Below are 72,089 nucleotides of genomic sequence, written 5' to 3'. Positions count from 1 at the left end.
ATTACAGACATCAGATCCTTTACATTAAAGGTTCAAATCTGGTTAAAGGGAAATCCGAGATGTAGTCATTGGATTGATGATGATTTTAATTTTATTTTAATTTATTGTCTATTAATTGTAATTGTATTTATGATGTAATTTGGTTTTATGAAAATGTATGTTTTATTGTAAAATGTATCGATTTTGATTGTAAGCCCAACAAGGGACAATTGTTGAAAATTAGCAATAGCTATAAACTTATGTGCATTACATCAGTTTCGTATTTTTGTACTTGGACTATGTTAAACTGCACTGTCCCTTTTAAATAAATAAATTCAAATTCAAAAACACCATAAGGCTCCAGTAACACAGGCTTAGAGACTTGGACAAATGTCTATTCCTAAACTGGTTAGTAAGTGATTGCTGGCAGTTGCTGGCAGCCGCAAGGTAAAATGGTTTCAGAGGTACGAGGTGCTGCAATGAATGGTAAATGGACTGATTCTTCTACAGCGCTTTTCTACTCTCCCAGACTTCTCAAAGTGCTCTACACAACATGCCACATTCACCCAATCACACCCATTCTTACAAGCACTTTATCTATACTCAGTGCTATCTAAGTACATTCACACTCCGATGGATGCATCGGAGAGCAACTTGGGGTTAGCTCCTCCTGAGCTACAGCCACCCCCAATGAAAACATCCATGCCATTGATTTGATTGCTAGTAGATTGCCTGGAAGATGCCGGCTTGTCTGAAAGCCTCAGCGCTGTGCACTTTTACTCTGAATACAAACATTCTCTATTTCTGGGTTCATCACACTCACTACTAGTTTGTGAGTGTTTGCAGATATGTAACTTCCAGCATGGGGGACAATATGCACACAGCGTCAGATGTAAGACGTGAACACAAGCAGAAAAGCACTGAATCACAGCTGACCTTGTTCACATACAGCTATAAATGATTTTGTTTTGTTTCATTCGTGTTCATGAGTGGACAGATTCCAGCTGAACAGCTAAAACCCTAAAAGGTCATAACATTTTCCTGGTTCTTTACTCCCTTTTTTAACTTTCCTTTAGTTTTTGTGAGACTCTTCCGTATGAGTAAAGCCAGTTAATGGAAACAGTAGGATGGTATCATTAATTATACTAATGGTTGTAGCTCGTGTCTAAAATGATTTTTTTAAGGTCAACAAATAAATATGAAGAGAAAGCTGCTGGTATTACTAGCAGGGGGCTCAGTTTGGGCTTTTACACACTAGCAGAAACCCTTTGTTACATCCAAATAGCAATGAGCCTGACCCAATTAAACATGTTAACATGTGATTTCTTGAAATTGGTCCTGTAACCGTTTCCAGTAAGGATCAAAACTGTGAAAATATTTCTGGTGGAGAACGCATTAAAGAGTTGAGCACTCTGTGGGTATTAGTCGAAGCAATTAACCTTTCCAGAAAGAAGCTGTTCACTATCACCGCAAAACAGAGCGAAAAAGGGACACCGTGAAACAAGGACAGAAGGAACGAAAAAAGAATCCATGGAATGAGAGAGCACAAACCGGAGAAACAGTAGGGTTAATTTAATAACAACAAGCAAGCAAGTGACATAACAGCAAACAAGAAAACAGTGAAAACAAAGGAGCAGAGAAGGAAACCAAGATGGAGAAAGATAAAGAATCTCAGGAGGCTCACAGGAAAAATGAAATCTGCGGACGGCCATCCTGCTCTAATCAATGATCATTCCACATTAATAAAATTGAGTTTAGAGTTGCATTATGCTGCGCTACAAAGAGTATTTTTTGAGTGGTTGTCAGTTTCCGTCTTTAAAATGAGATGTACTGAACGTGGAACTGTAACCAAAACCTTCATGTTTTCGTCCCTTTTTGCATATTTAAGAGATCTTTTTTCTTCAGGGTGCAGTTATATGCTCCTCACTGGATCACGACTTCAGCATGTACTTTGCAAAGCTCAGCCAAGTCCTAGTGCTAAGGTTGACTCTGCCAAGAAACCTAAAATACTCATGAGTGGTATCGTACCGTTGCGTTGCCCTCCAGCAGTTCATGAGCAGTGATGGGCTTGTCCAGGCTCGGCTTGCCCACGTAGATGTCACCTTCCTGGGGGAAGGCTGACAGCAGCGAGAGGAGAGCTTCTGGGTTGACGTAGTTATCATCGTCCACATGACAAAACCACCTGAGGAGCGATCGGTGAAAGAAAAGGAAAAATATTCAGTTAAAATGTAACCGTGGTGCTGGGTTTATAATAATAGTTTTCTCAGCTTTGCTCCATTTCTCCTGTTGACATTTGCAATCAGGCGGAAAAAAAATCTGAAGACTAATTTTCTTCTTTGTTGCTTCCACTCTTGCAACAGAGAAATGAAAAAAGTCTTACCTAAGTAATGCATCATGCATCTGAACACTGACTGGAAGAGGAGAAACGGAAGCGGGATGAAATTCCTCAAACCAAGTGTGATCAATGCTGTAACCCCAAGTCATCTAGTTACCCATATGCATATATTTACTTGTGGTTGGATGCCACAGCAAAAATATGAGATTTTCTTTTAAGTTTGATATTGACGTATATTTTAGGACTCCATGTGAAAAATAGTTGACCTTTGGTCATCCTGAAGCCCTTGCAAGGCTATCTTCATTACAGACATTGAAAAGAAAAAGGTTATGTTGGCACATAGTGCCAGATACTTCATCTAAATAGAGAACTGACAGCCACTTAACCACAAGATTTACAACAGAGACAGAAAAGCATTTGTATGTGCTCGTATCCTGCTGTTTGTGTTTATAGACATCACTGATAGGCTTTACCTCGAGTAACCAACAAACACAGACCCAGAGCTTGACTCAGCGTGTAGTCTTTTAACAGTCTCACCAACTTGTAAATGTGACTGTTAAATTCATGAGATCAGGTGAGAGAACAGAGAGAAAAGACACCTGGAGTCACAGCAGTCTGTAAACTACTCATATCACAGTTTACAAGGTACAGCATGTGAAGAGTTTTTATGGGACTCTGTGCTGTGCAATGAGAAACTAAGTAGTAAGTACTTAGGAATTAAAGCAGTAAGCAGCAGTCAGGTGCTGCTGATCAAGTGCACTTGATTAATTGATCCTCAGCGAGTACGAGCACCTCTATAGAAGCAGAAGGTTTGGCAGTTTGCTGGTGTGGAGCAGACAATACAAACAATTTGAAGTCCATCATTTGTGCAGTGAGAAAAATAATTCACAAACAGAAAACATGCTGCACAGCTGCCAGTCTTCCCTGGAGTCAATGTTTCAGTAAATTTATCCCAAGGTCAAAAGTGCAATTCTCAGAAATATAGCAAAAAAAAACAAGCACTACAGCTCAGATGCCACAGGCCTCAGGTACCACGTTCAATGTTAAACATCACGACAGCACAAACAACCGATGGCTTGTTTGGAAGGGTTGCAAGGGGTTGCCAAGCACGATGGTGGAGGGGTGATGATTTAGGCTTGTTTTGCAGCCACATTACCTAGGACCTTGGAGTCGACCATGAATTCCTCTCTACACCAATGTATTCTAGACCCATATGTGTTCTTATATCCAACAGACACACAAAATTGGTTCATAGAACAGGACAATGATCTCTAGCACACTAGCAAATACACAGCAGAGTGGCTGAAAATGTCAAGGTCCAGACCTCAACCTGACTGAAATGCTGTACATAAACAGAGACATTATATGAGACAGACATGGAAAAACAGAAATTGACCCCAGAGAGCAAATCAGCATCCAATCTTTCAGAGCCAATCACGTTGCTTTGCTGATGCCTGCATGTCGTTGACATTCACGGCTATGCACTCGCAGGCACATTCTTAATGAAGCAAAGATGTAGGTAGGGGTACTTATCACATTTCTTGGCTTATTATATCCATAACATGGCTTAGCATGGAGTTTGTTCAGGGCTCTGGTAGAAAACCAGAGACACTGATTGTGTCTGCAGTCTTAACTGGGGCATTAATAAAGTAGGACTTATAGGGGGGGAAAGCCTTTTGAATCCCTACTTTTAGGCAGAGTCACAAACTTATTTAAGGAATGTTTTTCATCAGATTTACTTGAAATATTTTTGTGTCCCAATTAGTATTAGAATTAAAGTTATGGCTCTATCCCCACTCATTCAGACAGTGTTCTTCATGAGAAGGATGTCATTGTGGCTCAAGAACGCCTGTGAAGCAAGATATCATGTTCCTTTCAGAGGGAACTTAATCTTTTTGTGGAAGAAGAACATGATGAGGTACATCTGTAATAACTTACTTCAACTTCTAGTTAACTTCTTCAGTTAATGGTAGTTGTTAAGGTCACATGATAAGAGATAAGGTTGTATGTGTAATGATAACTCTTGGTTATCTTGGCAGATCATTCCATGTGATACTGTCACAAGAGCTCTGGAAAAGCTAGCAAAGAAATGTTGAATTTGGGCATTTTGAAGCTTTTTTCATCTACATTTGTTTTTGTCCTCACAGCTTGAATTGCTCTGTGAGTAATCGAGCTGTTTGATTTTTTCTCTGCCATCTTAATGACTGGACATGATGTCAGAGCCTCATTCCAAACCAAACAGGCTTGCACTGCAACATCAGAGTCCAAATTACAAAGCTGCTGGTACCAAACTGAAGTGCTGCCTTGTTTCCTCTGCCATCCTTATTGCTGCCCAACAACAGAAAAGGCTTACTTCCAAACCAAACATCCTCACTTCCCTCTTGAGTGGGACTTGAGTGAAACTGGGGAGGTTTGTAAGTGTGCCTTGGAACCAATTTGAAAACATTTTCACTGCCATTCTAATAATGAACGCCCCCCATTCACTCCCACCCCAAACACAAGCTGTTAAGTTTCATTCATTTTTCTATAGATCAGTATCAAAGGATTGTCAATACTTTATATTGTACAGCAGCATCAAGTAGCGTTGTCTCGTGCATATTCAAGTCCCTAATAAACAAACTTTTCAGTTTCTTGGAAATATTTTAATCCTGTTTTTTTCCTGCTTCTTCTTCTGTGATTACATAATGCACAAAGAGCTAATAAATACAATAGTGACACAAGGGGAGCCTGCACTGTGTGCTAATGCAGTGTTCGAGACAAGGCATGAAATTGGAAAAGATGCAGACAAGAGTGTAGGGGATCATACATCATCTTCATTCTGGGCCCAGTAAGAGCAGATTGCATTATTTTAGTTTTGCCCCAGTTGAAAGGTGTTATGGATAGCTGACGGTGACTGAAAGGTGTGGTTCAAATAAGCTCAGTGAACACAGAGGAGGCCCAACACTGTCAGACTCAAGCCTCAAACTGAAGCAACCAGGGCACGGTTAATTTATCTGAGAAGTGATAGTGGGTGAATAATTAGTTTGGCAGCTATTGACTGCACATCCATCTAATGATGTTAGCTATTACAGAATGCATTCATACATTTATCTAACTAATTAAGCAATTTCTGTATATCTGTTTGCCGGTTTTCCATCGATCTCAACATCCCCTTCAAACTTGTGCCATGTGTACTGCTAAGGACACGAGTCAGAGAAACGTAGAATCTGACTGATACAAGCTGAAAATTGCAGCAATACCTGGACAGCTGTTCAAACACCTTAAGTTTTTGCATTGTTTCTCCCTCTTTTAATGTTCTTGTACTTACTTTATTTTTATATTACCTTATTTAGATTAAAGATTAGATAGATTAGATAAAACTTTAATCCCTCGGGTGGGTTCCTCCGGGAAATTCTGTTTCCAGTAGCACAGCGCCGACAGAAGTTGCAAAAGTATGTAAGCAGAAATAGAAATTTACCATATATACTCATATACACATATATAAATACAGAGTATATAATAGCGATAAATAGGAATAGGAATACCAGGGAATTGCACATTTCAACTGTTGTGAGTCTATTGCACCGTTGAATATAGAAAAATATTGCACAGTGAAAAGGGCACTACAGCTTAGTTGTTCCCCCCTCCTTTGTCCCCCGGTTTCCCCTCCCTCTCCCCTTCAGCAAGGAGTTAAACAGTCTGATGGCGTGTGGGACAAAGGAGTTTTTAAGTCTGTTGGTCCTTGACTTTGGGAGAAGCAACCTGTCACTGAAAAGACTCCTCTGGTTGTTTATGGCCGTGTGCAGAGGATGCCCAGCATTGTTCATAATGTCCAACAGTTTCTTTAATGTCCTCTTCTCTGCAACTGTCACCAGATTATTTGCATTTTTCTGTGTAATTTTGAGTATGTCTTACATTAAGACACGATGGGAATGGGTGCTCTGAACGGATAATTGGAGGTGAGCTTCCCTCCCTCCAAGACATCTACAGGAAGCGCTGCCTGAGGAAAGCGGGGAGGATCATCAAGGACTCCAGTCACCCCAGCCATAAACTGTTCAGACTACTTCCATCAGAAGGAGGTTCTGCAGCATCCGGTCCCGTACCAGCAGACTGAGAGACAGCTTTTTCCATCAGGCCATCAGACTGCTGAACACGTCATAGACACCTCAGCTTCACTACTGGAACTTTAACATTATGCACTCCACACTGTACAGTAATGCCACTGTTTTGCACATGTCTCAACTTTGTATATTTTTATATATTTTATTTATTGTTTACTCTATTTAATTTGTAAAATATGTGTACACACACACACACACACACACACGTAGAAAAATATTTAGTATACACATCCAGAAATGCATATACTATTATATACTATTATATATTGTACATATATTTATTAGTTTCAGATGTAGCCATTCTTGTATTTTGCTTGTTTACATTATTGTATTTTGCACACCTCTGTTGCTTGTGAAGCTTGCACACAAGAATTTCACTCACATGTGCTGTACCAATGTACCTGCACATGTGATGTGACAATAAAAGTGATTTGATTTGATTTGATTTGATTTGAATGTTTTCATTTATTTATTTATTTTCTCCCCGTTTTAATCTGTAGTGGTTCAGCCCAGAACCTATTTGGGCTGCGGCTTAACCAATTAACAAATCAGCCAATACCACCTTGTTAAATGTTAACTGGTCAGCTTGTATATTTCCTGAAGGTGTGATTGGTCCACTTGGATTTTTTTCTGTTTCCTGTTTTTTATTTAAACGCAAACTGTTTGACATTTTGCAATGACCCTGATGAAGGCTGAAACGCATTGGTCACTTAATAAAGCTGTTTCCTAATACTTTAAGTGTCGCTGGAGTCTTCATGTCATCAAGCATCAGCATGCTGTTTGGGCTTCCCGCCTACTGCAGTTGCTAGAATACTGCCAAACAACTGTGCGTAAATTGACTGTTACAGTACCCAAGCCAGAGCCTCCAATTATCAAACCACAATTAAATTGCTGTATGTCAGGATATGTCAAGACCTACTTAGTCCCAATTACCTAGATGCCATTTGGGCAAACAGGGTGCTAGTTAAAAGTAACTACTTCAAAACTGTGAGAAAATCAATGTGAAATAACACACTACAAGAGTGCACCGGCTGTCCTTTCTCACCAATACGGTGAAGAAGAAAAAAAGTTATTATTTTTGTCTAATCTATGTCACCTGATGTCTTGGTAGAGTATTTAACAGAGGAGATGAAACAACTCCAGGCCTCGAATGCAGGTGTTCTTCAGGTTTTAGATGTGTCCTTGATCCAACACAGCTGATTTATGTGGTTAAATTACCTCCCCAACATGCCTTGAAGTTCTCCAGAGGCCTGGTAACAAACTAATCATTTGATTCAGGTGTGTTGACCCAGGGTGATATCTAAAACCTGCAGGACACTGGCACTCGAGGCCTGGAGTTGCCTACCCCTGGATTAGAGAATCTGGCTTGATACCTTCTGTGAGGCAGAAACCCTCTGTGCTCTTTTTTTCTTCCCACTGTCACCAAGTTCTAGCTCCATATGGGATTGTCTGAATGTTGGGGCTGTATTATTGTAGGGTCTTTAGTTTACAATATAAAGCACCTGGGGTGATTGTTGTGACTTGACACTATGTAAACAAAAATTAACTGAATTGAACTGAATCAGTGACTTATGAAGAATGTGGAACAGGAGCATATAATAATATCACGGACATAAGAGTATCTGCATAGGGAATGAAATGTCTGCCTTATTTAAGGAGACAGAACTGTTTAAAGAGCTTCTTGCAACACAAAATGATGAGGCAGAACAGGAGACTACTATTGTTTGCACAGAACTCCCACAGATGCAGATTTGTCCCAAATAAATTAAACAACTCAAAGACAATCTTAGTGTTAAAAACACTAAGAGGAGGAAGGCTCAGACAGACTTATCACAGCAGGTGTAAGGCTGTACTGGCCCACATTCACAGAATGCTACAGGACCAAAGATGATATTTGAGAGGAGGACCAGTGCCGTCTCCTGGCTGAGCACAGAGAGACCACATCAGTACTTCAGACACAAAAGGACATGGAAAATGAAAGTAGCCAGGAGCGCAGGAGAACCTTCCAGGCTCCTACAATCAATTAGAACCCTGAAGGAGAATTTTGGTGCAGAGGAAAAAGCCACAGATGAATGGATGGACAGACTCATTCATTTAAAACAGCAGATGGAAGAGGAAATGAAGGAACCAGAAAAAGGCAAAGAAATTCCTCCTCTTTCAAAGAATTCCTAGAATTTCTAAACACGTCTGCCCTCCGAACCTAATAATAATAATATTTTTAATTATATTCATTTTATTACAAATGCATAAAAAATAAAAACATAAAAGGCTGTTCTTCATACCTTTACAAGTTGGACAGCACCACACAGAAAAGGTAGTTAAGATGATCGATTAATGCACAGGTTATGCTTAAATAAATTCCTTTAAAAAAACTCCTCAAAGATTACTGTTGTAATAAGTGTGACTGTAATAATCCTCACCTCTGTTTATGCCTCTGTAACCCTGGAACATAATTTACTTCTTTGATTTCTTGCCGTACTAAGTGCTGCTGTAACGGTCTGATTTCCCCACAGTGATCATTAAAGTTTGCAATCTTAATCTGATCTTTAAAGCCGGTGCAGAGAGGGTGTTAGACAGACCGTAATCGGGCTCACCTCTTGTTTGAGGCCATGAAACCGTCGTACTCTGCAGACATCTTGCAGGACAGAGCCTGCTGACTGTGATCAGACTGGCAGTCTGTTACCACCATGTTATAACCTGGTGACAGAGACAGACAGAGAGAGATGAGAAAGAGATACTACTGGATGCCATCTGTTTCAAAGCAGTTGCACATGGTTGGGTGTATTGATGATTATACCATTCTGCATGGTACATTATTTTACCATAAGCCATGATCAACCCTGTTTGTGATTGACAAGTGATATTAGAAATGGAGAGAAAATATAAAGATAGAGATGTGTGTGATAGAGAGTGAGGAAACAATATAACAGGGGTGAACAGAAGAAGGAAAAAACTAACAAGCTAACAGCATGAGTAGACAGCTAGGACAGCCTCCACTTAACTTATCTATTTAAGACACTCCACGATATTTAGGACCCAGATTGAAAGGATTCCCTTCAATTTACCCACAGGAGCATTTGTAAAAAACAGTCACTGATGTAGGGTGATGAGGTCTGGCTTGCAGTCTGCCCAGTTGTCATTTTTACTCGGCAAAACAGACTAGAAATGAGAGGCCAGCTGGAAATCGAAGCACTGTTGCAGTCACAACAAGCATTTACAGAGTTGGTTAAGCCAGGGCTGTGGCTATGGTTTGGGGGTTTTAGTGTTTGTGACTAAATAATTGATGAAGTTACTGCTGTCGTGCCACATGAGTAAATGCATGCGCCTCTCTCTGTATGGGCATGCTCATATTCATCCTTCCTAATACTCTTAGGGGAAAAAAAGACTTCCAAAAACACAACTTCAGCTCCTGTGAGGTTATGTTGCATTCATTTTTGGTGACTCTCACAACATCTGGGCACATCTGGATTTATTGCTGCTCGATTAATATCAAAATGTCTGATTTTAATGTAAATTCTCGTTGCGGATTGTTGGTCGAGAGTCCTTTAACTGCCTGCCTGCAGTCTCCCCTTTGTGTCACATGTTTATTGCTGCAGTATGAGCAGTGGTGTTGACAGCGGGTGTTAGTGGCAGACTTTAAAGAGCAGCGCAGGAGCAATAACAAAATATTTCAACAGGGGATGCCTAAGGCAGCTGCCTAGTTATCCTGTAGCCTTGGGTAAGAGTTATGGGTCACTTCATCTCATTCCTGTGTGCACGCCAGTATTAGAAGTCTTCCTGATGTCTGTGGTGTTGCATTTGTGCACTGTGGCATTGTCATCTTGAAACAGAGAATGAGCTTACATATTTAAGGTTGTGTGCTCCAGCATTATCTGAGAAACATCCCATATAAGGAATGGAAGACACATTTGCATACGCCCACATATATAAATATTCTGATTTAAATCTAAATTTTTGTGTGAATGAGATTCAAGATTGCTGCTTACCTTCTGAAGTTAGGTCCACATCCTCTGTGTCTGTGAAAATGAACGTCTATACAAAAGAAAAAAGGAAATATAAAAGAAGATAAGGAATTAAAAACAGGAGCTTCGATTGGTTATCTGTCTTCTTCTCAACATCTGTAACACATCATCCTGAAAGTACTCTCATTAGAGAGCAAGAACACAAACACATCATATACTCACAAGGATCAATGGGATCAATGTGATGGAGCAATGCAACGTGACAAAAACAAGGTTCCCTGCTGTGAGCTAAAACAATGAGTCATTGTACACACACATACACACACAGCATCATGATCCAGAGTGGTCAGAGCAGCACGATATGGCTGAGTCAGTTTGTTCTTTGGCAGACCCCCATATCACTAGATAGATAGATAGATAGATAGATAGATAGATAGATAGATAGATAGATAGATAGATAGATAGATAGATAGATAGATAGATAGATAGATAGATAGATAGATAGAAGAGCAATACTGACATCTAGTGGTGTGAAAATGTCAGCTCTATTGTCACAGGTCGGCTGTCTCAGGGCTGTCACATAGAGACTGACCAGTTACACTAACAGTCAATGTAAAATCAGCTATTAGCCTAGCATGCATGTCTTTGGACTGTGAGAGGAAGCTGGAGTACTTACAGAGAACCCACACAGACACGGGGAGAACATGCAAAACTCCACCCAGAAAGGCCCCAGCTGGAAGGGGCTTGACATTCTCATTGTGAAGTGATGGTGCCACCCACTGCACCAATATGCAACCTGTTTTTTCTTTCCTTCTTCTCCTCATTATTTACAGTTTTACAAAACACAACAATGCAGAAATGCTCAGATATAAGCAAAGTTGCAACTTTTCTTTTGCTCTGCTTTTGGTTGAGCCACAGTGAGTGTCTCTGGGGAAACTATATTCAGCACCTCCGTTATTTCACCAGGAGCCTCATTTGCCTTTTTGTTTCCCTTTTGTCTTTTAACCGTTGTCACTCCTACAGAAAGACGTCAGACACTGAAAACACTGCACTCTTCAGTATTTATTCTTTTGCTTAGGGTGTGCAGGCTTCTCTTGTTCAATACTGTTACTGCTTCCATCATTCCTCTACCACGCTCTCTCGTGGAGGTGTAGCACTATGTAGATTGCAGTTGCACTAATACATGTACACACAGTATATGGCCAATAGCAGAAAGCAGTGAAATCAAGCAGTATGAAGCAGTTAATATGAACATACACCATTGTAATAATAATAATTGCTTGTTATAATGTAATTAATTAGCAAAAATGTTACAAAATCGGAATAATATTGCATTATGATCATATCGGATGATGTCTGGTAAGTCCCACTTCTAGTTAGTGAAGGCAGGGAGTTGTGAAGGAAGTGTAAAATGTGAACGAGAGCTCCAAAATTAATCCAGTAAGTTAACTTTCAGTCTATAAAATTGTGTAAGCATCCAGGGAAATGCCATGCTAGTGTTAATTTGAGGTAACTGTGCAAAATCATGTGTTTAAAAATGGCAGGCCCACTGTCTGACCGTTTTACTAGCTGTGATTATGTGTATTTTTCTCTGTATTTACATTAAAGTGAGTCTCCATAATATCCTCTTTGCTGCATTCAAAGAGAAAGGCTTCATCTATTCTTAAGTACACTGTTTTATTATAGCATCCCAGTCCATCAATCAAATTATAATATTCTCTATTCCTCTCGCTCGCTCTCCCGTTCTCCCTTGAAGTGACATCAAACAGCCTCTAAATCATTACTTTGGTCATTTTAATACAGCTGGAGCTCTATCCCCCCCCCCCTCACTAGTTCTCCCAAAGGCCTTTTTTAACCTTTTTTCATCCCTTCCTGTCATCTCTCCATCACTGAAGCAGGAGAAGGAGGAGTAATGAGATACCAGGATCAATCCTCCCCCCCGCTATCATCACGACAACCACCACCACCTACGCCACTAAATCCTCCAGAGAAAATTTTGCCATTACAATTAGTTTCCCCACCTCTGGCCATAACTCAAACTAAAGCACCTGCACTGAAATCAGTCAGCCTGGGACGAGGAACGAAAACGACAGAGCGTGGAGTTGGAGCGGCTCGTAAACAGAGTTTGCAGGGACGTTTCACTGAGGTCAGGTAGGAATGCATAAATCTCAACTTGTTTTTCACACTCTTAAAGGGCTATTAAGTAAGATTTGTACTACCCCATAACACAAAATGACTGCAATATATCTTAATAAGGGCTCTGATCAATATTTCAGTGATTCCTTTGTAGTATGATGAGGATAATCTGGCTTCTGAATCGGACATTTGGATGCTCAGTCTGTTCAACTGTGGCACTCTGAGAAGCTTGAATGGGAACTTTGTTGAGAGTAGAAGGGGGCAAAATCATTCTATAATTGTTATGGCCAAACTGACGCTGATACCAATGGCAGTTTTTGGGGAGTAATCTGAAATTGTGAAACCAGGCACAGGGTCACACAGCTAGCCTTCAAAATCTAAATTAAATTATTAAATTAAATTAAGATTTATGCCACATGCAATAACTATTTATTAACAATGGTGAATGGGTGAATGAGACAAGCTGTGTAAAGCGTTTTGAGTGCTCTGGTACAGTAAAAAAGCATAAAATAAGAATCAATCCAATTACTATTTAACATAGCAGAAACACAGCCAGGAGACATAACGTGGACACAAACCACTTTAGCCACAAGTGGATGGATATGTTGTTATTCAACAAGTAACAACAATGTAAATGCCTCTGAATCCAGTAATAACATATGAGATACAGTATGTCGAGGTGCTGTTATTAGCGGTGTACTGATTCTAGTAATTATGCTATGCAAGGCTACTAGCTTAATTCTTCAATCCTTTTGCCCCATCCACACTTTGAAGTTGACAGTTGGACACCAGTGGACGTTACTACAAAAATGACTACACTACTACAAAGTTTAACACCTTTCTTTGGTTGTAACATTGTTGCTACTCACTTCCTGTGTGGATGCAGCTTTACACTTGAAATGAGACTGGTAACATTCTCGCATGCTAACTAACCGAAATAACAAAACCAAGAATAAATTGCAGTTAAAAAGTGCACAATATATAATCTGAACCACAGATCTGATAGCTTTATCAGTGAACTTAGTTTCAGGTATAAAACATTGAATCTCCATTAACAATTTAGAGTTGTAAAGTGAAATACCAATGATTTACTAAAACTAGTCTATAAGATGGCAACTATGTCAAGGAACAACACACAGTGTAGCACTTTGTATCTATTACAGCATAGTTAATTATTTTTTATGACCGTGTGTCTGAATAATGCGCTACAAAAAACGCACTCAATGTGGAAATATGTTTGTGATCCAATATTACATTTCAATTTTGGCTTGATCTGCATTGTTCTAAAATGTGTGGGGGGGGGGGGGTTTCCTCCCCCGTAACAATTTTCACTCGTTTCATAAGTTTATTCATTACAAATTATAACAAAAAATCTGATAAACTTTTAATTAATTTGTGCAATTTATTTGTGCTTTTTAATCAAATAAAATGCAGCTAAACGGACTCACAACTTAGAGCCTTACAGCAAGCTCTTTATTTAATAAAAATAACAGAAGTCAAAACATATCAAATGTTAAAAATCCTCATTTCTGTTGGATTAAAATGGTTTAAAATGTGACTTAAACATTTATAAAATAAAGAGACAGGGGCATGTTTACCACTGTGTTGCATCACTTCTTCTTTTGACAATCTGCAAGTTTGGGACCTGAGATGATGATTTGTTGTAGTTTTTAAAATGAGATGCTCTCCTGTTTTTGGTTTATACTACAATGCATGCTGCTCAGTAGTTAGGGGCATTCTTGTTTCATAATCCTTCATATACTGAGATATATCTTAAAAGCAGGAAATTTAGTACCATAACACTTGTGCTTTGATGATATATTTTCTTCAACATTTATACTCCTGAAAAACTCCACCTTTCTAGATTGCTCATTTTACAGTGTAACAACTATTCGAAAACTTTTTTTGACGGTTTGCTTTAAATTTTTAATGAGATAATTCTTCTCTGTGCATCACTCCAGATCAAACTTTCCACTCTGAATGTGAAATATCTCAGCTTCTACTGGATACATAGCCATAGAGTACACAGGAACAAAACATTTTAATGATTGAAATCCTCCTCACTTGTCCTCTTGCGCCACCATCAGGCCAAAATTCTAACTTTTAGCATAAAACATTCCCTTCAGCCTCAGCTGTTGCTGATTAGCTGTTTTGTGCTAATCAGCAAATGTTAGTATTATAGCATTGTAAACAATGATATCTTGTTATTACTGCAACTGAAAGCATGCTACCATGATGATGCTAGCCTTTAGCTTAAAGCGCTACCAGAGATGTAAGAGACATTGCACACTTAAAGGGATAGTGACAGTAGTATAACTTCCTGGAGAGTAAAGTCACCAAATTAATGAGCTGTTTAGTTTTTATGTCCCAGAAACCACTAAAATTAAAGCTTGGAGCATTTCAACATGGCTGCCATGAAGCATTACCTGCTTCTTAAAGGACTTTACCATCAATCTGTACCTCAGAAAGCTACTAGTATCACTGTAGCTTGTTGTTTCTCTGTTTCCTTTACTCCAAATGTCTAAATTGGCCATTAAAGATGTTAGCCATTTCTCCACCCACTTATATCTGTTTCCACCTCTGAGATCATTTGTTGTTGGTGGTGCTGCAGGATGTAATAGAATTTAATTTTTTGAAGATCCAAAGCTAGACTGAGGCCAAGATCATATTAGGGATTATCACAATGTATTTACTGTTTTAGGGCTTCCAACAAGCTGTTGTCAGCTGCTGTCACGGAGACAGTTTCTGTCTGCTTCCAGGTCTAAGCAGATTAGCTTCAATATTTTGTGGAAGCTGCTGCCAAGCTGGTTGACTTTTCACCCCAGGTGTGTGTGTGTGTGTGTGTGTGTGTGTGTGTGTGTGTGTGTGTGTGTGTGTGTGTGTGTGTGTGTGTGTAAGCATATGTGGGTATGGGGTTCATTCTGTTCTGCAATCAGCCCTACACTTCCTTTTCTATGACCAGCTTCCGTTTTAGTATTGTTAACAGAGTCACTACACGGCGGCTGCTTCCCCTCAGCTGAGACAGCCTGCCTGCGCAGCTTCCTGTGTATGCGTCTGTATGTTTTCATCTACCACTGAGTGTGTAGTTGCATCTTTGTGCCATTGTGTAGCTATAGATATACATATATAGAGAGAGATAGATAAATAAATATAGGGCCTGTGTGTGTGTGTGTGTGTGTGTGTGTGTGTGTGTGTGTGTGTGTGTGTGTGTGTGTGTGTGTGTGTGTGTGTACAGGCACTACCATCGACAAACGCTAAAGCAACATTTTGTTTTGTGTTTGCAAAGAGAAAGAGGAAGAGTATAAACCAAGGCGTCTTTAAAAAAGTCTTTCAGCGCTCCGAGATGTGAAAAGAAAAGAAGCTAACAGAAATGTGCTTCCTCAGCTCTTTCATCTGGTGTCAAAAAGGAAATGAACTCTGTATGTACACTCTGTACACTGTATATGTGTATTTAAATAGAAGAATCCTGGAATTCTAAATAGTGAAACCGCTCACTGACTTGCATATTTGACAGCACTGACACACAAACAGGCACAGTGGTCAGTGAAAACCTCTAAGCCGATACAAGCGACTCAGAGTAACTTGGGTTGTTTCCAGAACCTAAAGGAAGTCTGATTTTAAAGGTCAGATTAAGACAACTCAAACATCTTTAGGCTGATGGCACTGAAGTATAAGATAGATATGTTCCTAAAAAAAAATAAATATATTGTATTGTATACATGCCAGTAACTAGTTTTCTAAGTATAGTAACAGAAATTACCCAGATGAAGGAAAAGGGTGAAAGAAAATGTCCCAAACCCCTTTGAAATTCTGCACCACAAGTACCACCACTGTTGTATGTTCAAAATGTTGGATGAGCTGTAGCAAAAGACTTTTAAGCTGAATACCCAATACCTCACAGATCAGGCTTTCGAACAGGTTTGACACTCTATGCCAATATTTAAAAATAGACCCTTACATAGTCGTGAAGTGAGACGTGCAGACTGTAAAACCAAAACAGAACTGATTTTTTTATGTTACTCTCTGTTTGTTTGGGGTGTTTTTCTTCATGCTAGTGGGACAACACTAGCATGAAGTGATAAACAAAATAAACTAAATTTAACTTTAATGACCCATCAGACCTGCAGCACCAGAAAGGAAGTGAGTGTTTTCACTTCATCTTTAGAGTCATGGCACATGGTTTGACAGATCACATGTTTACTTTTTTTCTTCTTTGTTTTGCCTGAAATATTTCTAAGAAATTAAACTCTTGAGCTTTACGTGTTATATCAGTTTCATTCTGTCATACCATTATAGGATTACTAAATGCATTGGAGTTCCTCTTTTATCTGTTTTGTTCACGGGTTCGGTTAAATCAACAGCTTCCTGTGATTGCGTAAATATTTTTAAACGAATGTTCTACTAATTATAGGAGAGAGTTTAAATCTTTTTTAAAAATCTAGTGGTTTGCTTGAATCAGGAGCTGCTGTGTGATGAGAAGAGTAAGATGTTTCAGGAAACAGACATCACACTCACGTGCGCTTTGGTTCTGGAGATCCAGGTCTCCAAAAGAAGCGCGAGGCGCGTCTTGTGGAACCTCCCGGTGGTTTTCACAGCTATGTAGACGTCCTCCACCTTCAGTTCGGGCTGGCTGACATGTGCGTCCTCGGGCACCGAGCGATCTCCATCGGCCAATGCTGTTTCGCCGCTGCTTCTGGTACTTTTCGCCGGGTTCTGCGCGTCCTTGACCAGGAAGGTAGCCTGCTGGATGGTCCGGTGGTGGATCGCACCGGGAGATGGATGGTGAACCACTATAACTTTGGGAAGGCTGCTGGTTCGAAGCTGAAAATCCACGTAGAGAATGATGAAGAAGGTGAAAATTAAGACAAGCAACCTCCGGCGTATCCATCTGTTACGCATGGTAAAGCAAAATAAATTAAAAAAAGAATCTCAGTTAAATGTTGTAGGTCATTTAAAACGTGCTCTTAGCGCCCTTATTTAAAATCAACGTCATTTTTTAAAGTTCTGGGTTAATTTCGTAGCGGGTCCTCCATCACTTCTTCGTCTTCCTCCTTTTTTACAGTTCCTGAATGGCCCAATTAACTGATAATTCTCACAAGTGCAGCTTCAGTTTCAGAGTCGTGTCAGTCACACACACGATCAGGGTCTAAACTCGTGTCTGCTGTGATCACATAGGCAAAAACTCGCATTTCCTCTCATTTTGTGCAAAAAGCCAGAAGCGCAAAGATGTATTTGACTTTCCACTTGCAGTTCTGCGCTGTCGCCACTGTCAAGCTAAAAGGAACCAGGTAATAATATTTCCTCCCGCCGCTGTCAAAATAAAGCACATCCGGTGGGGATCTGCATAGCAGCTTAAACATGCGTCATATCAGGGGTACAAGACACAGCAGGATATCACGACATATATACTTGACATTTACTTTGCTTTTTGAACCCCTGTTTCTCTTGTAGGTGTACTTCAAAATGCAAAAAAAAAGAGTTTATGTTTTGAGGCAACGCAAATAACAGCAAAGTGGAAAAGAAAGTTTAAAGATTTTTTTTAATTCCTTAAAATGACAACATAGCTTTTTGTCATTTACAAACATTCAGACTCTTCAGAAAGTCTCTATATGTGTATGAAAATGAGTTTCCTGTCAGCAAACAGTAGGCAAGACTGTCGGTCAGGACTGACATTCACAAAAGAACAATGATCTGCATCTATTATAGAACACAGCAGGAAGCTGTGCTTCAAGAACAGGGGTGAGTCTTTCAAAATAAAATACAGAGCACTTTTCTACTCCCCTTGAGGACTCAAAGTACTTTATACAATATATCTAATTTGAAAAAGTTATGTTTTGTCTAAGTACTTTCTAACTAACGTTGCCGGTCCAAGGAACTTCTCCAACAAATCATTTTAGCATGCAGACTGAAGCAGCCAGGACTCAAACCACCAACCTGCTGATCAGATGGCCTGCTTAACGTCCGGAACCACAACAACTCCTGGTCAACCAAGCCATTCCAGTCTACTACCCCTGACACTGAGGAGACCCACTTTGAAAGAGCTATGTCCACATTGTGTTAACTGAGTCCTCCTAACTCAAAACATCAGTATGGCTTTGTAACGTGCAGTAAACAGCTCTGATGTGCGCTACAATAACTGGCAATACATGGCCAAAAGGAGCCTTCAGAGGAATCACAACTCAATCATATTTACTGCCATATTTTCATAAAAGCAGGAAGGACCAACAGTTTGAAAGGAAGGGAAACATAGTTTGAGAAGCAACCACAACACCAAACAGAGAAGACTGGATTACAACAAACACAGAGGAGATGGGACTCTTTCTTCTGCTAACAATGCCGTTATTTCACCATCTCTTATCCACTGTATACAATATCCTGCTTTATTAAAATCACAGGTCCACTTTAAAACAGCGCAGCTTTGAAGATGCTCTGTTCTAAACTGGACCTGCATATGCTGACAGATATTTCTGTTGTCTATTTCATACTTGTTTGTTTTTATTTTAAATGGTAAATAGTAAGCAGGGTTGTTTTTTTTTTGTAATTTCAGTAACGGCAAGTAATAAGTAAATATTCAAATACATAAACATATATATATATATATATATATAAGAATCATTTTTACAGCTTTTCCATCCATTCGTAGTACACCAAAGAAATGAAGCAACAGAGAAAACAAACAAATAACAGACATGTGCCCTTTTCTTCTTTTTAATTGGCTATAAATATTTGGGGGGTTTGGGGGGGGGGGGGGGTTCGCCTGTCCCGTTTGGTTCTTTAGTCATCAGAATTATTGTCTAAAGGCAAAGAAAGATGCCCAATGGATTTACTTTACCAAATGGACCATCCCAGCCTTGCCGTATTGGTCTATTTGATTCACCTTTTATTGTTTATTTTATTTTATTTTCACTTGCTAAATACGGGACAGACATGACTGGGGAAAAGAAAAGGGAGAAAGAAAGAGGGAAAGAAAAACAGCGGGGAAGAAGAAAGTGATAAAGGGCAAAAAACCCAAACAACAAACAAAACAAACAGACAAAAAATACATATATCAATCACCTGGATCACCTGTTGACAAAGAAAAAAGAGAAAACAAGCAAAGAAAAAAAAGAGCAACATAATAAACAACATCACGATGATCTATGTGAATATAACGGTAAATACTAAATATTAAACATTATTGTGCAGCACTTAAGATTGACAGCGCACAGTGTGCTTTGAGGTAGGAGCCAAAAAGGGTGTAGTTTGTGTGTGTGAGCACCCGTGTGTACACCTGTGAGCATGAGCGCGCTTGTATTTAAAAGGTTCCTTCATGTAATGATCTGTTAGAGGGTGTGGGGGGGCCACAGCCCCGTCCTCCAGGGCATGAAGCAGGTATGGAGGAGATCAAAACTCCAGACATCCAGAGGCCCCCAGAACACAAGAGACCAAGGAAGACCAACAGAGGGGCAGCCGCGCCACTGTCCCAGAAAGAGCTGAGGAGAGTCCCAGATGAGGGCTCACTCAGCAGCCACGGAGCAGAAGCCAGGGGGGGTTGCAGTGACGTGCCCGTGAGCTCCGCCGGCAGCCAGCTGTGCCTGAGTGACCGAGCCCCAGGCTGAGGGTACCCCACCCCCGAAGGGGCCCGAGCGAGCCCCAGGCTCCAGGCCCTGACAAGCAGCAACCAGGAGTGAGCCAGTGCGTACCTGGATGCCCATTCCCGGACACAAAGAACCACCCATGTCTGAGGGTGTCTGCCACTGGCCGGGGGAGTGGTGGGGGGAGATAGGCCTCCATACCATGGAGGTGGCGTCTGATACCCGACCTGACATATAGACACAGACAAACAGGCACACACAGATACAAACATCCATTCCCACCCTCATGCACTCATATGCAATTATTCAGCTGTCACCCAACGTGGAGACAGACATAAATAGACACTCTACACACAATCACACTCCCCAAGCGTACTCTAAGCCCCAGGTCTAGGTACCCTTGCTCCTGGAGGGGGAAACTGCACCCAGACCCAGGTAGTGTTACCCTTTTCCCTGGGGTGGAGAGAAGCTGTGCCAGCTCCCCCGCTGACCCCAGTAGACACCCCCATACTCTGCAACCCACCAGGGAAAGGGGGCCCATGCCCATCCGGGGCCCAGTTCAGCAGCGCCGCCCGGCCCCACAGAGCCCGGGACAGCCCACCCGACCCCACCACAGAGAAAACTGCACCCACCCCGTCATCCACTCATCCTTCAGACTACGCAAAACAATAAACACCCAGGCTGAGTTCTTCCTCCACCTCTCCTATATCTCCCCCATCTCCACCACAAAATGTTTTTGTTTTTTACGATTGGTCCATGGTAAAACAAAATAAAAAAAAAAAAAAGATTTTATTTTTAAAAAAGGACATTTTCTGTGAATTAACTCAAACTTTCTGCTTTAAGCACGCTATGACCATGAGCTACAGAGCTATGTTTTCTGTAATTTTCCACATTTATATTTTACAGTTTACACCCAAAGATTTATGTTGACACATTTCTTTCAATTACTACATCACTACATTTATTTAGTGTGTGAAAAAACAAAATACTGTTATACCATCACATCTTTTTCTCATATTAAAGCATCTCAACTAAATGTGTAGTTGAAGTTCCTTTCACACTAGAGCAGTTTCACTATTCCAGCACACTAAACAGGCTGTATGTGGCCCCACGATGTAAAATGAATTTAAGTTACCTGGTTTAAGAATTAACCCAGCTGATGCTGAGCGTGTTATGGACTTCTGAAGCAGTTTTTATGGCAATCCAAACTGTGAAGACAGTTCACTGCTGACAATAAATGTTTACTTGTCATATCACTCTGTATACAGCTGACGCATGATGTAATCAGTTTTCCTCACCGGTTGTAGAGTTAACTGTGTCGTAGATTTCCTTTTAAAGGGATGAAGATGCCATTTTTGACCATTTTGTTTGCCTTAGTTATCACTGAGATGTGTCTAAAATCAGAGTGTATATTAACGTAACTGTGTGATTCAAAAGGCAGGAATAGTATTACACCAAAAAAAGCTCTTAGCATTCCTCATTTCCAACTATTATTTAGGGTTAGGGCTTGGTTGTGTTTTAGCTGCATGAAAAACGAACACATTTTCAGAAACTAGAAGCAGATTTGCAAAGAATCTCATTTACTGTCCATGTATCTCTAAACTTTTGCTGCAACTAATCTAATTCAAACATTTGACAAATTTGGAGGATAAAACTTTATTTGAAATAATTTTTTATCTGTTGTGAATCTTCTTCACCTGATCTTTTTTGGGCCATGTCCTATATTTTTCTGAAGCAGAATCGAAACAAAACAAAACAAGATGTTCACTTTTGTTTTTGGAGAGGAACCATCAATGAGGAACCATCAATCTCTGGGTCTAAGCTGATAGTGTGCTGTTTCCTGGGCTGCTCTCTCTGGAGACTGTCGCCAAAGAGAGAAAGGTTGATACAATTAATTCACCTCAGACCCTCATCGCCACCTTTGTTTATTTGTCCTTTCTCAGCGTTCTCACCTTACATCCATCCCTCCAACCCCCCTCCCTTCTCTCAGCCTCTCTCTCTCTCTCTCGCTCCCCTCTTCTACTGACCACCTGTTTTCCTTTTCCCCACTGCTACCCGACGCAGAGAGGACCAGCCCACCCCCCCAACCCACTCCTCCTGGTCCCGCAGGTAAACCAGAGACGCCCAAGGCACACCCTGGCCAGGAAAGACCCAGGATCGCCTTACGGCCTAGCTGAAAAGTGCTCTTTCTAAGTAAGTACATCGCGGCCCCACTTTGAACAAAGAGCCAGGGGAGTCAAGGGACCAGACCCTCTTTCAGGGCTTTGTCTCTCTGCCTGCTCTGAGCTCAGAGTCAGACACTGACTTGGACTGAACTCAAGAATTCAGATTGGAGAAAAAAAATCACAAACATGCAGATGAGAAAGTTTAAAGAACTAAGAAAGAGTCTTTAGAGGCCAGGCATTAATTTTACATTTTAATTAATCTGGACATCAGATTCGAAATTCAGGTTTTTAAATATGAAGATTTTAATGGTTGTTTAACAGCTACTGAAACAAATGAAGGATAAATAAAAATTGGAAAATGACAGCACATCACTGAAGAGGAAGCTTTACTAAGGCAGCTATTTCTGTCCTAATGTGGATAGCCAGAAGTTCCCCACATATCAGTGCTTTTAACTAGCTTACAGCGCTAATCTAAGGTCCCACTGACAAACAAAACCCTGCAAAGGGAACCACTTAACACTAGAGGCAGGTAAAATGACCTGACGTGTGTGTGTGTGTGTGTGTGTGTGTGTGTGTGTGTGTGTGTGTGTGTGTGTGTGTGTGTGTGTGTGTGCGCGTGCGTGCGTGCGTGCAGAGCTTAAGTACCTGAAAAACCCTCTCTCTTAACCTTCAGTCTGCTGCTGAACTGCTGCTGACATTCAGTTCAAAATTAAAAAACAGTCACATTGCAGACAACATTCAACTAACTACCAGCGTCTTCTTTTTTTTATAATGACACAATAAAGCCACACTGTTTCTGGTTAATTTAATCATGATACATTACAATAACGAAGCATGTAAAAGTCATGTGCACTTTCACTATAACTCAGGTATTATCCATCTATTGTGTAACTTATGGAAACAAGTAAATATGTTATAACTTATAGTTATAGCATATTCATAACATACCTTCATAGACCCATAATAAACCGTGTACATTGAAACATATACCCATAATAGACCCATTTCTGTAATATATCTATATACCTATATTATTGCTAATATATATTTTGTAATATATCTAAATTATGGCTAAAGCACTTCTGGATGGATGCAAACTGCATTTTGTTGCCTTCTACTTGTGACATGTGCAATGACAATAAAGTTGAATTCTATTCTATTCTATTCAAATGCACACTCAGATATAAATAAGCTCTCAGATAGTAAATATGTTCATTTTATTATCTGGCACTGACTTCAATACATGGTGCCTGACAGATGTGTAAGATCAGTGCCACACATCTATTACCATTTGTAATTTGCATTACCATATTTAGGCATTAAGAAATATTTTTAAAAAGAGAAGATTTGCTGAATTTCTGTGAAAAATAAGCAGTGAGTCTGTGATATAGCACCATGTCAGCAGAGGGCGCTACTAAACCTTCTAATAACCATTTCAGGGCTGTGCGCACTTCTGTATACTGAGGGTTGTCAAAGAGGAGCAGACAATCCAGTGGTGTCATTCCAGTTCTGCCCATCTCCTGCTCAGCTTCCTGTCCTTTAGTCAGTGCCACTATCTCCAAACAATACATCACATCAGACCCAACTATCAGTTTGTAAACCTTCCCTTGTGCTGTTATGCTTCTGTCACAAATCACCCCTGACACTCATCTCCACCACCTCCACCCTGCCTGCAGTCTCTTCCTCACCTCTCCTCTGCACTATCTGTTGCTTTGGATGGTTGTCTCCAGGTATTTAACCTCATATACCTTCACTGTCATACCTCCCTCTCTCTCATTCACACACTTATTCTCTGTTTCTTTGATTGAATTTCATTTCTCTTCTCTCCAGAGCATACCTCCACATCCCCAGGTTTTCTTTCACCTGCTTCCCGCTTTCACTGTAGACCGCAGTATCCGGTGTGAACATGATACTGAACATGATCCGACTACCTCACCGACAGACCACAGTACGTCAGGCTGAAGGACATCACGTCTGACACTGTGGTCAGCAGCACAGGAGCACCACAGGGAACTGTGTTGTCCCCTTTTCTCTTCACCCTGTACACCTCTGACTTCTGCTACAACTCTGAATTATGCCATATTCAGAAGTTTGCAGATGACACAGCCATCATGGGGTGTATCTGGGATGATCAGGAAGAGGAGTACAGAAGTCTGGTGAGGAACTTTGTCACATGGAGTCACACAAACCACCTGCAACTCAACACCTCAAAGACTAAGGAACTGGTTGTGGACTTCGGGAGGTCCAGAGAAGGTCCACTGCCGGTTCAGATAGAGGGGGAGGAGGTGGAGGTGGTCAACAAGTACAAGTACCTCGGGCTGTGGGTGGACAATAAACTGGACTGGTCATGCAACACAGAGCACCTGTATAAAAAAGCTCAAAGCCGACTGTACTTCCTCAGGAGGCTGAGGTCTTTTAACATCTGCAGGAAGCTCCTGAGGATGTTTTACCAGTCAGTGGTTGCTGGAGTACTTTTCTATGCTGTGGTGTGCTGGGGGAGCAGCACAGCAAAGAAGGACTCATCCAGGCTGGAGAAACTGATCAGGAAGGCTGGCTCTGTGGTCGGCATGAAGCTGGACACTCTGGTGTCCTTGGCAGAGAAAAGGACACTAAAAAAACTGCTGGACATTATGGACAATGCTGGGCATCCTCTGCACACGGCCATTAACAACCAGAAGAGTCTGTTCAGTGACAGGTTGTTTCTCCCAAAGACAAGAACTAACAGACTTAAAAACTCCTTTGTCCCACACGCCATCAAACTGTTTAACTCCTCTCTGGAGGGGAGAGGGAGGGGAAACAGGAGGACAAAGGAGGGGGGAACAACTAAGCTGTAGTGCCTCTTCACTTCACTGTGCAATACTTTTGTTAATAGTCAACGGTGCAATAGACCTCAATACTTGAAATGTGCAATTCACTTGTATTTTTATTTTTATTCCTATTTATTCTATTTATCCCCTTCGTATATTTTATTTATATTTGTCTCTGTATTTATATATGTGTGTGTGTGTGTGTGTGTGTGTATATATATATATAATATTCTGTAACTCTGTAACTTCTGTCGGTGCTGTGCTTTTGGAAACCGAATTTCCCAGAGGAACCCACCCGAGGGATTAATAAAGTTTTATCTTTTCTTATCTTATCTTATCTTAGTCTATGGAGACCCCTTCCTAACCTCACGTGTTAGCTTGTCCATTTTTACTCCATGTCCGCCACAAGCTGTAGTGTTAATAAAACTATTCTGTCTTTCATAAGCCTCGTGGATGTGCAGAGTGTTGCCACTAGATGTCACTGCCACCACATTCAACCACTGAACAACTGAAATTCACTGATGGCTGTTGATCTATATTTTAGTTAAAGCTTCTCTTTTTAAAAGGCCTCACAGAAAAATAACCTTTTTTACAAGTTAAAAAATATTTTAACAGATGTTAAAATTTTAGAGGTTTATGCTGTTTATATATAATATTTCAGAAAAATTAGAAATGAGTAACATTTATTTATCTTTAGAGTTTACAAAGGTAAGCTTAAAAAAACCAAACCAAGTTGGCAAACACATTTTGCTTAGTCTGTGATACTTTGGGCTTTACACAGCTTGATTAATACACCACTGGCAAATCTTACATAGATCAGAAGTGAACCACACCTGTATCTAACAACAAACAACCTTTATTTGTCACATACACAATTATACAGAGTACAACATGTAGCAAAACTCTTGTGTCCGAGCTGCAGACATAGCCTCGCCATTCCAGCAGTTGGTATTAAGCATGGGGGTCAAGCAAGGACCGGGTGGGAATCGAACTTGTGAACCCAGCGCAAAAGGTGTGTAGTCTTACCACCACACTGGATCCATTGCAGATTGGTTAGAGGGTGCAGACTTGACTTTTTCAATGACAGCTGCAGCTACTGGGGATCGAGCTAGTCTGACTCGCCTCTGGATCTTGGAAGTGACAAGACTTTTGCCCAGTTCTTCCAGGAAAAGCCGACGTTGGTACAATTTGAAAGAACAAGAAACGAAAAAGAAAGGATGACCAGTACTTTGGTCAACACAAAAACTGGAATGGGTCAAACTGACCCTTAACATAAAAGAAGGTCATCCTGAATCACAATCATCAGTTTAGGTTAATTACAGCCCAAGAACAGTATTGATAGGGGCCATATTTAAAGCGAATGTCTATTGCTACTGTGGAAGTGACGTAAAGACATTGATTTTATTTCAAAGGTTTCTGGCATCCTTTGATAAATGGCACTTTACCCAGTAAAAGTTTGCTATTCTGCATCTGTGTGATTTTGAGTGACATAAAAAACTCCATGTATTAATACTAATTTACACCATACAGCCCTACTCCAAAAAACTGTCATAGATTTAACTGTGAAGTTGGGTTTCAAAAATAAGTGTTTAAGGTTTTTAGAGCATGTTAGCAGTGCCAGCACAGAACAGACCATCATGGTTGCTGCTGATAGACTTGTATAAGTTTATGTTAGCAAACTACTGAAACAAATGATAACTCAGTGTAAAAGAAGGAAACTAAAACAAAAAGGAAGTCTAAGCATGTACATTTTGTTTTAGTTTTATGTTGTTGTTGTTGTTTTAAGTGCTGGATAGCTGCACTGTAATAGGAAAATCCAGCTGTTAGCTCTAATGTTAGGGTTTGTAGAGGACTTTCTTGAACCATAGCTTCCCCTGACTCAAACGGGTTCTCCTCCACACTGTCCTCATTTATAAAATGTTGACAAACTGAAGTATTACGGCTAACAGGTGCATTTTTACCATTTCAGTGCAGCCAGTATAGGCCTACTGCTAAAGAAACAAACAGTAAAAGTAGATCCTGAGTTTTTTCCACTGAGTTAACACAGACCAATTTAAGTCTTTCAGCAGCAACCAACCAACCTGCACAGTGAAGTCATGTTCTGTACTGGAGCAAGATGGTGCTAAATATACTTTGAACACACTTATTTCTTAAAACAGCTTCACAGGCGGTGTTAAATCTGTGATAGTTTTTTAGAGTAGGGCTCCTTGGTGTAAGTTAGCTGTAGAGTTTCCTGTCCACCTTAATGCATACATGCCTGTAAGACAATAATCAGGGCACGAGGGTGGCGCATAAACTAATGGGAGGTATGACATTGCGGAAGGCTATTCCTGTCTGCTTACCACGCCTCTTCACGATAACGTGAAAGTCAGGAAATGCTTGTATTAATATCAGGAACGGAGTGATCGGGCAGCTCAGAGCCGATCCGGGGAAGTGGACGGAGCCGACCGCTGAGATGGCTCAGGCGAATATCTCGGTGACGGAGAGCCAGTTCAGGTGTCCCATCTGCCTGGACATCTTGAAGGACCCGGTGTCTATCCCCTGCGGACACACCTACTGCATGGCATGCATCAACAGCTACTGGGACCGGGTGGACTCGGGTCAGTTCAGCTGCCCTCAGTGCCGGGACACGTTCAGCCCTCGGCCGGTGCTGCGGAGGAACACTGTGCTCGCCGAGGTTCTCGGCAAACTCAAGCTGAATGAGATTGACACAGCGCCGGAGGTCTACCTGGGGGGAGTCGGGGAAGTTCCCTGCGACTTCTGCACGGCGGAGAGTAAACTGAGGGCGGACAAGTCGTGCCTGGTGTGCCTGGCGTCTTTCTGCAAGCTTCACGTCCTGCCGCACCGTGAGGTCGGTACTTTGCGACGCCACAAGTTGGTGCCAGCGGTAGAATGTGTGGCGGAGAAGCTGTGCGCTCAGCACCGCCTGGGGCTGGAGCCCGAGGGGAGCAGCTCCGAGGCAGGGGCTGCGGTGGAGTGGAGCGGGTACTGCCTGCTGTGCCAGGCCGACCAGGAGGAAGCGCCCAGTGTGGAAGCGCAGAGAGCTAGGAGACAGGTACTGCTGAGAGAAACTCTGAGTATCGTATAATACAGCACAGAGTTAAGACTCTCACATTAAGTCAGGATACCCCGAAAAGTGTGTGTGGGGGGGGGGGACCCTCAGTGGGAAAGAGCCACATAAAATTTCTGTTCACTTCTAAAAAGAAAAACATTGTTCGATCAAACAAACAGGAAATACTTTCTTCTTCTCTTTTCTTAAAAATAAACTTAGTAGTGTTGAACTGAACGTACAGAATCCCCACAAAATTTACTGCAGATAATAAGCTGCTAAGTACGACTTTAGTATGTAGGAAGAGTCCAAACAAGAGTGAAATCGATTAACTAAATAGATTTAGATTTATAACTATTGCACTGTAAGGACGCCTTACAGCAGCAGTTGGCTGAGGTGATGCCACAGAAGTTAAATCATGCAAAATTATGTCTCAGTACCTGGACAGAGAAGATAAAACACTGTTCTGTTCTGTGCCAAACACCATCAGAAATAATAGCTGCACTATTTGTCCTGGCTTCAGATTTAATCTACAATCATTAAGTTAGACCTTTGCTTGCAGACGGTGCTCACAGCTTCTCTTAATGCTTTCCAACTTTGTGGATAGCAACTACAATAAAATCTTCTTGTTCTTTTCTTTACATTTTAAAATAAGCTGCATCAATGCATCCATACTTTAAAGTTAAACCTGAGCATAATGAGCATACATGTCCTTTCATTATGTTTGCAAATAATTTGATTTGTTAGGTTTAGGAAAATCCTAACAGTATAGTTTGTTGGTTCCTAAACCCAACCCAACCGCACTGAAAACAACCATTATTAATATCAGTTTCACCTTTATCATAGCCATCCACATGATGTTTGTGGGTGTGCTGTGGAGTATTTTATTAGCAATTTCCAAAGCTGCAATTTACAGTAACCATCCAGATAATTTTCAGTGGTGGTTTGCAAGCCAACTAATAATTAGTTAGTAATTACCTCTCAGTTTAGCATTTATTAATGATGTTGCTTATGAACAGTTATCAGTCTTTTAAAAGATAAGGCACTTGTATAACAGCTGTGTTATATGAGATATTTTACGAGCTTTCACCACATGGACAGTAATTCCCCCGAATGCAGTAAAAATGCTCATGCCAAATATCTGAATGGATGTCTTATTCTCTAATTGTTTGTCTGTCCATCTCTCCATCTGTTTCTCTGTTTGTCTGTCAGCTCCAGCTCCAGGAGTCTCAGAGGATGGTCCAGGGGAGGATACGGACCGGAGAGAGAGAGCTGCAGGAGTTTCAACAAAACTTGGAGTCTCTCAAGGTGACAAAAACACAAACACACCCAGTATGTCCTGATGATTCTGTGGCCTGTGGGTAGTTCTTGGTACTGGGAAATTAACTGGCACACCAGGAACTTACCTGGAAAATGTTAGCTGTTGTCACCCAACACCTCAGCTTCTCTTACAGACAGGACAAACTCATAGACACACCTGTGTCACAGATCAGTAGAAAACTGCTCATTGGGTATAGGTAAATGTATGTATCATGGTAATTGGGCTATTAATATCCTTAAAAGATGACTTTTCAAGTAGTAAATGTAATTGTAACAGGACGTCTTTTTAGAGTTAATGACTGGCCGACCAGATGTAACCTAATGTCCATAGATGTCTAGTACTTGTGGTGTATCGCACTAATTAACAGAAACAAACTAATCCATCAGCCTCTAACACTGGCCTGCTGAAACTTTTGACCACTCTTCTGTGATAAATGTCTTCATTTTAGTGGGCTTCAGCTCTCCTGTTCCCACCTTTGGATGATCTAACATGCCTAGGACCATTACCATCGTTGAAAGTTCCACTATAGTCTCAATTTCAAATTTCAGACATGCCTTCAAGCTTTCTTCAAGCAGTTTGATATGATGCCGATAGTTTTCTAGCTCTCCATCCATTGACATGGCAATGAACCCCAAAGCATGACATTTCCACCAACATGCTTCACAGCAGGTGTGACTTCCACTGGCACATCAGCTCCTGGGCTGAATTTGCTGGAGCAACCAGTCGAATATGCAACTTACACTCACTGGACACTTTATTAAGGACACCTTGCTTGTAACAGGCTGGACCCACTTTTACCTTCAGAACTGCTCCAGTTCAGCATGGCATAGTTTTGAAAAGGTGCTGCTCTGTTGGCTGCACATCCATGATGTGAATCATCCCAAAAATGCTACACTTTTCATTGGCTCGACTCATTTTTTCACACCACCGTGTTGCAGAGCGTAGTGTGAGATGGAAACCTGCTCAGTCCTCTTTGTGTTTTTAACACTGTAATATTTCATGACACTGACCTTGAAATGAGTGTAGAGAGAGAAAGTTGGAAAGCCATTAAGATTCAATCAATTCAAAGGGAGACAGGAAACCACTGGAAAGATGCTGAAACAGACACTGTGAAATAACTCTGTGCTCTCCTTTACTTCTTTCTGTTCAGACTTTTGTATAAAAATCCACAATTTTTGTTTGTTTGTTTTTACAAAATCCTGTAAACTAATGATTCATATGCTCTATAATGACACTGAGTCTGCTTTAACTGAGAATTATGGGGGTTTTGAAATTGCTAATAATAATTTAATATTTGTCTTTTTTTCAATTCCAGCTACTTGTTTGACATTCAGTATTTTTAATGTATCCTGTTTTTAAAAAATGACCTCTAATTCAAGTATCAGTTGTATATTTTGAGTTCACTGTGACTGACCAACTCTTTTGTTTTAACGTTGTTATTTACAGCTGTAAAAGAAAATACACGCATGCGCTCGCTTTTAAATTAGTCAAATGTTATTTTAACTGTTTTTGATTTTCTCTCAGGTTATCATAGTTAAGTTGCATGTTGTTATTGTTATTATGCAATGTAGGCAAGACTCACGCAAATTTTTCCCCTGCACACCAACATCCTGCCTTCCGGGGATCGTGTTAGTTCCAAGTACAGTGCCAATTTGTATTCTAGTTTCTCTGACACCCTTTCAGACTTCCAGGAAAGCTGTTTCTCCTCCCTCCCCCGAGCATCGTCTCCTTCCATCCACTCTTGGGAAGTCACTCTATCCGCTCACAGTAACCTCAGACAGATACCCTGTCATCTTGGCTTGTTGCTCTGGAGGTTGAAATTGTAATCATGTGATTCTGGTTAGTTTGCCTGTTATATTAGCAAATTAAAAAATATTTTTAATTTTAATTTTTAAAAATAATAATTAAAATGGTAATGGATCTACTTAAACGTGCAGGATGTTAAATGTTTATATTTAGTGTATTTTTACTCATAAAACCTACAAAGAACTAAATGGGAAAATTTTCCGTTCTGTCCCAAAAGGTTGAAATCTGAACTTCTACATATCCACAATGTAGTTTTGTAATTTAACAAATATAAAGTGTAATATTCTCTTTAAAGTGCTGAATTGGTCAACATTTTTTGCAGTGAATATATTGGGATAACATTTTCACCATATATAAAGAAAAAAAGAGTCCATAAATTGAGTACTGTGTAATAAAGTGATATGACACAGGGAATAAGAATTGAACATGATAACTGAAATGTATTTTATACTTGCTAAAAAAGTCTTTGTAGCTAATGACACCTTCAAGATACCTCCGGTACAGAAAAACTGCATTGCTCCGATGTGATTTTGGTCCATTCTTCCACACAAGCTGTCTTCTGATCTTAAACGTCCACCATCATTTCATCTTCAGCATCCTGGTTGATGGCAGCAGATTCTTGTCTCTGTACGTTGCTCCATTTATCCTTCCTTCAGTTATATGAAGTCTGCCAGTGTCATATGTTGAAAAACAGCCCCACACCATGATGTTCCTACCACCAGGCTTCACTTTTGGTGGTTTATGGGTTGATGTGCAGTGCCACAATGCTCTGCGAGTGTTCAAGTTGTCATTACCTGTAGTTTTTAGCCCTAATATGTGGCTACATACTACAGACTGTGTATAAAAGATGGACCTAACCACAGCTGGGCAATGATGGCCACCTTATGTCCATAACAAACCTGTTGGTTTGTGATTTCCACATTATGAAGCCTCAACATTAGATATAAAAGTTACTATAATGGGTGAACTAAGTAATGCTAGCACACTGCATCCGTAAATCGTGCATATTTCATGCACAGTCACAAATAAATGCTAATTGATGCCAAATAACAGTCTAATAAAACACTGTAATTTTACTCACCATGCCCAAGCACTCAGGGAGACACCAACACTAAAATAGACGAGGTCTATTTTCAAATTACCAAAGGTGACGCCTAACTGATGGCTGCTAGCTTCTTCTGGGCGTGCCATCAGTCAAAGCTACCTCGCCTTATTACGCCCTAAAAAATTCCAAACAAGTGAGTAACACAAAAATTCACTTACCATACAGTTATAGTAAAGGTGAAATTGATATAGGTGATATATGGCCTAAGTGTGTGCACTAGGCCATAGACCTGTCAGTGTCACTGCTAAAGTTGGATATTTTAACATGGGAGTCTCAGTGGATCCACTCTTGGATGAAGCCTCATTTGTTTTTTTGGCGTAATTTTTCGTCACCAAAGTTTTCTACTTGTTAATTACCCATATAATTGTGTTCATTGTAAGAAAGTTTGTATGCCTGGATGAAACTACAATAAGCATGTCTTAAACACTGTGAAATAAGAATTTTTCTCACTCCTAATGTAGAGAGTGAGGCCATTCGAAATGACATGGGTTTCTTTTTGAAGTATGTCATGAAGATATGTCTGTTAATATATCATAAGGCTGTTGAGGATGCCATCAAAGAGTTTTCCAGAAGATTGCATTCTCTGCTTTATGCCGTCTTTAAATACATGCTCTGTTCTACTCTAATGTGCGTCTTTTAGGTGTCGGCGTCTGCTGTTCTGGAGGATGGTGAGGCTCTGTTTGCTGATATGGCACTATGCCTGGAGAAAACCAAGGCGGAGGTGAGTAGCAGGAGCTAGAAGCATAAGTTCTAATATTGCCAGTATTTGCAACAGTAGCAGCTCTGAGGAGAATAATGTGAAACGTTCACAGTTTTGTAAGGGAATTAAATCTTCTGCTTGTGTGCTATAGGCCCGAGCGAGGCTGGAAGCGAAAGAGCGCGCAATCGTGGCGAGAGCTGAAAGTGACATAGAGCTGATGGAGAAGGACCTGGAGGAGCTGAGGAGGCGAGACGAGGAGATCAGCCAGCTGCTGCAGTCTGAGGATAATGCTCATTTCTTACAGGTGAGGATGAATGCAGTTTGCTGGTTACAAAGGGAAGGAAGTTTGTTACATTATTATATAAGTTTGTTCATGGAAAGACACTAGGTCGGCTTAAAAGTCATTCTTTAATATCACTTACTTATATACTTACTTAAAGGAGACCTGTTATATGTTTCCTTCTTTTCTGCCATATGCTGACATTAAACATGGCTAAACTTGACAATCATGAGGGACACATAAATACATGTGATCTTTGTGAGGCAAAAAGATTTCAGACTGCTCTAAACGTTCAGTTCCCGAAATATTTTTCTTTACTTGTGGTCCTCTATGATGTCACTGAGATCAAACATAGTCATCTAAGGCAGCGGTCCCCAACCCCCAGGCCTTGGACCGGTACCGGTCCCTGAGTCGTTTGGTACCGGGCCGCGAGAGTTGAGGCTCAGGTGTGAAATGTATGGTTTTCAGGGTTTTTATCGGTTTTCAGCGTTATTTTGTTATCGTTTTTTCGTTAACACGGTTTTCCTGGGTCTTTTCACGTGTGTTATGAATAAATCTTATTTTTTTCGGTACCGGTACTAGTTTTATTTTGTTGTATTTATCCGCGACACCTTAAAGGTCGGTCCGTGAAAATATTGTCGGGCATAAACCGGTCCATGGCGCAAAAAAGGTTGGGGACCGCTGATCTAAGGGGTACAACTCTGGTTATGAGCACAGAAGCCCCTCCCATTACCTACCAAACCTTCTGTTTCTGAGTCTCAACCAAATCAAAAAGAAGAAAGCTTAAAAAGAAGGTGGCCACACAGGGAAAGGAGCTTAAACAGACAAGACAGAAACGAATTTGGGTAGCTGCACCAAGGCCTAATATAAGATGCATACACTGCTCCCAAAATTAAAAAAAAAAAAAAATCAGATTTCAGTGAAGCAAGCAACTCACGATGGATATTCTTACTGATGTGGATTCGATAATGTGTTAGGAATTAGAAGATGCCACATCATTTAAAGGAAATGAAAAGACACATCAAAAATCAAAATGAACAAATAATGAGGTAGGTTAGTCCATTTTGATAAAATTTAATTGCAGCAACTCAAAGTAGTAATCAGTAGTTTGTTAGGCCCTCACATGCTTGTATGCATGTTTTTGGCAACTCCAATACAGTCCTTGCTTATCACCTGTCCTTCACAGCAAACTGAAACAGACGTTGTAGGTCACTGGACACAATCCCATGCGCATCATGAACGTGCAGGTGCAAGTGTTCGGTTTATTGGTGAAGTTGTAGAACTTTGTAATTCCATGACGGGTGAGAACAAACTGATAAAATATTGAACTAACTTCAGAGTAAAAGAAAGAAAAGACTTCATTCTCACATTTGAGACACTGGGGCTATCAGATGTTCTCAATTCTTTCCAGAAAATCATCAATTATCCAAACGGCTGCTGATTGATTATCTGTTATTGGCTCATCAATTAAAACAGAATTGGTTGCTGCTGTGCTTCAAAGGACGCCTGCACATCGCCCACTTTTACTCTCGATTGTTCTCACTCAGAAAAATCAAATCGTTAGCAGCTCTTGTATTAGATACTCACCCATTACTGTTAATGCATCCTGGAGGACATAAGAACTCACCTGAGTGGGTACTTAGAAAGATCCAGTCAGTGTGTGAACGAGTTATGAGCAGAAAGAACGGATGAAAGGAGAGAATGAGTCAGCAGTGGCTAGTGGAAAAAGACGGCAACTGCCTAAGTGTTATTTTCAAATTTAATTGTACGAGGAATTGAGGGTGGAGGGTGGGGGGAAGGCGGGCCAAATCTGCAGCGCCTGGAGTATAGTTTCCACTCTTTTCTCATCGGCTCAGGCCACCCAGCTGCTCTACATGCCTTTCGCCACTGGTCGGCACTCCGGCACCCTCAGCCTGCCCACGGAGGCCTTCAGTGGTGCCAGGAGAGCACTGGGCCATCTCCGTAGCCACATAGAGGAGGTCTGCAGGGAGGAGGTCGACAAGATCACCCCCGCAGGTAGGTAGCACCACCTGGACTCAGGATGAGCTTCAAAGATGCTAACACCGACTCACAGTTAGGGATGGGAATTGATAAGAATTTAGCAATTCATTATCAATATGACTTATCAATTCTCAATGGCTCTCAATGAGAATATCACATTACCATTACATTCATGGGAATTAATAACATGCCGAGTGGTCAAATGTTTGTGCATGTTGGAGGTATTTCTCCTCTTTGTTGTGATCAGTGTTGGCGTCATTACTCAAAAAAGTAAATAAAAAAAGTTATTGCAGATATTACACAGAGCAATTTTCTAAAAAGTAACAACGTACGTTACTTAATTTGTTACTACATTTGTTATACTACTCGTTACGTTCCTTTCATGTTACTTTGTAAAATGACCTGAAACACTGTCAACAATATAAACCTACAGCCCCACACACCAACACAGATCCCTGTCCTGATGAGCATGCACGTGACTCTTAGTATTTTGGTGTCAACACAGAGCTGACAGCACAAATCAAAGATGAAAACCAGCACAAAGAGACTTTAAAGCGGTCGACACAGGAGTTCTACTTTAGAAATGTGGACAGGTAGAAACAGGGGCTGCAGCCTGACTGCTCATCAGTTTGTTACCTGTTGAAGTTCAGCAGCGGCTGACTTCACAGCAAATGATGGCTCATTTTATCACAGTGCTGGACTTGGTCAGCATTTACTCAGCTTTAACGTCAATCTGGGCTCTTGGTTAGCTTAGCGTTAGCATTCTGTCTTTGCAGGTGCTTGCTAAGAGCCAAAGTTGTAATGTAATGTCCATATCCACGCCAAAGACTGCGCCACTATTTTCCTCCTCCGACACACGAACTGAAATCAGCTGGTCGTAGCGAGAGTGCAAGAGGGATCGATAGGCAGGAAGATTCCAAGGAACTGGCCTACTGGGAACCGGTTTTTGTAGAGAACCGGTTCTCGATTCCCATCCCTACTCATGGTCTATATTTGGATCATATCACAAGTCCATTTATGGATTCATAATACATATATGAGCTGTATGTGCACTGTGTTATTATTATTTTTGTTATTATTTCTCTTCCAGTTAATGATAACTACAAATCTGGTGGAGAGCATGTAAAAAGTAAGCACAACAAACACGACACACACAAACATGCACAGTCAAAGCTCAGGGTGACCCGTTTTTACCAGGTTTTCCATGACCTTTAACACCGAGTGGAATTGTTAATCATTGATGCTGAAGAGGACCAGGATGAGCTCCTCTCTATTCTAATCTGTTCATTTTGGTGTCATTTGAAGCAGCACCGTCCACATTATATTAGGGGGTTAGCACAAAGATAGTGGAGCTAATTAAGACATGATGTGATTAAGGGATTGTAGTGTGGATCCATCAGTGTGAGCACTTTCTGCAGTGGTCTACATATTATAGAAACTATTTCATTGCTGTAAAAAGTGTGAAACAGGTTTCTTGCAGCAAAACCATTACATTAAAGTTCAGTGTGTTAAATACGTTGCAGCTGTTTATGGACAGACTTCAGACATTTTATCGTCCCATCCTTTTACTTTTTTATAAGCATGTTAGCACGCTGAGATAGTGGACACAGCATGTTCCCATGTTGCTGATAGCATTTTTCTCAAAGCACTGCTGTAACTGCAGCCTCAAAAAGTTGCCGGCATAACTGCAGATTTGTTATTAATTCATTTTTTATATTTTTTTCCTAAGAGCTTTTTTAACCTCCTAAGACCCGAACTCTTCCATGGCAGCATTTTTAATTTCTCTTTGCTATTTGGGCTGATTTGGACCTGATGAATGTAAAAACAAAGAATTACGTGATTTTTATTTTTTTTTACCTTATTTTTGTTTCTGAGAAAAATGAGATTCACATATGAGGACATTCACATTAAATTTCGATAGAACAGTGGCAGTGTAACGTCCTCGTCAGTGGATATCAGGCCCTTGTAGAGCAAAATTTGGTATTTTGGTCTAGACAACCCAAAATGTGTAGTCAACATATGTGGACGCCAGGTCCTAGGAGGTTAAATTGGGTTTTTGTGGGGGTTTTATGTGCTCAGAGGGGATGTTTCTTTCTTTCTTTCTTTTAATGGAAACTCTCCAAATTTGTGAATTTGACTGAGTGGCATGTTGTTTGTTGTGACATTATTTCAAACCAAATATCATTCATACCATTCATATCTGTTGTATTGGGGAGGTGGTCGAATTCACAGTGCGGTGAACTCCAAACCTCAGCAAGTGCAACTGTCTACAGGGCAACATGCAACCAGGGGTAAGTGGCAAAAAGATAATGTAATATAATGTAATGTAGTAATACTTACTTTGTGTACAAAAACAGTCTCTCGCATTTTTCTGGAGGAATTTTGGCTCACTCTTCTTTACAATGTTGCTTCAGTTCATTACACAGCATTTCAGTCAGGTCGACTTGGCCATCAAAACATCCTGATTCTTTTATTTTGAAGCTGCTGAACATGACCTGACATCTCACTTCAGTTTACTTTGGTATAAAGTGGAGACTGCGAGGTGCTCGGGTCCAGTGGCTGCAAAATGAGCCCAAATCATCACACCTCCACCCCCATGCCTGGCAGTTAGTGTGGGGTGTTTGTACTCATATGCTCTGACTTTTTTCCTCCAAATGTGGTGCTGTGCATTTTGGCCAAACTGTGTGGTCTCATCTATCCACAAGTCTTGTAGTTTGTTCAAATGCAGCTTTACTGTGCTGCCATGTTTTTCAGAGAAAAGAGGTTTTCTCTGAAAAACCTTTTCAAATAAAAAGTCTTGTTCAGTATTTTTTCTAATTGTGCTGTCATAAACTTTAACATTTAACATGCTAACTATGCCTTTAAAATCTGCTCACATTTGCTGATGATCAGCAAATCAAGTGATTTGATTAGCAGCGCCTGGCTGCTACTCACCATCCCTATAGAAACAATAAGCATGCACTTAGTTTTTCACCAGGCTGCATAGTGTCATATGAAATGTTTCTTTTCACATGACTATAATTTAATATAATAAATATGATATATCCAAATGACATGAGATCCTGCCTCTCCCGGATCCTGGTTCTGTTTGACGTCTCTTTCTGTTAAAAGTGAGTTTTTCTTTCCCATTGTTGCCAAGCGTTTCCTCATAGGGGATCGCCTTAATTGGGGGGTTCTCTCTGTAATACTGTGGGGAGGAGACTGTTGCTGTGAATTGGTGCTATATGAATAATACTGAACTGAAATGCACTGCTTTGGTGTGCGCTCCCCAGTTTGGGAGATTTCTGTTGCCTCCTCTTGAATATCAAGGGACTTGCCTTGTTTTAGTGCATCAGAGAAATACAATTATAGCCCAGGTACCTGTGAACTGACGTGTGATAAGAGGCTTACTCTCATGACAACAACAGTAAGTTACCGACAAGTAACCAGATCATGATTCAAGGAAAGCGACATTACAAGTGTTATCTCCAGTGTCACTGCATTACAGAGAAAGGTCTGCATGATATTCATAACAAAAGAAAATGTATCACAGTGGGGATTTTAATGACTTACCATTCCACCACCATGCTACGAGGTGGCATGGTGGTAGGTTGGATTGCGCTGTTTGAACCCTGCTTGAAGGGTACAATAAGTGCTGTGTGAATGTGTTGTGCTTTTGGAATCAATAAAACTAGAAAGGCACTTTTAAAGGGGCTTTTAAAGTGCACAACATTACATAAGTTTAAATAAGTACAAGGTAGTGTATAGAGTTTAGCAGTGCAGACCGTCCTGCAACGCTTAATTCGATTTTCATTAAATTCTTAGATTGTACCGCCTTACAGAACCTCTAACATGGTTACAGTCTGATTCTGTTTGTTCAGAAATCAAAAATGCGAGTCCCAGAGTCAACCTAATCATGGTGTGTTCATTATTAACATGTTACAAATTTAATAAATGCCAGTAAAGGTTAAGTTATGTGTTCAATAACTACCTTCCAACCAAGCCACCCACTCTTGGTACTGCTGAACCTTGGACAGCGACGGTCAGCCATCATGATAAAGGGCCAACAGCATGAAAACGCTGCCTCTAAGTTACTAAACTGCATGTAAACATGTTTCCTATTTCTGTTTAAGCTGGTTTAAAATACAAAGAAATGTTTCCATTTGTTAACTTGAAAACTTTTGTGGTGTTCCCAACGTGCTATTCAAAAATCATTCAACATTTTGCTCATCATCCCTCTACCGCTTAAGCAAAAGAAGATAAAAAATGTTTTATTGATACAATTTGTTCAGCAGGCACTTTTCTGTTTTTTTGTCTCGTTCAAGCAGCACCAGTGTCGTTCCCGCTGTCCTCTCTGTCTCTGCAGGCGCCTGATCAGAGGATGAGGGCAGCTTTCCTCAGGTGTAAGTATATCATCTTTTTTCCCTTAAGTATGACTCAGAAGCATGCTTTTTTCCTTTTTTAGTGCCTTTTTTAGTCCCTGGTACACCCATTGAGAGCAAGCACCCTAATTGTCATTACCCATCTTTCTCTGCTTTGTCACCTCTTTTCCCTCAGTCTTTGCTTGTTCTGCGTCCTCCTACTTGACCAGATAATAAGAATCCTGCTGGGAAATCTGAAACCTCAGTCTAGATGCTCATTATTGATGGATGGACATCATACTGTATTTATGACTTCCTGGTCTATCATTAAGATCAGCACCATGTTCCAACACGACTGAGCCTGCTGACACAATGACAGCATTACCAGCACCTGTCAGGGTTTAATAATTCATTTGGTCAGTGTCTGTGTGTCGTTTGTGTCCACTGTGCCAAAAAGTCAACTGAAATACTGCAAACTGAGGTTTTCCCCTCAGTGGGAAAACCTCTACAACCTGACAGAGTAGACAACAGCTGGTTCAGTTCTCTGCTAAATTAGGACGATAATAGCAAGTTTTCTCCTGATGCCAACTTTATTCTGACTTTATAAGAGGAGGAAAATCAAATGGAGAGTGGGGAGAATTAGAATGCAGCTGGTTGGTATGGCATCATGACCATCTTGGAGTTTTGAAAACACATTTGATCAGCAAGCGATGGATCTTACTGTGAAACTGTTCTCATTGTCAATCACAGGTTGTTAGCTAATGAAAATATCTCCCTTTCTAATAAACAGAATACCCAAAATTTTTAAGATGAAACTGAAATGAATTGCTCATCAGGAAGTTGTTTACAAAGGTCAGACCTGAGACACCTTTACTTCCAGACTTCTATAGAACGTTTAAATTGTCTTCACATTTCAGAATTTAAAGTTTTATGCATCAATTACCCTCAAACACCCACTCCTCTGCTTAACAGAAAAGTGTTCTGTAGTGTTATGGCCACCTGACGAGTTTCAATTTCAATCAGTCATAAATCCTTAGTGAGCTACATTTGCAATCCAACTGTTTCATTCAGAGCCTTTTTGGTGTTTAACTGTTAGTTTTTTTCTTTCTGTTTCCTTGCTCTAGTTTCGTGCCATCTGACCTTTGATCCCGAGACAGCTCATCCTACCTTGGTTCTCCTGGAGGGGCCCCAGGGTGCTCATTGTGGCGAGGAGCCACAGCCATACCAGCCTCATCCACAGCGCTTTGACTCAGTGGCGCAAGTCCTGTGCAGGGAGGGCCAGTTTGGTGGTGCCAGCTACTGGGAGGTGGAGTGGAGAGGAGGTGGGTGGATTGACATAGGCGTCACCTACCGTGGGATCGGGCGCAAAGGTGGCGGGAAGCCCTGCCTGCTTGGGCGCAACGAGCACTCTTGGCGGCTGAGGTGTAGTCATGCTGGATATGCTGCATGGCACGATAACCGCAAGACCACGGTCGCTGCACCGCCCTCCCCCAGGATCGGCGTGTTTCTGGAGCGCCAGAAAGGAGCTTTGTCCTTTTACAGCATCTCGGACTCCATGGTGCTCCTGCACACTTTCCATTGTTCGTTCTCTCAGCCGCTATACCCCGCCTTCCGTTTGGATCTGGACTCAACTCTTGTCATCTGCCCTCATGAGGGAAGCTAACTATGCCCCCATGTTTTTCCAGGACGTGTCATTTATCTTCTGGAGGAAAGGGCTGTTCGCTCTGCCAATCGATATGAGTGAGTGGTGGGGAAATGGCACTTTTCTGTGTAATTCTCTTTGACTGTAATATTCTCTTTGATAACTGCCAGGTTGAGCGGCAGAATTGCATAATTTTTTTAACAGCATGCATGTTTTTTACAGTGTACTTTATTACATAAAAGCCCATGTGTCATCATTTAAACCAGATACACACAGGTTAATAAATATACACATATACATATATATAAACTGATGCTTTCAGCAAATTGAAAATATACCCTCAAGTTGGATTTTATGCTAGCTTTAAAAGACTGCAAAAGTTGTGTACTTGGTTCCCACAGCTAATTAGCTAACTGGTAACAGGCCATAGACCAGGGGTTCATCACATTGTGAAAGACTGTTTGAGCAAATATTTAAACAAGAAAACAGTTTCTCAGAAATGGGAAAGAATTTCTGGTCCATAATAAGCCATTATCATGGGTGATTTCCACATCTGTGAAAGCACCATTATTGTTGGCTGATACATGCAAGTTTGGGGGCAACACATGCTTTCAAAGCCAGTATTTTCAGGGAGGTCTGTGCTTATTTAAAGGTACAGTAAGTGGTTTTTTAATTTTATTTATTAGAAAAATAGTGTACTCAAAAATATACATAGATCAGTCAGTAATTATGCCACCCAACAAATTGATGCATTCTTATAAACTTTAAGTGAATTCATTAAAAATACATCGGAGCATGCGTCGGTTTGTGGAAGGCACCATGTTGCCCACCATCTACAGTATAGTAGCTGAGTTGGACATCACCCTTCCACCTAATTGTGTTTCATGTACATGACTATAGACCGGCCAAATACATAATACACCTTACAACTTTGTATTTTACAGTTCCTTCAAACTATATCTGACTATTTAACATTTGAACATGTACATTTTTATCATTTTGTCTTTTTCTTTACCTCTCCTCACTCATTTCTAGCTTATCCTGTTCCTTCTTACCTTAACCTCATCTCCTGAACTGAAGTTAGGGTTCTAAATTAGAACTTCTAATGTGCATAATCATGCTAATTTACGATATTGTCACAATTACTTATTGTTACCAACAAGCCAGCTAAACAACAACTGCTATTTACAAGTTAACATTAGGCCAGCTAATGTTAGGAAAGTGTTTATCACTTTCCCTGTGATAAACACTTTGTTTCAGAGTATCCCATTGTATCAGAGTTTACTTGCTAGGTGTCCAAGTCCAACATAATGCCAGCTAACAGCAGCTAACAACGGTAAAAACAGCGGTGCTTATCAGCAGCTCACTGAGGTTCGCTTCACTGACTTATCGGCTTGAATCGTAGTCCTTTCACTAAATTTTACAGCATCTACCAGAGCAAACAGCATATTGATAGCTAAATGTCGAACGGCTGTGGTCAGAGGTGATTCGTGTGTCAAAAAAAGTACTGCAAAACTGCAAAACACATATTCATTGTTTAATTCCCGATTTATTGCTAAGTGAAAAGTGTTTGTCCACCAGCAGGCACCATAGCTGGAATTATTACACTTGAATTGAGATGAGTTGACTGCACCGCCCTCCCCCAGAGCTCAGTTGACTGCAATTTACTGACATCTGGTGGTGAGATTTTACACACTCTACCTTTAAGTAAGACACTGCCAGACCACATGAGTACTGTTGAACAGGTTATATGATGTGTCCCAAAAAATGAGAGAATATTTGATTATAGAGCAACAGGTCTGGAAAACCGTGATAAATATTCCTCAGTCTTGACTTTGTGTTGCTGGCATCAAATTTAAAAGGACTATTTTTTTTTACATTTTCTTTTTACTTTTAATTACAAAAATTTATTAGTTTTAACAGGAATGTTTACTTTTTTAAAATTTAATTTTAATTACAGTGTGCTGACCTTGTTGTAATATCAGGTGGTATTTGTGTTCCAGTAAGACATGGATGAGTTACTATGAGTTAACATACAATTATAAATATGCTCATATTTTGTAATATTTTTGAACATTTTTTGTGTTTTTGCCTCTGTGACAGATGTTTACTGGGAAAAAGCCATATTCACAGATTTACTGAGCAATGGAGTATAAAAAGAAGAACCATACACTTCAGCGTGTTTGTAGAAATCATTTGACTGGAAACATGTGCGACAGTGTTTCCCACAGATTCTAAATCAGCAACAGAGAAATATTCATTGGTTTCTCCTCCCTTTGTGTTTGATGTTATTTTCATAGGGTTGTACATTTATAGGAGTCAAAGGTTATTTTTTTCCATTATCAGTTATACTAATGTGACATGGGAAACCTCTGGGCATTTTTTCAATTAAACCTGCAGAAGTGACCTCAGCTTCAGATAAATTAAACGTTGTTTTGTAGGTTAGCAAGTCATTTTCTTTGGGTAATGTTTTTCATGTTTTTTCATGCAAAAGTCTATACATGTTGCATTGCATTAATCTTAAATTAAATGAAGGAATAGTTTAATATGTTAAAAAAAATGCTTACAGAATTCTGTTGGGAAAAGTTGTAGCACGATAAATATGGATGTACAATTTCTTAAGGTACTCAACGGGCAGGTTGTCCCACTTCTTGTTTGTTTAGCCTGAGTTCTGTCTTATTATCCTTGAATGATTCTGTTATGTTGACATTAAGACTCTGTGGAAACCATACTGGCTGTTTATCTTGCTGCTGGAGACAGCTCTTTATGACTTTTGTCAAATATTTAGGGTCAGTGATGTGCTCCAGAGGAAAACTGGGACTAATCATGAGCCTTTCCTTGTGGTACTGTGCGATGGAAAACAATCAAAAGATCCAAGTGCCTCAAACATTTGCACAGAACAACACTTGCTATCATTGCAGCACTTTGATTGCTTCTAAGTCTATGATTATAACTTTTATCTAAGCAACTCAGATTCTATCAAATCACATACATACCGATCTCATTCATTTTTATTGATGTAGCGCCAAATCACAACAACATTCGGCTCAAGGTACTTTGTACTGTAAGTTAACACCCCACGTTAATACAGAGAAAACCCAACAATCAAATGGTGACAGTGAGAAGGAAAAACTCCCTTTTAACAGGAAGAAATATCCATCATGCAAACCCTTGAGTTGGTTCGGGGTGAGGGGAGTATGACGGAACAAAAAGAAAAAACTGTGGAAGAGAGCCATTCAGTGGAAAAAAAATACTTTCTGTGATTTTAAAACTGTGGGGTGACATAAAGAAGATCATGTCTTCCATCTGAATGGACACCATACTATAGCCACTGCCTTTCTTGACTTGGCAGGGGTGGGGGAACTCCAGGCTTCAATGGGTGGTGTCCTGCAGGTTTTAGATGTGTTCTTGATCCAACAGCTGATTTAAATGGCTAAATTATGTCCTCAACATGTCTTGAAGTTCTCCAGAGGCCTGTTAATGAACTAATCATTTGATTCAGGTTTGTGGACCCAGGGTGAGATCTAAAACCTGCAGGACACCGGCCCTTGAGGCCTGGAGTTCCCCACCCCTGACTTAGAGGGTTGTTTTCTTTTTAAAAGGCACTTTTGCAGAGGATTATGATCACCTGACCAGACACTGTGTAGGGCCTTCAAACCAAACTATGGAAGAACCTCAGAATGCAACACAACCTCACAGGTACAGATAAATGTGTATATATATCATTCACAGAGCTATTAGAAAATATTTACATTTTTTTTTTTTTTAACATGGAGTGCACTATTCCACAAGCTGTAGGCCTGTATCATGAAGTCTGTAAAATAAGCATCCTTATGTATGTTTGTCTACCCGCTGTGCTTCTGTTACTGTTAATATTACTTATATTATATATGTTGTCTTACCAAATATGAGTTTATTCCTTTCACTCAGCTCACAAAAAAACTGATCCATCAGGGTCTAAACATGCAGTGAGTTTTTCTTAATAGTGAAAAGATTGATAGTACTTGTTAAAATGATTTATTTCAGATGTTTCTTGTATTTTTTTTTCCTTGTTGTTGTGCAATAAACTCTATATTTTATGATTTTCTTCCCTAATAAAATGGCTTGACCTTTACTTGAAACCAAATTTTCACATATTGAGAATTCAATTCAATTTTATTTATATAGCGCCAAATCACAACAGCAGTCGCCTCAAGGCGCTTTGTATTGTACAGTAGATCATACAATAATAGATACCGAGAAAGACTCAACAATCATATGACCCCCTATGAGCAAGCACTTTGGCGACAGTGGGAAGGAAAAACTCCCTTTGAACAGGAAGAAACCTCCAGCAGAACCAGGCTCAGGGAGGGGCGGGGCCATCTGCTGGGACCGGTTGGGGTGAGAGAAGGAAGACAGGATAAAGACATGCTGTGGAAGAGAGACAGAGATTAATAACAGATATGATTCAATGCAGAGAGGTCTATTAGCACAGTGAGTGAGAAACTGGTGACTGGAAAGGAAAAACTCAATGCATCATGGGAATCCCCGGCAGCCTACGTCTATTGCAGCATAACTAAGGGAGGATTCAGCATCACCTGGTCCAGCCCTGTTACGCCCCACTTAAAAACGAAGTGTTGACTGGGGTGAGGGGTAACACAAAGTGAAAGAGAAAACATGAACTACTGGAGAATAGATGTCATTAAACATGATTTATTGCCCGAAACTAATACAGTAAAAATAAACACAGGGAAGCTCTCTTCTTCAGGGTCTCCAAGGCCAAAACAACAAACAAAACACCCCCTTTAGCTAAAAATCAAACCAAGTACTCTCTAACCAAAACAAAATACAATGGCTGAGCTCCCTGTCTAACCAAAGCAGGAGAAAACAGTTGAAACAAAAATGGCAGAGAACCCCTACCTGCTTCCACAACGATGAACTAATTAACACAGTAAGGGCACACCTTTGCTTACAATAAAAGAAAGAAAACCAAAGTTTCACGGAGTTTAAGGTCTCTCACACTCACTCACTCACTCACTCACTCACTCACTCACTCACTCACTCACTCACGCCTGCTGCCCAAAACACTATAGCTCACAGCTCTGGCAAAAATGGGGGAAGTGGCAGCGGTGTGGCAGTTTAGTATGGCAGACTATATGCCGTGGCTGACGAGCTGGAACACACCTCAGCTGTGGCTCATGAGGCAGACCTGCAACACAAGAAAAAGGAGAAAAAAAACTCTTCCACAGAGGGAGAGCCACTAGAGGTCAGCGACCGTAACAAGCCCTAACTATATGCTTTAGCAAAAAGGAAAGTTTTAAGCCTAATCTTAAAAAGATGAGAAGTTGGCTGAAGCAGGGTGGTGCAGGGGCTGATCAGATATCAAGTGCTGAGAGTGGATCTTTGGTCCTCTGTGCAGCTCTGTCCACTCTCAGCTGTTCCAGGATTGCTAAAGACACTGCCCTGCAAAGCAATAACACAAGAAAGTCGCCATTTTAACACAAAAACAGCATTTCCATTGTTGGTAGCTGTAGTATGTTGTTAAAATGCCCTTTTAAACCCAACATATTCACATGATAACTACAAATAAACTTAAATCTACAGTGCTGCTGGCACAGGATGATGATTCATACCAACGGATGGATTTGATCTTCAAGAAAGTTCATAGTCAGTGAGAAGAAACAGGTCAAGTATAAAGAGACAAATGGAACATTCTGCAGCCTTTATATACTCTCGGTTGCTCCTTGGTTAAGTGCATGTGATAGAACTGTACGAATCAAGTGCAAAGTTAATTTATGGTAATTTATAGTTACTCCTTCTTACTGCCAATAATCTGTGCACTTTCAGGTGAGCTCTTTGTTCTCTCTGTACAATACCACCTTCACCTTCAATAGCACCTTAGAGTATTCTGACTGGCTGCATCACCACCTGGTACGGCAGCTGTAATGCTCTGGACCGCAAAGCTCTGCAGAGGGTGGTGAGATCAGCACAGCGCATCACCAGGACTGAACTGCCAGCCATGCAGGATCTCTACAGACTGCGCTGCATGAAGAAGACACAGCGGATCCTCTCTGATCCTAGCCACCCCAGCCACAGACTTTTCACATTCCTGCTGTCCGGCAGGAAGTTCAGGAGCATTCAGACCCGCACTACCAGACATAGAGACAGCTTTTACCCACAAGCCATCAGGCTTTTGAACTGCTGACATTCTATACACACCATTACACACTCACTACAATTACAGGACTCTACACACTGTCACTTCAACTAATGCCACTTAAATGCTCGTTGCACAAGATCTGCACAAACTGTAAATACCAACTTGTCTGAAATTCTCTAAATATTTTATACTATTTTTCTCTCTTTTTTCTCTTTATCATTATTATTAATGATATTTCCTGTTAATTTCTTCTTAATTTAACACTTTCTATATGCTCATGTAAAGCAGAGGAGCACGAGCCAAAGAATTTCATTATGGGTAAATGTGGCTACACTGTTTATCTGTACATGACAATAAAACTTGAAACCATTTTCAGTGTGTATGCAAGTCCACCCAAGCCACATTCCTGAGAACAAAGGAACATTACAAACACTATCAGATTTCAGCACTCGCATATCATCCGTATCAGAAGGTCTGGTTATTAGTTAAAAATGTCCCATTAAATAACTTATTAAGAAAACAACTAAATACACAGAAAATATTATGAAAACTGGTTTATTTTATATCTCATAGTTTTAAATGATGCAATAAAAACATGTATAAAACATCACAAACTGTAATATTATACAAATGCTTCCTGCTGATGCAATGGAGACGTCTTCCAGTGACAGTCTTTATCCGTGTGAGTTTGAGGAGGCTCCTAAACCCACCGACACAGAAGTGCATGTTCACAACTCCCTCTGTGCAGGCGGGGTCAGGACCCTCCTCACCCTGGGTGAAGAGGGGTGGTGCTGTGGCCAGTCAGGTATGAAGTGCTGAGAGTGGATCTTTGGTCCTCTGTGCAGCTCTGTCCACTCTCAGCTTCCCTGCAAAGCAATAACACAAGAAAGACGTCATTTTAACACAAAACAGCATTTTCATTGTTGGCAGCTGCAGCATGTTGTTAAAATGCAATTTTAAACTCAACATATACACACAATAACTATAAATAAACTTAAACCTACAGTACTGTAGGACAATGATTTACACCAGCTATTGGAAGGATTTAGTCTTCAAGACAGTTTGTAGCCAATGTGAGGTGATAACTTACATAGCTGGAACACAGCACCACTCTCCAGTTTGTCATTTGGTCATCCATCCTTCTCATCGGGTTGGGGTAAGGCTGTCTTCTGGATGGAGTATCTCTCTGTGTTAGCTCCGTCTTGGACGTTGAGTGTCTGAAGTGCTGAATGCTGGGAGAGGACAAGTGTAAAGCACCTGAAGACAAAAAGACAAAGAGAAAAGCATGAATTCACAGATCACAGAGTTCTTCAATTTACTTTTCATCTGTTATGTGTTTTTACCTTACCTCTGATCCCTTAGCCACAGGCTATACCTTATGTAAAAACAAGAGACCACCTTTACAGATTGAACAAATATTTGAAATTGTGGTGGCAGATTTCTTTTCTCATGTATTAATCACATATTGAATCATATCACATTAGTTATAGAAATATCACTTTCTCACTCCTGTCACTAGTGTACATGCATGTGGAATGTTAACACAGTGAGGCCATTGTAATGGGAGATGTTAAACAGATAGTGGGACTCCTTCTGCTTATCAGGGATGTAAATCCTTACATGACGGCCAAACAGAAAACACGGTCATAATTCTCTCTGTGAGGGAGAAGGTATAGCCCCCTGTGAGAGGGGCCAACATGTGAGTTTGTGGAATGTTCTTTGTCTGTGTGTCTGTATATAAGATGTAAGGGCGGTGGCCACAATTCAGAGACGGTCCTGGTGTTTCACTCGGATGCTCTCTCCAAATTGCAATGTGTTTATTAAACTCACTTCACATCAAGCTCACTGGGTGTGTTGCAGGTTATTGTTAAATTTTCCACAACAAAATAAAGTGCAAGAAAGTTACTTACCAGCAATACAAGACATAAATACACACATAAACATTACAAGACATAAATACACACATAAACAATACAAGACATAAATACACATTTAACAGCAATACAAGACATAAATACACACATAAACATTATAAGACTTAAAAACAAGTCAAAGATATTTGCAATAAACAGACCTCAGTGCAAGAAAAGAGAAGGGGCACACACGGAGTGTCATCACGAGGGGAAAAAAAAAACACCTTCAGAGTAACTCTCGAAGGAGACCCAACTATACTTATGCACACACGAAGCATATCGCAACACTGAACATTACATTTGCTTCAGCAATTTTCAGGAGAAGCACCATTCTCACTATGCCTTAAAGAATTAAGAGTGGAAGTCTTGCATTTTTTTGTGGAGACCGATTAATAGATATAGCTAGGAGGGAGAAACAGGTGGTATGACAAGGATTGCACGATAAAGGGGCTTGATAGGTCGTAAAGTGACTGCAAGGCGGGTCGTTCAAGAAGGTTAAAAAGTCGGCTGGTCTGTGAACATGGACTGTGTGATAATGGCGAAAAAGGTGGCGCCCTCCATTGTTCACTTACAGGCGATATGCACAGAGGCAGGAAAGAGGAGAGAGGCGAAAAGCAAAGTGTCTTCTAGGTTGAGGGTAGCGGTAATGAAGATGAATCTATATTTAAAGTGAACACGTGGGGTATGCGTTTTCATGTTGTCGGGTGATCAGAAATTAAATGTCGAAGACACAACAGCAGCAGTTTAAAATGAGCGTTGTGTAAATAGATGGTGACAGCTGAGGTTGATGGGTGCACTATCCCCGAGTAGCTTTGTAGAATACCAGTACTTCGTAACCAGCCATGGGTCTGTAGGACTCAAATTAAGTGCACAAAAAGTAAAAAATACCTATGTTATAGGGCACTTGTTGAAAAAGCATAAGGTGATGGGTTTTCCAAAGCGGGCTAGCGAAGTAATGGCTCCAGAGATGCAGGGCTTACTGGTTTGTCATTGTGTGCACGTCACAGCAAAGGTATTAACAACTGATTGTGTAATGGGAAATTAGTTAAGACTGTGTGTGAAGCTTGACCTGAAGCTCAGTGAACGGCTCCATTGTTTTGGTCACTGTCCCTCATGCCTGCAGAAAACTAGTTAATGCTCAAAAGTGCTGATTTGAATTTAGATTACATGTCACAACGTTGTCTGTGTCTTTGATTTTTGTTTAAGTCCATGACAAAAAGTTAATAGGAATCTGGCCAATGAAATGTATATCTTGAGTTGGGATGGTATTCATTTGATGGAGCAATATCGCCTAATCATTTATAAATAAACAGCAAGAATTTTTATTTATGTTGGTTTAAAGTATTGTTTTTGTGTTATGAGGGCAAGAAGAATCTGTTCAAGGTTACCACAGTCGCTCATGCATCAGTTATCTTTCGCTACACAGTGTTCTGACCGGTATTGTGGATCGGCAGTGATGTGTAAATATCGGAGGTGCTTTGTAAAAAGCACATGGACCTTGCTGGTAATGTGAACCAATGCAAAGTCAAATTAAAGTCGCAGAGAAAAACTGATTTATTTCAGATTTCCACAACATTTGCTCTCACTACAAGAGAGGGATAATACAGGATGTGATTAATCCGAGCATGAACCAGTTAAATATAATGTAGATATAAACAGTCAAAACTGTTTCTAGAACTAGGGGTTGTGGTTTCTATTGTTAAGAGAGTTGCTAATACGTCCGTGTCTGCAGGGTCTCAGAATTCCAACAAAAAACAGAAGGAAGAAAAAAAAAAGAAACACGGGCGTGTGCGCGCGTGGGTATTGTGGGTGGAGGCTGTTCTTACAAACCCCCTCAATCTGCAGAGCCTGAGACAGTCTCCGCGCTGTCACGGCCCGAGTGAGTCTGTTCTCGCAGCTGAAGTGCAGACCGGTGAAAAACAGTGAGCGGGAAGTTGTGAATATTTTTGTGTTTCCACTTCGGCATGTCTTTGTAGGTCCTGTTTAGAGGGTGCAGGACAGCCTTGTGTTAATCCACATGGCCGCTAACACAAGACTGTGAAAAATGAAGCGGTCGTTAAGTTTGTCTACTGTAACATAAACGCAATGGCTCGTCCAAACAAAAGCGGGGCCATTGCCGTCAGCTGGATACATGTTTTATTTGCAGAATTCACCTGTGATAGCGGACAGCACCAGCCAGAAACGCGTGCTTACATGTAAATACATCAGGTGAAGGTGGCTGGTGTCGTGTTTAGGTTCACTTTAGCAGTCTGGGCTTTGTGTGTGGCTCGTGTCTTTCTTGTTTGTCCTAGTTGCTTGCTGGTGTAATTGGTGGGATTTATTTTATCTCTAATACTCTTTATTAATGTGAGATATATTTCGCGCCGTAGTCTCTGGAGGTGCAGCAAGCCAAAAACTTATCAGTCACGGTGCTCAGCTGTCTGCTGCTGATGACAGAACTCCTGGAATTACTGTAAAAATGAGGATTTTTTGTGTATGTGGCTTTTAAAAAAACAATACAGGTTGGAAGTGGAGGGCCTTGATTTGCTCTAAAGGGGCACACATACAAAAAGGGGGACTGGAATAGAAATTGAACTCAAACTAAAACCAAAAATGCAGAATTAAGAGGAATAGGAGTCACGAGAGAAGAGATGAGGAGAAACCAAGTGAGATGAAGAAGGGTGACATGCAGTGTAGGAGATAGAAGAAGAGATGAGGGGGAAAACAACAACAGGGTAGAGAGGAAATAAAAGAAAGAGGAAAGAAGAGGAAGGAATATGAAATCTGCTGTTGAAGCCCTGCTGCTTGAATTAATGGACTGCTGTGAAACAGGTAAAAAATAATTAACCTCTACGTGACCCTTTGTTTTCTCTTTCTTTCACTGTCCGAGGAACAGAGCTTTTAATTTAATTGGTCACCACTCTTTGGCTTTTAAAGCGTTTCATTCTCGTCTGTTCACCTGTGGTACGTTTTTTTTTTTCATAAACTGCATGTGTCCTGCACGCTGTGGTAGGAAGAGGATAAAAGTGTTGCTGATATTGGTTTTAGCAGAACTGTGGCAATGCATGTAAGCATTAATGCACCCCCCACAAATTCCTGTATACCGTCCCAAAAATCTACCCTCCACAAGCAGTGTGACACTGTGGGTGCTGCAGAGTCTCCTGTGTTTTTTAACTTCAGTCACTGCCTTAGGGCCAAATGACTCATGTGTGCACACGAACACCTCCCTGCGTGTTTATCTATCCATAGATAAGTCCATCCATATGTGTCGTTCGGAAAAACTGAAATACAACCAAAACCATTCTGTGACCATGTTTGCATTTGCAGATCTTTGATCCACATGACATGCTTGTAAGATTATTGATCACACTCTGTGCATCTGTGAGCACTTGTCAGCTTTGTAATAAAAAGTGTGGAGGCGGGCAGCGGTGTGGAGGTGACTGGATCCAGTCCAAATCTGTTAATTAAACCGCAACAGAGGAAGTAGATTCCCCGAGGGGGTAGGACTAATGGATAGCCAATTAGCTGATGGTGTATCTGTGCTCAATCTATGCTCTCCTGCTTCGAGTGAAATTGCTTTTAAAAAAAAAAAGAAATAACATTACTGTGTATTACATGTCATAAACAGTGTACACACATCACAAACCCACTATTTTCCCCAAAGAAATATCACAAATGAATATTTATAGTCCAAATATTTGCCTTGCTGAAAGCATATATGTGTTTTGTGAAAATACAAGCTTAGGATCTTTGTACTTTGGGCTAAGTAACTTACAAATGTTTACTGGTCTATCTTGCAAAGATGGGGCTATTTTTAGTAACTGTAGATATTGAATAGGCTAAATTTAGTAAACAAAAAGTACAATATTTCACACTGATAATATTATCACTATTTAAATGTTACCTAAAGTCAAACAGTGTACATAAAATTTGGACCCAATCACAACAAGAGCACATACTCTTTTGTGGACTACTGCTTTGAAGCTTCAAGTTTGGCATTTTGGCTGTCACCATTGTTTTTCTTTGGAAGTAAACAATGCCATATTTGGATGAGAATCAGTAGGTGACCTGCTCTACCTCCGGAGCTGCAGTCACCCCACCCAGGCCTCTCATTGTACTGCCTCAGCAAATAGGTACAATTTCACCAGTTCATTTGTAAACCCTGTGCTGTCTCACTTAAACAGGGTTTTTTTCTTTAAATATATTTACATTCAATTTATTAATTTTAAAAAATCAAAAATCAAGGTTTTAAATTTAATTTTTTATTCTTTTTCATTGTGTTACTTTGTAAAATTAATATGTATTATATATTTTTTATTCAGTCTCATATGTGGCATATGGCATTCACTTATTATTAATAGTTAAATTACTGTAAATGACAACCAGTAAGTTACCATTAAAGTTTAATGATCAGGCAAAATACATATTTCAGTTACACATGAGATTTTTTTCTATATTTACTTTTTTCAGCACAGCTTCAACGTCATTTAAGTTTTTTCCTGCTCGCACAGAATGATAAGGTTACGAAACCACAGAAGATTACCGTTTCACGCCCTCAATCCAGTCTTGAGTCTTTTCCAAATGTGTTTGATATTCAAATTTGTATGCTTGGCATTTGCTTTTCCCTGCTGCAGCCACAAAATGAGGTAAAAAGTAGGGAAAGTGAACCAGAACACTGAATTAGTAAGCCATATGACTGGATAACCTTGTTTGCCAGAATGATAGAGTAATCCTTGAGATGTGAAATAATAAAAAGTAAGTACCTTCCTATTTTAACAAACTTTCTAGCTTCTGTTTCTTCGGATATCTGTATTAGGAGAGAACAGACTATGCAAAATTTGCCAAACCAGCAGCTCAATCATATTTTGTGTTGAGCCTATTATTTTAAGATTTGCTTTGAAAACTATACATATTCCATTCTATGCCACAAATGGCACATAAATATAGATATGTATAGCAAACAAGTGAACATTTAGAATTGTAATCATCATTTCAGCTAGCATCAGACTTTAAATAACAACCAGTTACATAAATTTACCCTGAGATCTCTAAGACTATATTATCTTCACTCTGCAGATGCACAGAGGGCAGGTTTTGTGTACACACATGCACAAATGCATTTGTCACACACCTGGCATCTCACACACAATACTCTTTGTATTTGAATGTAAATGCAAGGACTCTTCAATCAGCAGTCATTCAGACTCTCACTTATCTCGTCAATTTGCTCCATGCAGGGACCTTTAAGCCTTGTCTTGACCTTATGTTACCATAGCAACACCTCCTGGGAGGGTTTTCACAGAGCTGCTCGTGCAATGGCAGACAAGAGAAGTGATGCACTTCAGGAAGAAAATTGTCAGTCTGCTCTTATTGTGTTTATCAGAGATTAGGGTGGGAGGCAATAGCAAAGGCAAAAAGGAGGAGAGTGTAGGGGAGTGTGTGTGTGGTTAGGTTAGCCTTGCTGACTGTTCACATCTCAGTGGACATCTCAGTGGGACATTCAGTGACTATCTAATGTATGGTGTGAGTAAAAAACCCAAAAGATACCTGCAACCACTCCAGTTTGTGTTATGGAACCATTAAACTTCTTATTTCCCCTTTTATATATTAATTAACATATATTCTCGTTATGACAGTGATGTGAAGCCTGTGATATGTTAGAAAATCATTTGTCTTCACTAACCATGGATGTGAATTACTATAGTTTTTATATGTTCAATTCCATTTTATTATTACAGGGAGTGCAGAATTATTAGGCAAATGAGTATTTTGTCCACATCATCCTCTTCATGCATGTTGTCTTACTCCAAGCTGTATAGGCTCGAAAGCCTACTACCAATTAAGCATATTAGGTGATGGGCATCTCTGTAATGAGAAGGGGTGTGGTCTAATGACATCAACACCCTATATCAGGTGTGCATAATTATTAGGCAACGTCCTTTCCTTTGGTAAAACGGGTCAAAAGAAGGACTTGACAGGCTCAGAAAAGTCAAAAACAGTGAGATATCTTGCAGAGGGATGCAGCAGTCTCAAAATCGCAAAGCTTCTGAAGCGTGATCATCGAACAATCAAGCGTTTCATTCAAAATAGTCAACAGGGTCGCAAGAAGCGTGTGGAAAAACCAAGGCGCAAAATAACTGCCCATGAACTGAGAAAAGTCAAGCGTGCAGCTGCCAAGATGCCACTTGCCACCAGTTTGGCCATATTTCAGAGCTGCAACATCACTGGAGTGCCCAAAAGCACAAGGTGTGCAATACTCAGAAACATGGCCAAGGTAAGAAAGGCTGAAAGACGACCACCACTGAACAAGACACACAAGCTGAAACGTCAAGACTGGGCCAAGAAATATCTCAAGACTGGTTTTTCTAAGGTTTTATGGACTGATGAAATGAGAGTGAGTCTTGATGGGCCAGATGGATGGGCCCGTGGCTGGATTGGTAAAGGGCAGAGAGCTCCAGTCCGACTCAGACGCCAGCAAGGTGGAGGTGGAGTACTGGTTTGGGCTGGTATCATCAAAGATGAGCTTGTGGGGCCTTTTCGGGTTGAGGATGGAGTCAAGCTCAACTCCCAGTCCTACTGCCAGTTTCTGGAAGACACCTTCTTCAAGCAGTGGTACAGGAAGAAGTCTGCATCCTTCAAGAAAACATGATTTTCATGCAGGACAATGCTCCATCACACGCGTCCAAGTACTCCACAGCGTGGCTGGCAAGAAAGGGTATAAAAGAAGAAAAACTAATGACATGCCCTCCTTGTTCACCTGATCTGAACCCCATTGAGAACCTGTGGTCCATCATCAAATGTGAGATTTACAAGGAGGGAAAACAGTACACCTCTCTGAACAGTGTGTGGGAGGCTGTGGTTGCTGCTGCACGCAATGTTGATGGTGAACAGATCAAAACACTGACAGAATCCATGGATGGCGGCTTTTGAGTGTCCTTGCAAAGAAAGGTGGCTATATTGGTCGCTGATTTGTTTTTGTTTTGTTTTTGAATGTCAGAAATGTATATTTGTGAATGTGGAGATGTTATATTGGTTTCACTGGTAGAAATAAATAATTGAAATGGGTATATATTTGTTTTTTGTTAAGTTGCCTAATAATTATGCACAGTAATAGTCACCTGCACACACAGATATCCCCCTAAAATAGCTAAAACTAAAAACAAACTGAAAACTACTTCCAAAAACATTCAGCTTTGATATTAATGAGTTTTTTGGGTTCATTGAGAACATGGTTGTTGTTCAATAATAAAATTATTCCTCAAAAATACAACTTGCCTAATAATTCTGCACTCCCTGTATAGTGCCAATTCACAGCCACAGTTGCCTCAAGGTGCTTTCTATCACAAGATAAAGATCCTACAATATCATAGAGAAAAACCCAGCAATTCACTGTGAGCAACCACATGGCAACAGAGGGGAGGAAGAACTCATTTTAATAAGAGGCAACATGTGGCAGAACCAGGCTCAGGAAGGGGCAGCCTTGTGCTGTGACTGGCTGCTGAATGAGAGGAAAGAGAAGGAGGAAAAGGGAGCATAGAGAGTCAAGGACATAACTTGAAGGTAATTGTGGATTTTTTTAAGCTTAATAAATGATGCACATACTAGCCACAAGGTTGGATTACAAAGAGAATGCACTCCAAATAGTCACAATGTGTAACCACAGAAAGGTTCTGGTTTCCTACTATTTGTTCATTATCTATCCAAAGCTGTTTTTTTAAATAAATTTTGGAACCATAAAAACCAGAACGATAATTTTGCAATTATAATGCAGTTTAGTTGAAGTTTCATGGACCTGGATTAACGTTACATTAATGATAATCCAGGTGCTAATCTAAGCTAAATAACACCTAGCACCTTTCTTACTCCTAAGGGTTTTACATAAATTCTATACTTTGACAAAAACTATTATTATGTACTATATTTATATTTTAAAGTTAAGCAACAAGTTTGCTGCAGTGTGTATAATTGCATGCAAACTGTGTGCTGTGTCTATTCCACCATGTAAAGCAGGGTTCCCCAATCCCAGTCCACGGGGGGCCGGTGTCCCTGCAGGTTTTAGATCTCACCCTGGGTCAACACACCTGAATCACATGATTAGTTCATTACCAGGCCTCTGGAGAACTTCAAGACATGTTAAGAAGGTAATTTATCCATTTAAATCAGCTGTGATGGATCAAGGACACATCTAAAACCTGCAGGGACACCGGCCCTCGTGGACTGGGATTGGGGACCCCTGATGTAAAGGATGCTACAAAGGATGAAGCATTTTCTCCAACAACAGATCTGCTCGAACAGAAACTGAAAACAGAACTCAGAAAAGGTCCCAGAAGAAACTTTATAGCTCTACAGCCACATTTCAGTGGACGAACAACCAACACGGCTGATTTGTTGGAAGAGTTGATTAACTGGACATCTCCAAAATGTTAGAATACACCTTTAATGCATTAATTGCTTTATATTTCATGTCCACATGAAGTGTGCTAAATTAATTAACTTTGCTTTCTGTAGGGCTGCTGATCTTCTACTGATGTGAGCTTACCAACAACTGTTGCCTGATAGTCGTTAACGCCTCGATGGAGCTCGTCCAGTTTGCATTGCTGCCTCAGGAAGTTCCTACAGCTACCTGGAGCAACACCTCTGCCCCCTCCTACTCTCATTTCCTGCTCCTTTCTACTCCCTCCGAACCGCTTCACAGCTTCAACCAAGATGACACTTCGTTTCTCCTTAACAGCTCCTGTCAAAATTGCACCAAAAGTAAACCAGGATCCCTCCCTGGCTTGGCTGGAATCTTCATCCCACTCATTTATGGCATCGTTTGTGTCGTTGGCTTGGTGGGAAACACTCTGGTCATCCATGTTGTTTTCAACTACACAAAACACGAGTCAGTCACAAACATCTACATCCTCAGCCATTGCAGATGAGCTTTTCATGCTGGGCCTACCCTTCTTGGCGGTACAGAACGCTTTGCTCTCGTGGCCTTTCGGCTCTCTGATGTGCCGAGTGGTTATGACAGTGGATGCCATCAACCAGTTTACCAGCATCTTTTGTCTAACTGTGATGTCAGTGGACCGATACCTGGCTGTGGTGCATCCCATCCGCTCTTCTTGGTGGCGGCGCCCCCACGTGGCTAAGGCTATCAGTGGCACCGTTTGGGCGGGGTCCTTTGTGGTGGTGCTGCTGGTAGTGGTGTTCGCGGACGTGCTGAAGGATGATGGGAACTGCAGCATCGTGTGGCCTGAACCAGCAGAAGTGTGGAAGACATCGTTTATTGTCTACACGTGCACTGTTGGAGTCTTCTGCCCCCTGCTGGTCATCTGCTTGTGCTACCCGCTGATCGTCATCAAGGTATGACTTTTAGAGTAACACTGAAATAATTTGAGTTTTTAAGATAAAGGAGGAAGTTGGAGACATTTTTGAAAAAGTGTAGTCTATTCAATACTCTTTTCTAAAAATATTACATAGTCTAACTCAGATGAGCAATAGTGAAGTAGGAGCCTTTTATTGTTGATTAAAACACCGCAGCATTAGTGTCATGGCCAACTTAAATCAAACTAGAATCCGCAAGTAAACCGATTTCAGCTGCAAACTGTTTTAAGAGTATTGTGGCTTCAGTCAACTAATGTTGATGTACTTGATTGACATTTTATGATTGACAATTAACTGTTCATCCACTGTCTAAAAAAAGCCATTTCCTTTAAGGCCACTCTTACACCCTCAGGAAAGGGCTAGGGGATGAGGGGATTAACAATGATAAGCTCAGGGGACAGATAACGAGTCAACTATACTGTTATATCACTCCAACAAAGGATGTCAACAGACTAGAATCTGCTGAAAAGACAAGAAATGGTTAATCAAAGAAAAACTTCACTCTCACATAGGGCACTGGCTGCTCACTACTAGCTCAAACACAGCGCTAAACTCATCGTCAAATACGTCAAAGCACATCACTACACAAGCCTCTGCAGGCTGGGAAACAAACACCTAAGGTCACCACAGTACTGACACTGGCGTACACCGAGGAGCTCTCCACAAGCTTGTATCCAGCTATACACTGGCTCCTCAGGAGAAATGGGCGGCAGCTGAACCTGTGGGAGCCTGCTAGGGTTATAACAGCCATCCTCACTTTAAGCCAGCTTTCTTCTGTTCATTATAAACAGGTTGAAAAAGCAGGCGGTGGCTGTGTTCACAGCCAGAGCTGTGAGCATGAGATGACCATATTAACGATTTCCCCACATATTACACAGATAAACAAGCAGTAAACACTGTCCTAAACCTCACTGTGCACAGCGATTACTTGCACATGCATTGACCACAAGGTTTACAAATTTGGGCCATGTTTAACATGAGTATCTAATTTTAACAGTATACACCAATGAGGCTTAATATTATGATCACTGATAGGTGAAGTGAATAACACTGATTATTTCTTTATCGGGGCACCTGTTAGTGGGTGGGATGTATTAGGGAGCAACTGAACATTTTGTAGTCAAAGTTTGAGTTAGAAGCAGAAAAATGGGCGAGCACAGGGGTTTGAGTGAGTCTGCAGTATTAATAATATTAATATTGTGATGGCTGGATCATCTCCAAAACTGCAGCTCTTGTGGGGGGTTCCCGGCTTGCAGTAGTATCTATCAAAAGTGGTCCAAGGAAGGAGCAGTGGTGAACCAGCAACAGGGTCATGTGCAACGCATGAGGCAGCATAGCTGCAGACCAGTCAGGGTGCCCGTGCTGACCTCTGTACATTCATGAAAGCACCAAAAATGGGCACATGAGCATCAGAACTGAACCACGGAGCAACAGAAATACATGGCCTCTATAGCTGTGCCCTCTTTCAGCAACGCAAACATGTTTCAGGACTGGTTTAAAGAGTACAACAACATGTTTAAGGTTGAGAAGCTCCGAGGCCCCACCTCGCAACTTCCAGAACTTAAAGGATCTGTTGCTAGAATCTTGTTGCAGATACAGCACACCTTCAGGGCTCCAGTGGAGTCCATTCTTCAGGGCTGTTTTGGTATCAAAAGGGGGACCTGTGGCCTGTGGTCATAATGTTATGCCTGATCGGTATCTGCATGAGTGTGTGTGTGTACACTGTTACTGTAACTTGTTTATATGTAAACAAGGTTATAACTTTTCATCTTCCACTTTCACAGTTGCTAATCTTTTTGCAGTCATGATTAACATTGCTCATGTTGACTCATTGTGAATCATGTTGCTGCATCTGTGGGAAACATAATTGAACTTTGGGAACATAATGGCTCCTTCCACACTAAAACTCTGTCTCGGTTATTTTTGTTTAAAAAAAAGAACCTCACTCCTCTCCACAGTGACGTCCCCCTAAACTTACATTACTCAGAAAATCTGCCAACATGTGCGTAGATGCTGAAGTCCAACGTAAATGGACTACACTCTGTTAATATCACTAATGGCACAGGAGGATGAGTGTACTTAAGTAGCATTTGCACAGACCTAATGGAAAAGCAGAGTGTGCCATGGTTAGCAGGTGTTTCTACATTTTGGGAGAGAAACAGCAATCAGACTGCGTGAATGTTGTTCTTCCAGCAATCTGAACTCTTAACTCTATAAATATGTTTAAACAACAAACAGAATCACGTATATCCTCCCTAACCACCAGCAGGATCTCAGATAGTGTTGACTGTTTGTCATAGTTGTTCTATGTTTGACAGTTTACGTTATTTCAGTGACTTTTCTATTTCAGGAAATCCATCCATCTATCCATCCATCTTTTTAACTACTGGGTCATTAAGTAGGCTGAAGCCCATCCCAGCTGTCATTAGGCAAAGGGCGGGGTAGACCTCGGACAGGCCATAAAACAGGATTAATCTGGTACACTAGTCTCTTTCTTTCTTTAAAAAAAACATCTGTGTCTGCAAACATTTGTGTTATCAGTTTCATTTGAGCCTGAATACATTTTGGATGAAATTTCTCAAGTTTTTAAAAATTAGAAATTAAACTGTTATTCTACTATGAGACCACACGGGGGCAGCCCTGCCTTATTATGTATTATTCTCTCTTGCTACACATGGTTAGGATGGCTTTTGTGTCAAACTAACCAAAGTAATGTTGTTGGTTAATGTTTTTGTGAACAGTGGTATTTCAAGTATGGTCCTGTTTTTTTCTCCATTACAGGAGTTTCACTGGTTAAACAATCAGTGAATTGAAAGATTGTTGAATGAATGAATAACCAATGAAATGAAAGGTTGCCTATGACTTGTTGGCTGATCGCTGACCTTCTCTACTCTCCCCACAGATTCGACAAATATTCAGCTAATGTGATGGTGGACAGCAAGCCGGTCAACCTGGGCCTCTGGGATACAGCTGGACAGGAAGATTATGACAGGCTCCGCCCACTGTCCTAGCCACAGACGGTACAGAATCACACATACACACACAGGCACACACAGTAACTAATGGACATAAAGTTACACAGACAGAACTTGTATAACATGTCAGCTAATTAAAACTGCAGCAGCTATTCTAATTCTTTGTCTCCTTGTCTCTCCATCCAGGATGTTTTCCTAATCTGCTTCTCCCTGGTTAGCCCGGCATCCTATGAGAATGTCAGAGCTAAGGTGAGTTTTGGCTGTTTTTTATGAGGCCTGTCTCTCAGCTGCCAAGGAACAAAATGTTGTTCAAATCCATAATTCCTCTTTTAGGTTGTAACAGACCGTGAGAGTCATCCAGGGCAAAAGTAGAAAAGTAGACGAGACTAGACAAGGACATTGAGAAGCCAAGCAGGAAAGAGAAGGAAGAGGGAGAGGAGAAAAGTGCAACTGCCTTCGTCCAGAGCCAAACGAAAAAGGAATCTGTAGACACTTATCACTAAGAGGTGATTCAGAAGTTTGTTCTTGCACATATAATGGACAGAAACATTAAAGAGAAAAGAAAAGACATAAATGAACACAACACAAGACAGAAAAGTTTCACATGCTTTGTACTCAATTTCATTTTTTTGCAGAGGAAAAATAAATTTGTCCTGAATATTGTTGGAGTAATTTTGTCCCACAGGCATCAATTTAACCCCATGATTTATGTGACCTTTGTTTTAGATTCTCACAGGAGCACAGAAGAAGAGAAAAGGACTGCAGACCCTGAAGAATATTTGCAAATCTGCCATGTCTCTAATGTATATCTACAACTTTAAACAAAACAAAAAACAAAACAATGTATGGTGTGCAGGTTTGCTATTGTTTTAGAAATGCCAACGAGCTCTTAAGTCCAAATCCAGACGCTGCCCAGACAGGATTTCTTTGTAAAATATATCAGTTTAGAGATTATAGACCCTTTGAGTTTAAGTGTAAGTCTGAGAGCAGCATGCTGCCTTCATCTAAAGTACTGCCAACAATATATATGTGTTTTGTAAAACCTAAAATAAAAATAACTTTTGTAACTGAAATAAACACAGTGTTTCAGTATGATTTGTTCACTGTGCTGTTTTCAGGGTGATGAATGTAAGGAGCAGAAATGGTCGTTTGTGAGGAAGCAAGCAACAAGCAAACTTGTGTCTGAATAAGATTTATTAACAAATGTATTATTTGTTGTGCTATTCAAATAAAAATAAAACATTTGATTGCACAAAAGATTCACATTATTTCTCCACAACATGTGACGTTTTGGATTGAATGCCTATACTCAACTATGGGGGATATAAAATTCTCATTTTGATACAGCTGCTGATATCGCCTATACTCTATCCTTATTTACATATTGTGGAGAACAGCATCTTTTTCTGGTGGTGAGTTGAAAATGTTCAGACTCAAACAGCACTTTCAGTTTTGCAGTTTAATGTTTGACCAGCTTTTTTGCCAAAACACCTTCATGTTTCAATCATTTTAGTAATCCTGCGGATATCAACAGTTAATCATGTCACATGGTGCTCAAGTCTTCAGCTGTGATTTTATTTGTTATTTAATTAATACAGTTTAATGTCTTATAATATAGATAGCTACACAGGCATACAGAGAGATTGTTTACTTTATTAATGCCCAGTGCGACTGAAGATTAAACTGAATATAAAGCATTTAAAAGAAGCTCAATCTTAAACTCATAACAGAACAGTAATGTTAGTCCATATAAAACTGATGTGGAATATTTTCCTCTTGAATTATTAGGTTAACTTTGATATTTTGTGGTTAGTTTGCCAGGATGATGACTGTCATCCTCTCTGCCTTTCTGCAAGAGGCTCCATATGCCGCTGTTCTAGTGGATACTGTAAAAATAAATAAGCAATAATATATGATAATACATTATCATTAAACTCTTAACTATACAGTAGTAGTAAAAAATATTTTACTACTTTCCAAATATCAGTGAAAGTATAGGCATTCATGTAATAATAATAATAATAATAATAATAATAATAATAATAACAATAATAATGAACATGAATTATGTTTCATTCACAAAATATTTTCTCTTGCCAGTTAGTATTGTATTGTAGTGGTATTGTAATTTTCAGGAGACTGACAGTAACATAAATTAATTCCATAGACAAGAAATCAACATGGACGTGGACCGCCACACTGCAAAACATTTGGTAATTTTTTCTGAATGGTTTATAGTTATGACCCTATTAAGGATACACAGAAGACAATGGACGAATGGACAAAATAAAACATGTAGAGTACTTTTCAAATTCTTTTTGGTGTTTGCTCAAATATGGGACCTTAAATAAGTTTTTTTAATAATATAATTTAACTAGACCATACCTAGAATTTTTTTGTGGTACATTTCCCTGATGACAGATCCTGATTTAATTTCATGGTTGGAAGGACCAGGAAAAATTCTAAAAATTGTTTGAGTTGAGACAAAATGACCCTATTAGCAAATCACCATCGGTTTAAGAAAGGACACAAAAAAATTCAGTTAACATACAAAATCTGATATGAAAGAGGCAACACACAGTCTAACTCTTTTGTTTTTATGTTGCATAATACAGAAAAAAAAACTGTTTTTACGACACTAATGATGCCAGTAACAGTCGCTGTTGGGGAGGACAGTTTACACTGAGCATGTGCAGTTTAAAGATGCCTTTTATTTTTAAGGAGGAAACCATCCTGAGCTGCTAGCTGTCCAGTTTAAAATCTATAGTGAAGCACTTTCTGATGTCTTCTTATTCCTTTTCAGTATTGTGGATGTTTTGTTCAATATTTCCTTTTTGATGTTTGTTTACCAGCCGTATTGGTATCAATACTTCCTGTTATTTAGCCGTAAATAGCCATTGTAGTGTCTTTGATTGAGATATGACTTATCGATCGTATTGATAGTTTACGGAGAGCTTAGAGATGGATATCTGTGCAAGTAATGGCACAGCTTTTTTCCCCTTTTTTGTTTTTAGAATTAGGATTTTAAGAAAACAAAAACAATTAAACTGTAGCTGAATCTGATCAGAGGAAAAGAGGTATCCGTCAGCTGTGACGCTGCGTTCTCGTTGATCTCCTTGAGATCTGAATGACATCAAACTTATTTTTGAAGTTTGCATTTACCCTGTTGTATTAAAAGAATACCTAAAGTTTCTTTTCCATTAGAGAATTTTTGTTAACCTGTTTACTGGTCTTGATTATGCATCAAGTCAGAATCTGAAATTCATTTTTTTTAAAAAGGACGTAAAAACTCCCACGTTTTACAGCGTCGGCTATGCGGAGGCTGCCAGGCGTCGTATTTACACACCCATGGATGTTTAACTGTATTTATTGCGTACAAATAAATGTGAAATAAAGATAGCTTAAATGGAACAAGACTCTGTTTTAACACTTAATTCCTGCATCCACCTGTTTAAAATATATTATTTTAAAATAATGTGTTACATGACTACACAGAAGGATGTTTCAGCTCAGTATATAGCAAATATAAAAAATATAAATAATTCTTAATTTTAAAATAAACATTAATCTGATTATTAAAAAAAATTATTGGACAAAAAGTACATGGAAAAAAGAACTCGGTGAAATGGAAAAAATAAAGTTCAATATCTTGAAAATCAAATAGAATACAAGCTTTGTTTTCTTCCTTGTTTTCTGTATTTATCTGTTTGTATAAGACAAACAGTTTATCATAAGTAACTGAAAGTCTTTCGGCTCTTCGAAGAAAAACTGATGGGATCCAACAAATAAACATAACTAAAAACTGCAGCCTCAAAAGTAAAACTCATTTGTTGCTGATAACGAACGCAAATCCAAAGTGTTGTTGTTCCCACCCCAGAGCAGCAGGTGGCAGCAGCACGATACAAAGGAACTGTACTGTACTGGGATTTCTGTTCGTTTTTTGTTTTTTGTTTCCAAAAGAAGAAGCCGTTTTTAACGTAAACTGTTGATTAAAGAGTTTTTTGTTGCAGTTTGACCTTCAGCTGAACTTAATGTTGGGTTTCTATTGATTTTAGAGAAGCTATTCGCTGAGAGGTTGTCATAATTCATGCATGAAAGGGTTAAAACATATCCTTTGTTTCATTTTTTAGTGAAACTCTGGTAGAGTAGCTTTGAAACTGATAATTCAGCATATACTAAAAAATAAAAGCCTTTTCTTACAGTATATTTGTGTGTATTTTATTTTGCAATATTTCTAATTACCACACTTAAAAGTGAACAGCCTGTAATGCTATCATGACTCATCACTCAAACGCATCTTTTTCTCCCCGTTTTGGCCTTCCGTCCACACTGAGACAGCGTTTTCGGTCAAGGAAAGCGCAGCGTTTTGAAAACGCTCTCCAAAGCGTATACATTTGACGTCGTTTTCGCATAGCATTGTGGAAAGCGAACTGTAGCCTTTTTAAAAACAATGATACATTGTAGACTACGTCCACACATACAGGGGTATTTCTGAAAAACTGAGATTTTTCGTTTTTTTAAAAAATCCCATCCACACCTCAACACCAAAAACAAAGGAAAATGCTGCCAGGAGCATGCCAAAGCAACAGGTGGCGATATATTCCTAACCGTGTAGAAATGTTGGCCAATCAGATGTCTAGACGCCTGGGCGGGAAAGAGTAAACAAAGATGGCAGCGCAAAGAAGCAGAACTGAGTACTATGTGTGGAGGGACCATAACTGTCTGTGTATGTAAGCATTTAAACACTACAGAGAGTAAAATTAACAGTATTTTGTCTAAGTCCGCCATTGTAGAAATTAATTTCACCGAAACAATAACTTGGCGCACAGTGTGATGTCAAAAAAGGCGCACACCTTTGACCCTGCGTTTTCTCCGTTTTCCTTGTCCACACGTAAACGCAAAAACGGAGTTCTTGAAAATCTCCACCCAGGCAGGAATTTTTAAAACTCTCCGTTTTCAGTGGCCGAAACGTGTGGACGAAAGGTACAAACGCATAGAAAAATCTACGTTTTCAAAAATACCCATACATGTGGACATAGCCTAGTCAATTGATGCAATCATGTGATAAATTGTGACAGCCCCGTTAAAGATTAATATCAGTTTGTACATGCTCCAGATAGCTTTTCTTCAAATTCTTTAATTCTCAATCGCTTTTGCAACTTTGTACTTTTGTATTACTTGCAGCAACAACTCCACCTCATTGTTAGTCCATTCAAAAAAACTAGTCGCTTTTCCTTTTAATTTTGCTGCACGTTTCAAAGAGCCGGAAAGTAAATAAACGACAGACAGAAATGAGGCAGGTCGAGTCACCTTGCGTTTCACGCATGCGCAGTGCTGGAACAACTCTGTCAAAACGGTAGTTTGGACACGAGCATTTTCAGACAAAAACGCCTTTTTCAAATTGATCCGGGCTAGTGTGACATAAGATCACAGGCCGTTCCAATGACGTCACCAATCACCACACTTCAAAGCACAAAGCCTGCGTTGTCACAGTAACGCATTCTGCGATAGGAGGTCATATATAGGAGTGAACTTGACTCTCACACAGCCTTAACTGTCTGTCTGTCCTCATGTCTGCAGTGCTGCTGTCTCCTGTCACCCTGCATGTTTCTAAGGTTAGTTTTCTCCATATTTATATTGTTCTTGTAGTTTTTGTCCTCTGGTTTTTGTCCTTCAGGTTTGAATATATATGTGTGTGTGTGTGTGTGTGTGTGTGTGTGTGTGTGTTTGTGTGTGTAAATATATATATATATATATATATATGTATGTATATGTTTTTTATCCTCAGATGAGGTTTGAAGTGTCTGTGTGGTGCAGCTGGTCTGGTCTGTCTCTGTACAGTCGAGGCTGCACCCACCTATAAAACGGTGGAGGCTCACCAGGACATGCACACCTCACAAGTTCCCGGCTCTCTCGACTCGGTTGAAGACGGGTTTCTTGGAGAAGGGGAGGGCAGTGAGGCACAGTCCCCCGTCCCTCGACGCCCTTCGCGATGCCCCTCTTTCTTCGGCTAACCCTCTGCATAGGAGCCGTGAGAGCCAGGAACTTGTGAGTTTTGTATGTCCACTCAGGCATCATTCATACCTGGTCTGTAGGAAGTTCCTGTCAGAAGGAGGGGGCACCGCGAGGGCGTCGGGGGGCGGAAGGCGGTGCCTTAGTGCCTTCCTCCTTCTGACATTGTAAAGGAACCCTAGCTTTGTTATTTTTTTAATAGTTATATATGTATGTATGTATGTATATGTTTTTTGTCCACAGATGAGGTTTGAAGTGTCTGTGTGGTGCAGCTGGTCTGGTCTGTCTCTGTACAGTCGAGGCTGCACCCACCCATAAAACGGTGGAGGCTCACCAGGACATGCACACCTCACAAGTTCCCGGCTCTCTCGACTCGGTTGAAGACGGGTTTCTTGGAGAAGGGGAGGGCAGTGAGGCACAGTCCCCCGTCCCCCGACGCCCCTCGCGATGCCCCTCCTTCTTCGACTAACCCTCTGCATAGGAGCCGTGAGAGCCAGGAACTTGTGAGTTTTGTATGTCCACTCAGGCATCATTCATACCTGGTCTGTAGGAAGTTCCTGTCAGAAGGAGGGGGCACCGCGAGGGCGTCGGGGGCGGAAGGCGGTGCCTTAGTGCCTTCCTCCTTCTGACATTGTAAAGGAACCCTAGCTTTGTTATTTTTTTAATAGTTATATATGTATGTATGTATGTATATGTTTTTTGTCCACAGATGAGGTTTGAAGTGTCTGTGTGGTGCAGCTGGTCTGGTCTGTCTCTGTACAGTCGAGGCTGCACCCACCCATAAAACGGTGGAGGCTCACCAGGACATGCACACCTCACAAGTTCCCGGCTCTCTCGACTCGGTTGAAGACGGGTTTCTTGGAGAAGGGGAGGGCAGTGAGGCACAGTCCCCCGTCCCCCGACGCCCCTCGCGATGCCCCTCCTTCTTCGACTAACCCTCTGCATAGGAGCCGTGAGAGCCAGGAACTTGTGAGTTTTGTATGTCCACTCAGGCATCATTCATACCTGGTCTGTAGGAAGTTCCTGTCAGAAGGAGGGGGCACCGCGAGGGCGTCGGGGGCCGGAAGGCGGTGCCTTAGTGCCTTCCTCCTTCTGACATTGTAAAGGAACCCTAGCTTTGTTATTTTTTTAATAGTTATATATGTATGTATGTATGTATATGTTTTTTGTCCACAGATGAGGTTTGAAGTGTCTGTGTGGTGCAGCTGGTCTGGTCTGTCTCTGTACAGTCGAGGCTGCACCCACCCATAAAACGGTGGAGGCTCACCAGGACATGCACACCTCACAAGTTCCCGGCTCTCTCGACTCGGTTGAAGACGGGTTTCTTGGAGAAGGGGAGGGCAGTGAGGCACAGTCCCCCGTCCCCCGACGCCCCTCGCGATGCCCCTCCTTCTTCGACTAACCCTCTGCACAGGAGCCGTGAGAGCCAGGAACTTGTGAGTTTTGTATGTCCACTCAGGCATCATTCATACCTGGTCTGTAGGAAGTTCCTGTCAGAAGGAGGGGGCACCGCGAGGGCGTCGGGGGGCGGAAGGCGGTGCCTTAGTGCCTTCCTCCTTCTGACATTGTAAAGGAACCCTAGCTTTTTTATTTTTTTAATAGTTATATATGTATGTATGTATGTATATGTTTTTTGTCCTCAGATGAGGTTTGAAGTGTCTGTGTGGTGCAGCTGGTCTGGTCTGTCTCTGTACAGTCGAGGCTGCACCCACCCATAAAACGGTGGAGGCTCACCAGGACATGCACACCTCACAAGTTCCCGGCTCTCTCGACTCGGTTGAAGACGGGTTTCTTGGAGAAGGGGAGGGCAGTGAGGCACAGTCCCCCGTCCCCCGACGCCCCTCGCGATGCCCCTCCTTCTTCGACTAACCCTCTGCACAGGAGCCGTGAGAGCCAGGAACTTGTGAGTTTTGTATGTCCACTCAGGCATCATTCATACCTGGTCTGTAGGAAGTTCCTGTCAGAAGGAGGGGGCACCGCGAGGGCGTCGGGTGGCGGAAGGCGGTGCCTTAGTGCCTTCCTCCTTCTGACATTGTAAAGGAACCCTAGCTTTGTTATTTTTTTAATAGTTATATGTATGTATGTATATGTATATGTTTTTTGTCCACAGATGAGGTTTGAAGTGTCTGTGTGGTGCAGCTGGTCTGGTCTGTCTCTGTACAGTCGAGGCTGCACCCACCCATAAAACGGTGGAGGCTCACCAGGGCATGCACACCTCACAAGTTCCCGGCTCTCTCGACTCGGTTGAAGACGGGTTTCTTGGAGAAGGGGAGGGCAGTGAGGCACAGTCCCCCGTCCCCCGACGCCCCTCGCGATGCCCCTCCTTCTTCGACTAACCCTCTGCACAGGAGCCGTGAGAGCCAGGAACTTGTGAGTTTTGTATGTCCACTCAGGCATCATTCATACCTGGTCTGTAGGAAGTTCCTGTCAGAAGGAGGGGGCACCGCGAGGGCGTCGGGGGGCGGAAGGCGGTGCCTTAGTGCCTTCCTCCTTCTGACATTGTAATGGAACCCTAACTTTGTTATTTTTTTAATAGTTATATATATATGTATATGTTTTTTGTCCACAGATGAGGTTTGAAGTGTCTGTGTGGTGCATCTGGTCTGGTCTGTCTCTGTACAGTCGAGGCTGCACCCACCCATAAAACGGTGGAGGCTCACCAGGACATGCACACCTCACAAGTTCCCGGCTCTCTCGACTCGGTTGAAGACGGGTTTCTTGGAGAAGGGGAGGGCAGTGAGGCACAGTCCCCCGTCCCCCGACGCCCCTCGCGATGCCCCTCCTTCTTCGACTAACCCTCTGCACAGGAGCCGTGAGAGCCAGGAACTTGTGAGTTTTGTATGTCCACTCAGGCATCATTCATACCTGATCTGTAGGAAGCTCCTGTCAGAAGGAGGATGGACAGTGAACATTTTAAGCCCACTCGGCAGCGACAGATGGCCACCCCTTCCTGAGCCTGGTTCTGTCGGAGGTTTTTCCCTGTTAAAAGGGAGTTTTTCCTCCCCACCGTCGCCAAGTGCTTGCTCATAGGGGATTTTTTGGGCTTTTTCTTTAAAACCAACCGCTGATATGTTCACTGGCATCAAGTTTAGGACTCTGCAAATATTTAAATGGATAATTCGTCATCAAGTGAGGAATGATCCATTTAAATCATATTTGAGAGTCACATATATTTGTATATAAATATGATTTGTTGGACAATAACGCAAATCACAGACTAATTTGGACAATTGGGAAAAATTAAATAAATAAAAAAATTGGATAAAATGCATGTGTCATTGTTTCATATTGATTTCAAATAACATACCATTTGATTTCAACATATTTTTGTTACACTTGCAGTGGTGTTATTTTGTTATGATCCTGTTCCTTTTAAATATAAATATAAATCATCTAAATAGAAATGGAAAACTAGAAAAATTAAAAATATAGCTTTACTAATCTGAAAGTTATTTGTCATTTGATCCATCATTCCCACAGTGGAAACACATTATTTCATATTATGTTCAATTCAGTAGTTAAAAGTATAAAATTTAATAATGTCTATTTTTAGTTTACTTTGTTAATAAACACATTTTTTAGTATTTTAGAAACACTAACATCATACATATCCAAATATGAAGCAATGTTTTAACTCCCATTTACATACAGACCTGTGGCCAACTTTATAAACCATTTTGAATTTTTTCCAGCTGAGGCGTTCAAAATAGATATACTTTTGATTGTCACAGTGTTATTTGGGCAGCTGCCTGCCTAATATAACATAACATCACCACAATATTTTACATTAAATGAGGAAATGTATCTTTGTTTCCTCAGCTAAGACTGCTTGGCTGCTGTAGCTTGTGTTTATGTTGAGAGTGACATCTGATTTAAAAGCAAGAAGCAAAAGCCACTGAGCACCATCAGTCAGCACAGAGGCAATGCTACAAATTTAAGGAACGAAGGTCAATTCTTTGTATGTGTACATGCACAGAGCACATGTGCACACGGTTGTGCAGATTAACTCACAGATGTATATGACAACTCACGTTTGTGGCATTGATATTGTTTTCCAATCTTAAATGTAATACATACATTTCCGTCATTGGCCATAATTCTTGCAAGGAAGGGACTCAAAGGTCACAAGTTATTAAATCAAAGTAATTAAACACACCATTAAAAGAAGTTCACTATTCACTCCTTAACACATTGAAAATAGTGACATCAAGGGAAAAACATGCAGTGCAGCACTATCAGATGCCAGTGACGGTTGGGCTCAGTGCTGAATCAGGTGAGCTGGATTCATGGCTGAATCAAGACATAGATTCCCCTGCTGTGGTCAGTGAGGGAAAAACAGTGGGGGAAAAAAAACGACGTTTCAAATGTGAAGTTCATATTAATACAGGTTTTGTTTCTAGGCA

At 40.7% G+C, this 72,089-nt stretch overlaps 2 protein-coding genes, 1 long non-coding RNA gene and 1 pseudogene across 6 annotated transcripts in view; 2 read left to right on the top strand and 2 right to left on the bottom strand.

The window, feature by feature from the left end:
• mfng (MFNG O-fucosylpeptide 3-beta-N-acetylglucosaminyltransferase) overlaps positions 1-17,779 on the bottom strand; it is a 30,495-nt gene extending 12,716 nt beyond the window's left edge. The window contains exons 1-4 of the mRNA XM_040003938.1: positions 17,028-17,779; positions 10,401-10,446; positions 9,009-9,111; positions 2,008-2,161 (exon numbers count right to left, since the gene is read on the bottom strand). Coding sequence (XP_039859872.1) covers positions 2,008-2,161; positions 9,009-9,111; positions 10,401-10,446; positions 17,028-17,411 — 687 coding nt within the window. The 5' untranslated portion in view covers positions 17,412-17,779. The remainder of the gene's footprint in view (positions 1-2,007; positions 2,162-9,008; positions 9,112-10,400; positions 10,447-17,027) is intronic.
• A 9,578-nt stretch (positions 17,780-27,357) lies between these two features.
• Positions 27,358-43,472, top strand: LOC120716437 (E3 ubiquitin/ISG15 ligase TRIM25-like). Of its 4 annotated transcripts, none has more exons than XM_040003983.1 (9): positions 27,358-28,113; positions 29,320-29,415; positions 32,980-33,060; positions 33,191-33,343; positions 35,176-35,335; positions 36,411-36,449; positions 37,537-37,611; positions 39,625-39,702; positions 39,857-40,775. In XM_040003983.1, the coding sequence occupies exons 1-9, from the start codon at positions 27,514-27,516 to the stop codon at positions 39,892-39,894; spliced, it is 1,320 nt and encodes a 439-aa protein (XP_039859917.1). In that variant the 5' UTR covers positions 27,358-27,513; the 3' UTR covers positions 39,895-40,775. The 4 variants fall into 4 exon arrangements, with proteins under 4 accessions (XP_039859917.1, XP_039859915.1, XP_039859918.1 ...); XM_040003981.1 differs by lacking the exon at positions 39,857-40,775 and adding an exon at positions 40,785-43,472 and having other exon boundaries at positions 27,360-28,113; XM_040003984.1 differs by having other exon boundaries at positions 27,360-28,113; positions 39,628-39,702.
• A 4,508-nt stretch (positions 43,473-47,980) lies between these two features.
• Positions 47,981-49,458, bottom strand: LOC120716390. Its single transcript, XR_005691887.1, has 2 exons — positions 48,532-49,458; positions 47,981-48,307 (listed from the first exon to the last, which is right to left on the bottom strand). It is a non-coding gene; the product is annotated as an uncharacterized LOC120716390 (long non-coding RNA).
• Positions 49,459-51,254: 1,796 nt separating this feature from the next.
• LOC120716436 lies at positions 51,255-62,769 on the top strand (annotated as a pseudogene).
• Positions 62,770-72,089: the final 9,320 nt, after the last annotated feature.

This window comes from Simochromis diagramma, unplaced genomic scaffold (assembly GCF_900408965.1).
Source record: "Simochromis diagramma unplaced genomic scaffold, fSimDia1.1 OVJJ01000325.1, whole genome shotgun sequence".
In the NCBI taxonomy this organism is placed as follows: domain Eukaryota; kingdom Metazoa; phylum Chordata; class Actinopteri; order Cichliformes; family Cichlidae; genus Simochromis; species Simochromis diagramma.
The sequence above is the reverse complement of the archived record's forward strand: the minus strand, read 5'-3'. Positions and strand labels throughout refer to the sequence as shown.

Coding starts and splice junctions, on each gene's coding strand:
- LOC120716437 (XM_040003981.1), top strand. CDS start 27,514: ATGGCTCAGGCGAATATCTCGGTGACGGAGAGCCAGTTCAGGTGTCCC. Junction 33,061..33,190: donor TGGAGAAAACCAAGGCGGAG/GTGAGTAGCAGG, acceptor TGTGTGCTATAG/GCCCGAGCGAGGCTGGAAGC. Junction 33,344..35,175: donor ATAATGCTCATTTCTTACAG/GTGAGGATGAAT, acceptor TCATCGGCTCAG/GCCACCCAGCTGCTCTACAT.